This window comes from Zingiber officinale, chromosome 2B, assembly GCF_018446385.1.
Source record: "Zingiber officinale cultivar Zhangliang chromosome 2B, Zo_v1.1, whole genome shotgun sequence".
NCBI lineage: Eukaryota > Viridiplantae > Streptophyta > Magnoliopsida > Zingiberales > Zingiberaceae > Zingiber > Zingiber officinale.
The window spans coordinates 38,844,020-38,916,108 of record NC_055989.1 but is presented as its reverse complement, the minus strand read 5'-3'; positions in this window follow the sequence as shown (position 1 = coordinate 38,916,108).

Here is a 72,089-nt window from a genome sequence, read left to right as displayed (position 1 = left end):
AGCATCATGGTTTGTGCAATGACGTCACATTCCAGCGCCGGAAGGGATTCAGCGCGACAAGATATAAAAGAAGCCCTGTGCAGGAGCTTCAATCAATCATCAATCGAGAACTTTCATCCGGTCCCATTGCTCTACATTCTGCGACGCTAACAAAGCTCCGACAAAGTGCTTCTTCGTTTTTGGTTAATTTTCTTGTCGGTATTACTTTGTTTCATTAAGCATTTCCTGTATTCATTCTGTAATTATATTCGAATTGCTAGTGATTGCCCAACGAAAGTGGTCAAGGACCACGGGCCTTCGAGTAGGAGTCGTCACAGGCTCCGAACGAAGTAAAAAACAACTGTGTCTACTTTACTTTTCCGCTGCGCTTATACTCGATATTTTCGAATCGATATTCACCCCCCCTCTATCGAATCCAACGGTCTTACAAGTGGTATCAGAGCAGGTACCGCTCTGATTTGGTGCAACCACCAATCAGACAGGGGGTGAAATATTTTTTAATTCCAAACTGATATTATTATCTTTTTGGAAGATTTTTTTCGTTACACTTAGAGTTTCTATTTTTTCCCGCACTGCTAATCCAAGACGAAGTCTTGGAATTTTTTTTCTAGTTAATTTAGTGTGTGCAGGATAAAATGTCTCAACAAGAAGGCTTCAGCACAGTTCGTCCTCCCCTATTCAACGGGGATGCTTTTTCGTACTGAAAGAGAAGAATGGAGGTCTACATGAAGACAGACTACGACCAATGGATGAGCGTCACAAAGGCTTATAAAATTCCAGTAGACAACTCCGGGAAAATAATAGACCCTGAAGAATGGACAAATGATTTAAAGAAAAAGGCATCAATGGAGAACAAAGCCATCAACACTCTACACTGCGGACTAACACGAGAAGAACTGAACCGGGTCGGACCGCATGAAAACGCTAAGGAGCTCTGGGATAAACTGATCGAGCTGCACGAAGGAACAAGCGACGCGAAGGTAACAAAAAGAGATTTGCTGTTAAATAAAATTTTTAATATAAAAATGCAGGAAGGAGAAACGGCAAGTCAGCTCCACGCGAGGATCAAAGATATCCTCAACGGTCTCCACGCGATAGGACACCAAATGGAGAACCGAGACTTAATAAGGTACGCGTTAAATGCTTTTCCGCGAAATAATTTGTGGGCATCAATTGTAGATGCTTACAAAATTTCAAAAAATCTATCTAAATTAAAATTGGATGAACTCTTTTGTGAATTAGAACTTCATGAGCAAACTAACGCCGGGGTCGAGAAAGGTGTAGCTTTAATTGCAGGTTCCTCTAAAGAAAAGAAGAACAAGCCCGAATCTGAAGAAGATTCCGATCAAGACTCGGAGGACGAAGAACACCTGGTGATCCCGGTAAGGAAGATGTTCACCAGGAAAAAGAGAAGCTTCAACAAACAGGATCTTCAGAAGATCAGTTCGCCAGCCGACTCAAGAAATGTCACATGTTTCGGATGTAACAAAAAGGGGCACTACAAGAACGAATGCCCAAGATTGAAACTTGACAAACCAAAGTCAACAAAGAAGAAAGCCCTCAAAGCAACATGGGACGATTCCTCCTCAGACGAATCGGAGGGAGAAAGGCAAAAGCACCAAAGTCACGAAGCTGAAACGGAAGACGAATCAGAGGAATCGGAAGACGGGTCCGAACCCGAATCGAGCCACGAGTCCGCACTCGTTTCCGAAGGTTCCGAAGAGGTATACCGAAACTTAAATCATAAATTCTTTAGAATTATCTCGTGTTTAAATAAAAAATTAGTTAAATTGGAAAATGAAAATAAATCGCTTCTTGAGGAAAATCAAAACCTCAAGGAACAATTAAAAAATTCGAATTCAACTCAAGACCGAACACTTGAGGAGGAGAATTTATCATTAAAAAGTGAAATTAATAAGTTAAAAGAATTGTTGGAAAAATTCACAACAAGATCTAAAAATTTAGATTTAATTCTAAATAACCAAAAAGCATGCTATAATAAAACCGGACTTGGATATAAGTCAAAATCAAACAAAACCTTTAAATCATTATTAACCCAACACAAAGCAACTAAACAAGCTTGGGTCCCGAAAGCGTGCTTAACCACGCAAGTAGGACTTAATCAATTCTATATACCTAAAGATAAAATACATTATATAAACTTGAATAAATCAGATCAAAACCTAAAAAATAAATTTAACTTAAAATCAAAATTCAAAACTCAAAATTTAGACTATCACCAAGTTGACTATAACTATAAAAAGAATCGACACAAACCCAAAAATCTAAATTAATGGCCAATAATTCAGGAAGAGGCTCCAGAATAGCTGGCACCTCCAAAACTAACATAACCCGACAGGGTAATCAAGATTGGTTAAAAAGAGACCGAAGTTAACTTGACTCATGGTACTGGTGAAGTTTTTGGATGATAGTACGTTAGGGAAGCTTGGGCATCGCATGTCTAGAAAGATATGGCTTCGATCTGGTGCATTTGGCCAAGTGGAACTGACCGAAGCTACCCTTAAACGAATCCTAACCAGTTAGATCAAGATTTAGTACTAAGTTCCGTGGATAGGACTATTCGGAAAACTTCGAAAGGTTGGTTACTTCTAATGATGTCCCTGTGACTCACCAAGCTTAGAAGTTTATCCGAAGAATGCCTATTTGTGGAAACCAAAACTAAATCTGAATCTAACACAAGTTAAACCAAAAGTCTGTAATCAAACCAATTTCATCTCACAAAATCATAGGATTCCCTGATTGATAATATAGATCGGGTGAGATGAATAAGGCTTAACTTAATTTTAAATTTTCAATTTTAAACTTAAAAATTATTTTCAAAAATTTTAATTTTAAACTTAAAAATTATTTTCAAAAATTTTAATTTTAAACTTAAAAATTATTTTCAAAAATTTTAATTTTAAACTTAAAAACTATTTTCAAAATTTTAAACTTAAAAATTATTTTCAAAAATTTTAATTTTAAACTTAAAAATTATTTTCAAAAATTTAATTTTAAACTTAAAAATTATTTTCAAAAATTTTAATTTTAAACTTAAAAATTATTTTCAAAAATTTTAATTTTAAACTTAAAAATTATTTTCAAAAATTTTAATTTTAAACTTAAAAATTATTTTCAAAATTTTAAACTTAAAAAATTATTTTCAAAATTTTAAACTTAAAAATTATTTTCAAAAATTTTAATTTTAAACTTAAAAATTATTTTCAAAAATTTAATTTTAAACTTAAAAATTATTTTCAAAATTTTAAACTTAAAAAATTATTTTCAAAATTTTAATTTTAAAACTTAAATCAATTTCTTAAGTAATGATTGATTAAAAAATTGATAAACTAAGACTAACATAAATCCTACGTGTTGTAGGAAACCAAGTGAATTTTGGACAGTGGTTGCTCCAAACATATGACTGGAGATCACACCAAGTTCACTCAATTAACCTACAAAAGCCTAGGAACAGTTGCCTTTGGAAACAACGGTAAACTCAAGGTAATTGGTATAGGTAATATTGAATTAAACATAGATTTCATAATTTCAAATGTTCTACTTGTTGAAAATTTTAAATACAATCTTCTGAGTATAAGTCAATTGTGTGACACTAGGTATAAGGTAAAATTTCTATCCACAGAATGTTTGATCAAACATCTAGATAATCCAACTATAAGCCTAAAAGGCTTTAGAAAAGACAATATCTATGCCATCAACTTAACCACTTCTTCAGTCAAGTGTTATTTAACGCAAAAAGAAGAAACTTGGTTATGACACAGAAGAATGTCACACACCCATTTCAGAAACATAAGTAAATTAAACGGTCTAGTTAGAGGCTTACCAAAATTACCTAACTTAGATTCAACAATATGTAATGCTTGTCAACAAGGCAAACAAACAAAATCTACCCACAAACCAATTAATGAATCCCAAACCAACTCAGTCCTAGAACTTTTACACTTAGATTTATTTGACTCCCACGGGGTCAAATCAATAAATGGAAGTCTGTACTGTTTAGTTATAATAGACGACTATTCTAGGTTCACTTGGGTCAAATTCTTAAAACATAAAGATGAAACTTTTGAAATTTTTACGAATTTCTGCAAACAAATTGAAAATGAAAAAGGCATAAAAATTAAAAGAATCAGAAGTGATAATGGAGGAGAATTTAAAAATCATAATTTTGATAAATTTTGCCTTGAAAATGGCTACCATCATGAATTTTCGTGCCCTAAAACTCCCCAACAAAATGGAATTGTAGAAAGGAAAAATAGAACCTTACTTGAAGCATCTAGAACTATGCTAAATGAATACAACTTACCTAAATATTTTTGGGCAGAAGCTGTTAGTACAGCCTGCTATGTACAAAACCGAACAACACTAAACAAAAACCACAATAAAACATTTTTTGAAATATTTTACAACAAGCAACCTAATATAAAATACTTTAAGGTATTTGGTTGCCCAGCCTTTATCCTAAATACTAGAGAACACTTAGGCAAATTCACTTCCAAAATAGAGAATGGAATTTTTCTAGGTTACTCTCTGAATAGCAGAGGCTACAGAATTTATAATAAAGTCACTTTAAGAATTGAAGAAACCACCAATGTAAAATTCAAAGAATCCAATCAAAACCTAGAACAAGCCCAACCTCAACCAGTTGACTCTGTTCACGAACATATCAATTCTGAGGGAACAAACCAAACCCAAAATAATGAAGAAGAAGAACAACTACAAGAAAGTCAACCTCCTAGAACCATAAGAGTCAACCCAAACCATCCTACTAATCAAATAATTGGTGACCCAGACCTGAGGGTTCAAACTAGGTCATCTTTCAGAAACCTAAGTCAAATCTCGTTAATCTCAAATATTGAACCCAAAACTGTAGCTGAATCTCTACTTGACCCAGACTGGGTCATAGCTATGCAAGAAGAATTAGCTCAATTTGAGCGCAATGAAGTTTGGGACCTAGTACCTCAACCTACCGATAAGAAAATAATAGAAACCAAATGGGTATTTCGAAACAAATTAAGTGAAACTGGAGAAATTACTAGGAACAAGGCCAGGTTAGTTGCCAAAGGGTTCAGTCAAGTTGAAGGACTTGACTACGATGAAACTTATGCCCCGGTAGCTAGACTAGAGTCCATTAGAATGTTACTAAGCTATGCAGCCCATAAAGGATTCAAACTATACCAAATGGATGTCAAGTCTGCCTTTCTTAATGGATTGATAAAAGAAGAAGTGTATGTAGGTCAGCCGCCAGGTTTTGAAAGCCTAGAACACCCTGACTATGTCTACAAATTAAAAAAGGCATTATATGGACTTAAACAGGCACCTAGGGCATGGTATGAAAGACTAACCTCTTACTTAACCTCTAAAGGGTTCAATCAAGGTCAAATTGACCCAACACTATTTGTGAAATCAATAAAAGAAGATATTTTTATAGCTCAAATTTATGTAGATGATATCATCTTTGGTTCAACCAACTCAGAATTTTTAAACGAATTTACAAACCTAATGGAACACGAATTCGAAATGAGTCTGGTAGGAAAATTAACTTATTTTCTAGGGTTACAAGTCAAACAAACAAATGAAGGAAATTATATTTATCAACAAAAATATACTAAGGAGTTACTTAGAAAATTTGGAATGGAAAATACTAAAGAAATAAAAACACCTATGGCCGTAAACACAATCCTAGATGATGATCCTAATGGAAAATCAGTAGACTTAAAACATTATTGGAGCGCGATAGGTAGTCTACTTTACTTAACTGCAAGCCGACCTGACATTTTTTTTGCAGTTAGTATGTGTGCTCGATACCAAACCTGTGCTAAAGAATCTCATTTGACTCAAGTCAAAAGAATCTTTAGATACCTCAAGGGAACCACAAATGTAGGTATTTGGTATCCTAGGACCAACAACTTTGAATTAATAGGATATTCTGATTCAGATTATGCCGGATGCAAATTAGACCGCAAAAGCACAAGTGGTGGATGCCAACTACTTGGTCCATCCCTTGTCAGCTGGTTTAGTAGAAAGCAACACTGTGTTGCACTATCTACAACTGAGTCAGAATACATAGCTATAGGCGAGTGTGTTGCACAAATATTATGGATGATGCATACTCTAAAAGATTTCAACTTAAATATCACAAATGTAAAAGTATTAATTGATAATATAAGTTCGATTAACTTAACCAAGAATCCTGTGCATCATTCAAGAACCAAACATATTGAAGTTAGGCATCACTTCATCAGGGATCATGTTACTAAAGGTGATATTGAACTCAAGTACATTGAGTCTAAATCAAATTTAGCTGACATTTTTACAAAACCACTCCCTGAAAGTGAATTTAGCAACTTACGACGACAATTAGGGATGTGCTCAATAGACTAGGATCCTTCATAACTACTTTCAAAACTGATTTTATCAACTTATAGGCTAAACTTGTTTGTTTTCAAAATTTCCATTTTTAAACTTTCAAAAACAGTTTTGGCCTTAGACTAGTCTTACATCCTTAGAAAGCATGTACCCATAGGTTTAGCTCTTGAGCATCTCACCAACACCTTAGGCTTACCTTGCTTGTGGTTGATAAACATAGAAAGGGGTGAGATGCATAGGCCATCTGTCTGGACTTAAGATGCTTATTTCAGTGCATCAGTATAAGTCTGGACGTTAAATACAATTCAAATATTAATCAGATTAAAGTTCATCAGTCGAGTCAAACACTGACTGATTATAATTAACTTAATCTGACTAACTAAGTGAAAGCTACTATTTTCTAATAGATAGTTAGTACCTAATTGGTTAGACAGCTGGTTGAAGTTAAATATCAAATTCAGGGGGAGAAATAAAACTACTTTAGTTTTCCAAATTGAATTTTAAACTTAATTTTGAAATTCAAAGTTTAAAAATAATTTGTTTAAAATTGTGAAATTTTTAAACTCACAAACTTTTTATCCTTTTTACCTATTCTTTGAAAACTGAACTTTTCAAGTATTTTAAACCATAGTTTTGAATCTAATACTTTTAAACTTTGAAAAATTTGATTTTGAAAAGCAAACATTACAAAAACATTCCAAATTTTTTTTCTTACGTTTATCAAACTCCTTTGAAAACTAAAAGTAAAGATTTAAACTTAATTTTACTTTGAAAATTGTCCTGAGTCTACTTCTTAAAGATTTGACTTTACTTAATTTTGACAATTTAATTTGAAGGATAAATTTTACAAAATTTAGTTTACAAACTAAGCTTCTCAAAGTTATTTTCCTTGTTTTGAAAATTGAATCTTGTACACTTAGTGTTGAAAAATAAATTTCAATTAGTTTTGAAAAATAGACTTTTTAAACTTAGCTTTGGGATTTTGGTTTTGAAAACTTATGTTTAAGTAGCATTTCAAAGTTGAAACTTGTTTTGAAAAATTTTTTTTAGACCTTATACACTTATGTTTGAAAATTAACCTATCTAAACTTAGCATTTTTTCTAAAAGCTAAAAGCTAATGCTTTAAACAAATTTTCAAAACTTTATACCCCCCCAAGTCAATTTGATCTTCTCTTGGATTTAAAAACTCAGTTATTGTTCAAGGTATTATTGTTTTCAGTATTTCTCGCTATGATTGTTTACCCTTGTTGTTTGATGAATGCCAAAGGGGGAGAGTTAGGTTGGTTAAGTTAGAGCAACTAAATGCAAACTTAAAAAACTAACTTAAACCTTAAAAACCTCAAAAATCATGCTTGATTTTTGCATACTTTTTATCACTAACTTAACCAGGTTGTCATTCCATCAAAAAGGGGGAGATTGTTGGTGCGGTTAGCACTAACGGTCTAACTCAGGTTTTGATGAATGACAAATCAGGTTAAGTTAGGTTTGTTGTTGTCTGACACTTTTATCAAGTGTGCAGGAAAAGTCCAGCTAGGTCGACGGGCTGACCGGATAGCTGGCGAGAAGTCCAAGCGGGTCGACGGGCTGACCGGACGCTTGGCGAGAAGTCCAGCTAGGTCGACGGGCTGACCGGATAGCTGGCGAGAAGTCCAAGCGGGTCGACGGGCTGACCGGACGCTTGGCGAGAAGTCCAGACGGGTCGACTGGCAGGTAAGTGAGGTAAGTCACTGGAGGGGAGTGACTGCGAGGACGCGTTCCCGGGTAGGGAACATTAGGCGTCGATCCGACTTAGATCCATTTCGGATATCTAAGTCGAGATCGTGACTAGATTCCGGTCTCGGAAAGACGGAATCTAAGTCATACTTTGCTCATCTATAAAACTGTGCTAACATTCTTTTGCTGCAGGGTACATTTGCCTCGGACTAACCTTTTCTTGCAGGAGAAGGACTTTCTGGAGAAGAGGGGTCCGGGCGCCCGGAGGGGATCCGGGCGCCCGGAGGTCCGGGCGCCCGGAAGGGATCCGGGCGCCCGGAAGGCAAATTTCATCCAGCCGAGTCGTCGCCACGTGGAGCATCATGGTTTGTGCAGCTACGTCACATTCCAGGCGCCCGGAAGGGATTCAGGCGCCCGGGACAGCATATAAAAGAAGCCCCAGGCAGGAGCTTCAGAATCAATCATCAACTGAGAACTTTCGACTGCTGGTCCCATTGCTCTACGTTCCTGCGACGCTAACAAAGCTCCGACAAAGTGCTTCTTCGTTTTTGGTTAATTTTCTTGTCGGTATTACTTTGTTTCATTAAGCATTTCCTGTATTCATTCTGTAATTATATTCGAATTGCTAGTGATTGCCCAACGAAAGTGGTCAAGGACCACGGGCCTTCGAGTAGGAGTCGTCACAGGCTCCGAACGAAGTAAAAAATAACTGTGTCTACTTTACTTTTCCGCTGCGCTTATACTCGATATTTTCGAATCGATATTCACCCCCCCCTCTATCGAATCCAACGGTCTTACATACACAAGACTCATCCGGACACTGAATAAATCCATATGACTGGATTACTTCATTAAACCGGATGTTCCAAGATCTTGAAGTTTGCTTCAGTCCATAAATGGACCGATTAAGCTTGCACACTAGATGCTCTTTGCCCTTTTCAATGAACCCTTCTGGTTGCTTTATATGGATGTTTTCTTCAACACTTCCATTAAGGAAAGCTGTCTTGACATCCATTTGCCAAATCTCATAATCCATATGAGCGGCAATGGATAAGAGTATCCAGATAGACTTAAGCATAGCTACCGGGGAAAAGGTCTCCTCATAATCGATTCCCTCTTTCTGAGTGTACCCCATCACAACAAGCCTTGCTTTGAAGGTTTCTACCTTCCCATCTGTCCCTCTTTTTCTTTTATAGATCCACTTGCATCCAATGGATTTTACACCATCAGGTGGTTCTACAAGCTCCCAGACCTTATGAGAATACATAGATTCTATTTCGAAATTCATTGTCTTTTGCCAAGATACTGCATCTATATCTTGGAGTGCTTCATCATATGTCCGGGGATCTGGTTCATGTTTGCCTGGGATCAAGTCCGAAGACTCACCCAAAAACATGAATCTCTCAGGCTGCCTTCAACCCTCCCACTACGACGAGGCACCGTCTGTGGTTGTGTATCATGTGTGACACGTGTTGCAGTCTCTTGTGGTACTTCATCTTGTACTGTTGGTACTGAAGTAGACGTGTCCTCTCTAAGTTCTTCTAGAATAATTTTACTACTGGGCTTGTGATCCATTATATAGTCTTCTTCTAAAAACTGGGTATTGGTGCTAACAATGACCTTCTGGTCTTTAGGACTATAAAATAAACCACCTTTCGTTCCTCTGGGATACCCCACAAACATACGAACTTCTGTACGAGATTCTAACTTATCAGCATCTTGTTTCAGCACATGTGCTGGACTACCCAAATACGAATATGTCTTAGACTGGGCTTCCACCCATTCCATAATTCTGTGGGAGTAGAAGATACTGATTTAGAAGGTACTAAGTTCAGAATGTGCGCTGTTGTTTCCAGAGCGTATCCCCAAAACGAATTTGGTAATTCTGAATAACTCATCATCGACCTAACCATCTCCATAAGAGTCCTATTCCTACGTTCTACCACACCATTCTGTTGGGTGTACCAGGTGCGGATAATTGGGATTGAATCCCGGCCTTTGATAAGTAATTCCTAAACTCTCCTAAGAGGTATTCGCCACCACGATCAGACCGTAGTGTCTTGATACTTTTACCTAGACGTTTCTCCACATCAGCCTTGTACTTTTTGAACTTATCAAAGCACTCAGACTTGCGGCGCATTAGGTAAATGTATCCATATCTTGAATAATCGTCTATAAAAGAGACAAAATATTCAAAGCCACCTCTAGCCTGGATAGACATAGGACCACACAAATCAGAATGAACCAATTCTAACGCTTCTTTGGCTCTATACCCCTTGGCCTTAAAAGGTCTCTTGGTCATCTTACCTTCCAAGCAAGATTCACACGTTGGAAAGTTTTCCAACTCTAATGGACCCACGAGTCCATCGGCTACAAGCCTTTGAATCCTACTTAAGTTAATATGACCAAGCCTTAGATGCCAAAGATGTGTTTGGTTCATTTCCGAAGGTTCTTTTCTCTTATTAGAGTTAGAAGATGTGTTATTAATTTCCATATTTTGCTTTGTGGGAGAAATTAGATTTTAAAGTATATAAATTGTCAACCAATGCACCGGAACAGATAATCACTTTATTTCTCTTTATAACCACATTGTTATTAAAGGAAACTGAATATCCATCCAAATACAGTTTAGAAACTAAAATTAAATTCTTTCTAAAACTGGGTACATAAAGACAATTCCTTAAAACCAATTTCCTATTCCTATCAAATGATAAGTAGACGTCTCCCACTGCAACAGCCGCCACCTTAGTATCATTGCCCATGTAGACAGTTATCTCTCTATCAAATAGTCGTCGGGTTTCCTGGAACCCCTGCAAAGAATTGCAGACATGATCAGTGGCTCCCGTATCTACACACCAGGTGCTGGTAGATAACACCGCTAAACATGTTTCAACTACTAGAGTATGAGATATACCTTTATTGTTCTGTTTCCTACGAGGACAGTCTGCCTTCCAATGTCCAGTCTGCTTGCAAATAAACCACTTTCCCTTCGGCTTCTTTATTCTAGCTTTTTATCCTGCACCTTGAGGTTTATTCACCTTCTTTGCTTAAACAGTCTGTTTCTTCTTCTTCTTGCCTTTCGACTTAGAAGTAGAACCATTTTCAGCATAGTGAATCTGAGAATTGTGACGAAATAGCCCTTCTGCTGCCTAAATTTCTGTCAGCAGTTCCGCCAATGAATACATCCTTTTATTCATATTATAGTTCAGGCAAAAATGCTCAAAACTTCTGGGCAGCGTTTGGAGGATGATATCGACCTGGGTTTCCCCATCAATTTCCCCTCCAAGAATTTATATTTCGTTTAAGTAAGCCATCATCTTGAGAATATGATCCCTCACGGGAGTCCCCTCAGTCATGGTGGTTGTCATCAGTTTTCTCATTGCCTCTTGCCTAGCAGCCCGATTCTGATGTCCGAAGAGTTCCTTGAGATTGTTCATTATATCATAGGCTGTTGGTAAGTCCTGATGCTGATGTTGCAATACATTTGACATCGAAGCCAAGATATAACACTGCGCCATCTCATCAGCTTTTACCCATTTACTATGATGCTGAATCTCCTCTGGGGTAGAATTATTGCTAGGTGTTTCTGGGCATTCCTCTGACAGTACAAACTTATAGCCCTCAGCAGTTAAAACAATGTCCAGGTTTCTTTTCCAATCTATATAGTCTTAAGAATCACAAAATAAATTTTGGTCAGAACTCTAAATTTAGAATAATATTGATTCCTCAAACAATACTATTTTAAATTAACCAACACCTTAAAACACCGTGAATTTTGTATGCCACGATAGTGTGGACATATACAAATTCAACATTTGTAAAAGGAGGGTTTTACCTATTAATTTTATTATCTTGTCAACCTAACTTTTTGACAAATAAAATTAATAGTTGGTTTACTTTGGTCACACGAATAATAGCAGTGACAACGATGGGGAGGATACTATTAGACGTGCCTAAGTGTGTACCATTACTTGACACTAAGTCCATTAATAAGATTGTGCCCCTTCCGATGGGGAAGATCACACGCTCTTAATTAACTTCCTATAGTCATCCTAAGAATGGAAGTTTAATCTAGTGATCCGCAAACAAGCTCATCCGATATGGAGGAAGGCACTCAGAGCCAACGCGCAAGCTTGTTGCATCACTTATAAACCAGTAATGGAGACCGTGGAATTTATTTAAAAATAAATCTCTCTCCCACTTAGTTATTTAAAGTGAGGAATTTTGACTATGCTAGCCTACTAAACATGCATACTAACAAGCACACACAATCGCAGCATAAAAAGCAATAAATAGAAAAACTAATTTTCAACTATTATGGCTTTTATCTATTGCTGTCCTCCGTGTGTCGCCAACCCTAGCTGCTGCTATCTTTGGCCACTGCCACAGGGTCTAGTTGTCGCATCCATCTTGCTCCTTATTCCGCTGCATCTCTGGTCCTCAAAAGGTTCCACGCCTTGCAAGATTCGATCCACGACATAAATAGAATTTTACATTTTTCGATCCTATATTCCTCGAAGGAATGTACATGTGAACTAGATCGAACATAAAATAAAACTTTACATCCATCGATCCTATATTCCATAAACGGAATGTACATGTAACTAGATCAAAAAATAAAATCCTAATAAAACTAAATACAGCTCCTGCTGTATTTTATAATACAATCATGCACACACAATAAATGTCCTTGACATGTCCAAGGGTCCAATCACACACATAAAAACTATAAGCCATAATTGTTGGATCCTGCATCCACAAAGTTAGCACATCCTACTATTAACCTGCCTAAATTATGTATGACATGTGCATAATTAAACTAATACCAAATACACAGAGGCAAAACCCTAGCTCTGATACCAATTGTTGGTTGCTACTCGGAAAACCCAATGGCTCCACTGTACAAAAATTTTGTACGTGATCTGAACCTTTCTTGGCTACCATGTGTTCTTTTAAGTTAAACTTGTATCTCCTGCGGAACTTAACACGTTTGATTCCAAGTTTAACTTATATGTTCTTTTAGGTTTAGATTTGGATCTCCTGCGGAACTTAACACGTTTGATCCAAATCACCTAGGTTATAAATTCAATTAAATATTACTTTTCAAAATTGGCTTCCAATACTGCATGGCGAGGAACTTGGCCTTCTTGGATATGGGAGCAACCACCATCGACTAGACAAAGCCTTTTAAGGAAAGTTAATATTTAATTTCCTTATATAACTCTAGGTTAACCAAAAGAAACAATCAAATCACAAGGAAAAAAGAACAAGAACACAACATCGAAATTAAATTCGAAAAACAAGAATCGAATGCCTCTTGTATTTGGTATTTATACAAAGAGAAATTAACTAGCATGATGCGGAAATTAAATACTAGTTATACCTCTTCCTTGTATGCTAAAAACCTCGAGATCTTCTGCCGTATCCCTCGCCGCCTCTTGGACGTCGTGTGGGCGACGATCCTCCAAGACGAACACCACCCGGAAAGCTTCTCCTCCTCTAGAATTCGGCCACCACCACCACAAAGGAGCAAAAGAGAGCAAAGGGAAGAGAGGGAGAGGGGTCGTCCACTTGATGATCTCCAACAACACAATATCAATTGTTATGTTTTTCAAGGCCTCCCCTTCTCCCCTTTTTATATTAGTTTCCCAACGGAAAATTATGGAAAGAGTTTTATAAAAAATTAGACTCATTCCTATTTCCTTTTAATTTTTTATTTTTCTTTCCTTTTAATTAATCAATCCTAGATTGATTTATTAATTAAACACCTATTTGTTGATGTTTAATTATTTGACCGGCCCCTTGCTTGGGCACCAAGCAAGGTGGCCGGCCACTTATTAAAAGGGAAAGAAAGAAAAAAAAATTTATAAAATTTTAAAAGAAGAAAACTTCTAATAAAATTTTACAAACTCTTTTTTTTTTTCTAATGTGGATATTAAAAGGAAAGTTTTAAAATTTAAAACCAAGTTTTAAAATTTAAAACATCTCTAATATTATTTCTTTTTAAAAGAAAGTTTTATAAATTTTACAACTCTCTTTTAAAACATTGTGACCTAATTTAAATTAGGAAAATTTTATAAATTTTTAAAATCTCTCTTTTTACAAATTGTAAATATCTGAGGAAATTTAAAAATTTAAAAACAACCTTCCTAATTTAAATATTGCGGTCGGCCCCCTTGCCCAAGGCAAGGGCTGGCCACTTCTAGAGAATATGTGGACAACCATTGCTTGGTCACCAAGCAATGAACCGGCCCCTTCTTGGACACCAAGATAGGCTTTTCTTTGGATGGACTTGAGGCTTTATTGAGGCTACAACAGGGACATAGAGGAGAAATTGGTTTTGGCCTTCCGATGAGCTTGAGTATCCCGTGCTCGCCCCGAACACACAACTCAAGTTCATCGATAATAACTCATTTCACTAGAGAGTTATTACCGCACTACCGCACCAATCCCAAATTATATTATGGGCTCCTTCTTATCATGAGTGTGTTAGTCTCCCTGTGTTTAAGATTATGAATGTCCACTAATTAAGTGAGTTACTGACAACTCATTTAATTAATATCTAGCTCCAAGAGTAGTACCACTCAACTTTATTGTCATGTTGGACTAGGTCCACCTGCAGGGTTTAACATGGCAATCCTTATGAGCTCCTCTTGGGGACATTCTCAGCCTAGATAACTGGGACACAGATTCCTTCTATAATCAACAACACACATAAGTAATATCATTTCCCAACTTATCGGGCATATTGATTTATCGAGCTAAACCTCACCCTTTGATAAGTCAAAGAAATAAATATTAAATATACATGCTTGTTATTATATTAGGATTAAGAGCACACACTTCCATAATAACTAAGGTCTAGTTCTTTCACTAAGTCAGTACAAAAAGAACATACCTAAATGATCCTACTCAATACACTTAAAGTGTATCAGTGTAATTTATTAGTCAAGATAAATTAATACTTAATTACACTACATCTATTCTGATGGTTTATTCCTTTCCATCTTAGTCGTGAGCAACTGTGTATAATTTATAGAGAACCGACAACATGATCTTCTAAGTGTGACTCCATACTCCATGTTATCTACTATATAAATTAATTGAACAATTACATTTAACAAATAAATCTAAAGATTTGACCAATGTGATTCTTTATTTCAAAATAAATGTGTACAAAAGCTAAACTTTAAATATACACTCCAACAAAAAGAAATGTAACAAAAACTACGGAATATGATAAAAACTAAACTAAACCCAACACATCCTCTAGACTTAAACTTTTTATTATCCCAATGAAAACTAGAAATACAAATATGGAGGAGGTTTTGAAATTAGAGAAGTTACCAAGTGATGAACTCCAAATGATTATGGCATTCATGTTCTGAAGATACTTCCCTATATGTGAATTACAGTCCTCCACAACTTTGAATCCTACAAAAAGAAAGTAGACAAGGAAAACTAAGTAAAGGGAAAGAAAAGTAAACTAAAAAGAAACTAGAACTTAAATGAAAACAAGAAAGAAGAAGAACTTGGGTTGCCTCCCAAGAAGCGCTTGTTTTAGGTCATTAGCTCGATCACCTCATTTATCTCATCGAAATCTTGCTCTTGGAGGGGTAAGATATTTCAACACCCTCTTACCAAGGAATCTTATTATGGAGAGAGCTTTCATCATAGGAGCTACAAAGTGAAGTATTGCTCCCCCCCCCCCCCCCCCCATCTTCGTCTTCTTGAAACTTCTTTCAGGTGGTCGAAGATGGTTCAAATTGATCTTCCAATTATAGGCCCCATGAAAATTTGCACACTCCAAGAAAGGGCACACCTCCCATACAAGAGAAAGATAAGAAAAAACACTAAAAATACTAGGATTAATAGAGCATGTATCAAAAGATGAATCACATCTAATAAAATCAATGATAGGTACCTCTACGAAATTTTCTAAAAGTTCACTAGTGATACTTACTTTACATCTTAGAAAAGGTACATGAAAGTTTCAAACAGGTGGATGTGTCTTCTTTAGAATTAAGTACTAGTTCTTACTCTGGCTCAAGTGGAAGTGCAACTAAAGGTGGTGATAATTGAGACTCTGTCATCTTTGCATAAGTGCCTACACATTGATCCAAAATATGTTCAATTCTTGCAACTTTCATAGACTCAAATTGTTGTGTGGACAAAGGAGGTGATTCTTGAGATGTTACTTTCACAAAACAACTCTCTACTCTTCCTTCCATATCATTAACATCATCACATACACTGTTGAATAATGCACCGAGATCAATATCATCTATAGGAGAATCAACAACTTCACTTTGTTGGTTGCTACTCGGAAAACCTAGAGGTTCCACTGTACAAAAATTTTGTACAAATATCTGAACCTTTTCCTATCTACCATGTGTTCTTTTAAATTAAATTTTGGATCGCCTGCGGAACTTAACACGTTTGATCCAAAACTTAATCTATTTGTTCTTTTAGGTTTTGACTTGGATCTCCTACGGAACTTAACACGTTCGACCCAAGTCACCTTAAGTTATTAATTCTATTAAATATTAATTTCCATAATTGGTTCCCAGTACTGACATAGCGAGGCACATGACCATCTTGGATATGGGAGCAACCACCACCGACTAGACAAAACATTTTATGGAAAGCTAATATTTAATTTCCTAAAATAACTTTAGGTCAACCGAAAGGAACAATCAAATCACAAGGAAAAGAAAAAACAAAAGAATACAACATCGAAAAACATATTCAAAATCCTAGAATCGTAAGCCTCTTGTATTTGGTATTATTTCCAAAAATAACTAGTATGATGCGGAAAGAAAAATTACTAATTATACCTTTTAGAAAGACCTCTTGATCTTCTACCGTATTCCTCTTCTAACCTCGGACGTTGTGTGGGCAACGATCTTCCGAGATGAGAAACCACCAAACATCTTCTTCTCCTCCTAGCTAGGTTCGGCCAAAACAAGAAAGCTTCACCAAGGAAGAAGAAAAAAAAACACCAACCAAGCTCCAAGGGATGCAAGCTTTCTCTCCTCCTTCTTCTTCTCCAAGTAGTATCCGGCCACCACAAGAGCTCCAAGCCAAGAGAAAGGTTTGGCCACCACAAAGAAGAAGAGGGGAAGAGAGGTTGGCCGGCCACACCAAGGAATAAGAGAGGGAGAAAAATAATAGAGGTTGTACAAAATGAAAGCACCCCCACCCCTTCTTTTATATTCCTTAGCCTTGGTAAATTAGGAAATTTAATTAGAATAAAATTTCCTTAATTTCCTTGACATGATTTAATTGAGAAAAATAAAATAAAATTTCCCAATTAAACTCTTAATGGCCGGCCACATCATAGAGAGGCAAATTAGACAAGTTTCAATCAACAAATTAAAACTTCCTAATTTGTTTCCGAAAATTTTAAAAATAAAATTTTTCTTCAAAAATCCCTTCATGGTTGATAAAAAGAAATTTCTATAATTTTAATTTTTCAACATGTGAATAATTTTCAAAGAGAAAATAAAATATCTCTCCAATCTACAAATAAGAAAAGAGATCTAATCTCTTTCTTTAATCTTTTGTAGATCCTTTTTAAAAGAGATATTTTAATTTTAATTCTCTTTAATAAATTATATCTTCCACATAATAAAAATTAAAATTAAAATTCTTTTTAATTTAATTATAGCCGGCCCCCTCTAGCTTGGGTTCAAGCTAGGGCCGGCCACCCTAAACCATGCTTAGGCCGGCCCTAGCTTGATTCCAAGCTAGCTTGGCCGACCCCTTTTAGGTGGGTATAGAAGGTGGGTATAGGTGGGTATAGTACTCTATAAATAAGAGGCTACGATAGAGACCGAGAGGAGGAATTGGTTTTGGTCTCCCGATAAAATTAAGTATCCCGTGTTCGCCCTGAACACACAACTTAATTTTATCAATAATAATTCATTCCACTAGAGAACTATTATTGAACTACCGCACAAATCCCAAATTACATTTTTGGGCTCCTTCTTATTATGAGTGTGTTAGTCTCCCTCTGTTTAAGATATCGAATGTCCACTAATTAAGTGAGTTACTGACAACTCATTTAATTAATATCTTAGTCCAAGAGTAATACCACTCAACCTTATCGTCATGTCGGACTAAGTCCACCTACAGGGTTTAACATGACAATCCTTATGAGCTCCTCTTGGGGACATTATCAACCTAGTATCTTTAGGACACAGTTTCCTTCTATAATCAACAACACACACTATAAGTGATATCATTTCCCAATTTATCGGGCTTATTGATTCATCTAACTAAATCTCACCCATTGATAAATTAAAGAAATAAATATCAAATATATGTGCTTGTTATTATATTAGGATTAAGAGCACACACTTCCATAATAACTGAGGTATTTGTTCCTTTATAAAGTCAGTATAAAAGAAACGACCTCAAATGGTCCTACTCAATACACTCTAAGTGTACTAGTGTAATTATATAGTCAAGATAAACTAATTCCTAATTACACTATGACCTTCCAATGGTTTGTTCCTTTCCATTTTGGTCATGAGCTACTGTTTATAATTTATAAGGTACTGATAACATCATCTTCTGCATATGGCACCACATACTATGTTATCTACAATATAAATTAATTGAACAACTACAAACAAATGTAGATAATTTGACCAAATGTGATTCTTTATTCAAAACAAATGTTTACAAAAGCTTAGGCTTTCAGTATACACTCCAACAATCTCCCACTTATACTAATGACTAAGCTGCCATATCTTCTACCATACATCTGATTCTCATTCCATCCACATGCCAATCAAAAGCTTTCGCCGGAAGGGCCTTAGTGAAAGGATCTGCCAGGTTATCTGCTGATGCAATCTTGGCGATGACAACTTCTCCTCGCTTCACGATATCTCGTATCAGGTGGTACTTGCGCTCTATATGTTTACTTGCCTTATGAGCTCGTGGTTCCTTTGAGTTTGCAACTGCACCGCTATTATCACAATAAATTGTGATGATTTTGGGCAAACCAGGAATCACATCCAAGTCCATTAGAAAGTTCCTGAGCCATACTGCTTCTTTAGCTGCCTCAGAGGCTGCTACATACTCAGCTTCCATGGTTGAGGCCGAAACACATTTCTGCTTAACACTCCTCCATGCAATGGCTCCACCTCCTAAAGTAAACACATAGCCTGATATAGACTTACTGTTGTCCCTATCTGATTAGAAATCTGAATCCGTGTAACCCACAGGGAGCAAATCGTCTGCTTAGTAAACTAGCATATAATCTCTAGTCCTTCTCAGGTACTTTAATATATGCTTTACCGCAGTCCAATGTCCTTGTCCAGGGTTACTCTGATATCTGCTAACCATGCCTACGGCAAAACAGATATCAGGTCTCGTACATAGCATTGCATACATTAAGCTTCCTACAGCCGAAGCATAAGGAACTGCTTTCATGTCCTCTATCTCCTTTGATGTCTTCAGAGACATCTCTTTAGATAGAGCTACTCCATGCCTAAAAGGTAAGAAACCTTTCTTGGAATCCTGCATGCTAAAACGAGCAAGGATTGTATCTATATATGAAACTTGGGACAGACACAACATTCTTTTCTTACGATCCCTTATAACTTTGATCCCAAAAATGTGTGCACAATCTCCTAAGTCCTTCATATCAAATTGTTTGGACAACCATACCCTTACGTCTGATAATACCTTGACATTGTTGTCAATTAACAAAATATCATCTACGTATAGTACAAGAAATACCACCACGTTTCCGTTACACTTCTTGTATACACAAGACTCATCCGGATACTGAATAAATCCATATGACTGGATTACTTCATTAAACCAGATGTTCCAAGACCTTGAAGCTTGCTTTAGTCCATAAATGGACCGATTGAGCTTGCAAATTAGATGCTCTTTGCCTTTTTCAATGTATCCTTCTGGTTGCTTCATATGGATGTTCTCTTCAAAACTTCCATTAAGAAAAGCTGTCTTGACATCCATTTGCCAAATCTCATAATCAATATGAGCAGCAATGGATAAGAGTATCCGGATAGACTTAAGCATGACTACCGGTGAAAAGGTCTCCTCATAATCGATTCCCTCTTTCTGAGTGTACCCTTTCGCAACAAGCCTAGCTTTGAAGGTTTCTACCTTCCCGTCTGTCCCTCTTTTCCTTTTATAGATCTACTTGCATCCAATGGATTTTACACCATCAGGTGGTTCTACAAGCTCCCAGACCTTCTTAGAATACATAGATTCTATTTCGAAATTCATTGCCTTTTGCCAAGATACTGCATCTATATCTTGGAGTGCTTCATCATATGTCCGGGGATCTGGTTCATGTTTGCCTGGGATCAAGTCTGAAGACTCACCCAAAAACATGAATCTCTCGGGCTGCCTTACAACCCTCCCACTACGACGAGGCACCGTCTGTGGTTGTGTATCATGTGTGACACGTGTTGCAGTCTCTTGTGGTACTTCATCTTGTACTGTTGGTACTGAAGTAGACGTGTCCTCTCTAAGTTCTTCTAGTATAATTTTACTACTGGGCTTGTGATCCATTATATAGTGTTCTTCTAAAAACTGGGCATTGGTGCTAACAATGACCTTCTTGTCTTTAGGACTATAAAATAAACCACCTTTCGTTCCTCTGGGATACCCCACAAACATACGAACTTCTGTACGAGATTCTAACTTATCAGCATCTTGTTTCAGCACATGTGCTGGACTACCCAAATCCGAATATGTCTTAGACTGGGCTTCCGCCCATTCCATAATTCTGTGGGAGTAGAAGATACTGATTTAGAAGGTACTAAGTTCAGAATGTGCGCTGTTGTTTCCAGAGCATATCCCCAAAACGAATTTGGTAATTCTGAATAATTCATCATCGATCTAACCATCTCCATAAGAGTCCTATTCCTTCGTTCTGCCACACCATTCTGTTGGGGTGTACCAGGTGCGGACAGTTGGGATTGAATCCCGACCTCTGATAAGTAATTCCTAAACTCTCCTAAGAGGTATTCTCCACCATGATCAGACCGTAGTGTCTTAATACTTTTACCTAGTCGTTTCTCCACATCAGCCTTGTACTATTTGAACTTATCAAAGCACTCGGACTTACGGCGCATTAGGTAAATGTATCCGTATCTTGAATAATCGTCTATAAAAGAGATAAAATATTCAAAACCTCCTCTTGCCTGGACAGACATAGGACCACACAAATCAGAATGAACCAATTCTAATACTTCTTTGGCTCTATACCCCTTGGCTTTGAAAGGCCTCTTGGTCATTTTACCTTCCAAGTAAGATTCACAAGTTGGAAAATTTTCCAACTCTAATGAAATCAAAAGTCCATCGGCCATATGCCTCTGAATCCTACTTAAATTAATATGACCAAGCCTTAGATGCCAAAGATATGCTTGGTTCATTTCCGAAGGTTCTTTTCTCTAATTAGAGTTAGAAAATAAATTATAAATTTCCATGTTTTACTTTATGGGAGAAATTGGATTTAAAGTATACAAATTGCCAACTAATGCACCAGAACAGATAATCACTTTATTTCTCTTAATAACTACATCGTTACTAAATGAAACTGAATATCCATCCAAAAATAATTTAGAAACTGAAATTAAATTCTTTCTAAAACTGGGTACATAAAGATAATTTCTTAAAACCAAATTTCTATTTCTATTAAAAGATAAGTAGACATCTCCCACTGCAACAGCCGCCACCTTAGTAGCATTGCCCATGTAGACGGTAATTTCTCCTTCAGATAGTCGTCGGGTTTCCTGGAACCCCTGCAAGGAATTGCAGACATGATCAGTGGCTCCTGTATTTACACACCAGGTGCTGGTAGATAACACCGCTAAATATGTTTCAACTACTAGAGCATGAGATATACCTTTATTATTCTGATTCCTATGAGGACCACCTTCCAATGCCCTGACTGCTTACAGATGAAGCACTTGCCTTTCGGCTTCTTCATTCCAGCTTTTTGTCCCTGAGGTTTATTCACTCTCTTTGCTGAAAAGTCTTGTTTCTTCTTCTTCTTACCTTTCGGCTTAGAAGTAGAACCATTTTCAGCATAGTAAATCTGAGAACTTTGACGAAATATACCTTCTGCTACCTGTAGTTCTGTCAGAAGTTCCGCCAATGTATACTCTCTTTTGTTCATGTTATAGTTCAGGCGGAACTACTCAAAACTTCTGGGTAGCATTTAGAGAATTATATCGACCTGGGTTTCCCCATCAATTTCTCCTCCAAGGACTGTATTTCGTTCAGATAGGCCATCATTTTGAGGATATGATCCCTTACGGGTGTTCCCTCAGACATGGTGGCTGTCATTAACTTTCTCATTGCCTCTTGCCTAGCAGTCCGACTCTGGTGCCCAAAGAGTTCTTTGAGATTATTCATTATATCATAAGCTGTTGGTAAATCTTGATGCTGATGTTGCAATACATTTGACATTGAAGCCAAAATGTAACACCGCGCCATCTCATCTACTTTTACCCATTTCCTATGATATTCAATCTCCTCTTGGGTAGATTCACCAGTGAGTGCATCAGAACAAGGCTCAGTCAGTACAAACTTATAGCTTTCAGCAGTAAGAATAATGTCCAGGTTCCTTTTCCAATCTATATAATTAGGACCAGTAAGTCTATTCTGTTGTAGTATGATGGACAGTGGGTTGAAAGTCATCCTAAGAATCACAAATAACTTTTGGTCAGAACTCTAAATTTAGAATAATATTGATTCCTCAAACAATACTATTTTAAATTAACCAACACCTCAAAACACCGCGAATATTGTATGCCACGATAGTGTGGACGTATACAAATTCAGCATTTGTAAAAGGAGGGTTTTAACCCATTAATTTTATTATCCTGTCAACCTATCTTTTTGACAAATAAAATTAATAGTTGGTATCCTTTGGTCACACAAATAATAGCAGTGACTCCGATGGGGAGGATACTATTAGATGTGCCTAAGTGTATACCATTACTTGACACTAAGTCCATTAATAAGATTGTGCCCCTTCCGATGGGGAAGATCACACGCTCTTAATTAATTTCCTATAGTCATCCTAAATGGAAGTTTGTTCTAGTGATCCACAAACAAGCAAATCCGATATGGAGGAAGGCACTCAGAGCCAACGCGCAAGCTTGTTTGCATCACTTACAAACCAGTAATGGAGACCGTGGAATTTATTTAAAATCCCTCTCCCACTTAGTTATTTATAAATGAGGAATTTTAACTATGCTAGCCTACTAGACTTGTATACTAACATGCACACACAGAACAATATAAAAGTAATAAATGAAAAACTAATTTTCAACTATTATGGCTTTTATCTATTGTTGTCCTCCGTGTGTCGCCAACCCTAGCTGCTGCCATCTTTGGCCATCGCCACCGGGTCTAGTTGTCGCATCCATCTTGCTCCTTGTTCCGCTGCGCTTCTGGTCCTCAAAAGGTTCCACGCCTTGCAAGATTCAATCTGCGACATAAATAGAATTTTACATTTTTCGATCCTATATTCCTCGAAGGAATGTACATGTAAACTAGATCGAATATAAAAATTTACATCCATCGATCCTATATTCCATAAAAGGAATGTACATGTAACTAGATCAAAAATAAAATCCTAATAAAAACTAAATACAACTCCTGCTGTATTTTATAATACAATCATGCACACACATATAAATGCCCTTGACATGTCCAAGGGTCCAATCACACACATAATAACTAAAAGCCATAATAGTTGGATCCTGCATCCACAAAGTTAGCACATCCTACTATTAACCTGCCTAAATTATGTATGCCAAGTGCATAATTAAACTAATACCAAATACACAGAGGCTAGGATACCAATTGTTGGTTGCTACTTGGAAAACCTAGAGGTTCCACTGTACAAAAATTTTGTACAAAGGTCTGAACCTTTTCCTAGCAACTATGTGTTCTTTTAAATTAAATTTTGGATCGCCTGCGGAACTTAACACGTTTGATCCAAAACTTAATCTATTTGTTCTTTTAGGTTTTGACTTGGATCTCCTGCGGAACTTAACACGTTCGACCCAAGTCACCTTAAGTTATTAATTCCATTAAATATTCATTTCCATAATTGGTTCACAGTACTGACATGGCGAGGCACATGACCTTCTTGGATATGGGAGCAACCACCATCGACTAGACAAAACCTTTTATGGAAAGCTAATATTTAATTTCCTGAAATAACTTTAGGTTAACCGAAAGGAACAATCAAATCACAAGGAAAAGAAAAAACAAAAGAACACAACATCGAAAAACATATTCGAAATCCTAGAATCGTAAGCCTCTTGTATTTGGTATTATTTCCAAAAATAACTAGTATGATGTGGAAAGAAAAATTACTAATTATACCTTTTAGAAAGACCTCTTGATCTTCTACCGTATTCCTCTTCTAACCTCGGACGTTGTGTGGGCAACGATCTTCCGAGATGAGAAACCACCAAACACCTTCTTCTCCTCCTAGCTAGGTTCGGCCAAAACAAGAAAGCTTCACCAAGGAAGAAGAAAAAAAAACACCAACCAAGCTCCAAGGGATGCAAGCTTTCTCTCCTTCTTCTTCTTCTTCTCCAAGTAGTATCCGGCCACCACAAGAGCTCCAAGCCAAGAGAAAGGTTTGGCCACCACAAAGAAGAAGAGGGGAAGAGAGGTTGGCCGGCCACACCAAGGAATAAGAGAGGGAGAAAAATAATAGAGGTTGTACACAATGAAGGCACCCCCACCCCTTCTTTTATATTCCTTAGCCTTGGTAAATTAGGAAATTTAATTACAATAAAATTTCCTTAATTTCCTTGACATGATTTAATTGAGAAAAATAAAATAAAATTTCCCAATTAAACTCTTAATGGCCGGCCACATCATAGAGAGGCAAATTAGACAAGTTTCAATCAACAAATTAAAACTTCCTAATTTGTTTCCGGAAATTTTAAAAATAAAATTTCTCTTCAAAAATCCCTTCATGGTTGATAAAAAGAAATTTCTATAATTTTAATTTTTCAACATGTGAATAATTTTCAAAAAGAAAATAAAATATCTCTCCAATCTACAAATAAGGAAAGAGATCTAATCTCTTTCTTTAATCTTTTGTAGATCCTTTTTAAAAGAGATATTTTAATTTTAATTCTCTTTAATAAATTATATCTTCCACATAATAAAAATTAAAATTAAAATTCTTTTTAATTTAATTATAGCCGGCCCCCTCTAGCTTGGGTTCAAGCTAGGGCCGACCACCCTAAACCATGCTTAGGCCGGCCCTAGCTTGATTCCAAGCTAGCTTGGCCGACCCCTTTTAGGTGGGTATAGGTGGGTATAGTACTCTATAAATAAGAGGCTAAGATAGGGACCGAGAGGAGGAATTGGTTTTGGTCTCCCGATAAAATTAAGCATCCCGTGTTCGCCCCGAACACACAACTTAATTTTATCAATAATAATTCATTCCACTAGAGAACTATTATTGAACTACCGCACCAATCCCAAATTACATTTTTGGGCTCCTTCTTATTATGAGTGTGTTAGTCTCCCTGTGTTTAAGATATCGAATGTCCACTAATTAAGTGAGTTACTGACAACTCATTTAATTAATATCTTAGTCCAAGAGTAGTACCACTCAACCTTATCGTCATGTCGGACTAAGTCCACCTACAGGGTTTAACATGACAATCCTTATGAGCTCCTCTTGGGGACATTATCAACCTAGTATCTCTAGGACACAGTTTCCTTCTATAATCAACAACACACACTATAAGTGGTATCATTTTCCAATTTATCGGGCTTATTGATTCATCGAACTAAATCTCACCCATTGATAAATTAAAGAAATAAATATCAAATATATGTGTTTGTTATTATATTAGGATTAAGAGCACACACTTCCATAATAACTTAGGTATTTGTTCCTTTATAAAGTCAGTATAAAAGAAACGACCTCAAATGGTCCTACTCAATACACTCTAAGTGTACTACTGTAATTATATAGTCAAGATAAACTAATTCCTAATTACACTATGACCTTCCAATGGTTTGTTCCTTTCCATTTTCGTCATGAGCTACTGTTTATAATTTATAAGGTACTGATAACATCATCTTCTGCATGTGACACCACATACTATGTTATCTACAATATAAATTAATTGAACAACTACAAACAAATGTAGATAATTTGACCAAATGTGATTCTTTATTCAAAACAAATGTTTACAAAAGCTTAGGCTTTCAGTATACACTCCAACACACTTGTAGTCTTAAATTGATCTACATCATCACAATCATCATCTAAAAATTTTATATCATTATAATGCCTTATAACCCCAGGAGGTAGATCTAAAAACATGTTATCTACTACATTATCATTACAATTCTCATCTAAAGAGTCTTTATCTTTATAGATATCAAGAAATCTGCATTCAACTATATTATTACCATAAAATTTACCAAAGTCTTTATCTTTATTGGCCCCCACTAACCTTTGTGAAAAAGAAATCCTAATTAAAGGTCTTGGGAATGATTGAGCTTGTTGCCGAGGTTCAAATTTCTTGTCAAGTGGAATCAACCATTGAGGGAAAGGTATTTGTGGCCTATGGACACTTTTTCGAGTGTTAGAACTAAGGTTTTGTGATTTTATTTTGTTCATCTCCTCATTTCTAGACAGGTCTTTCTCTAGAAGTTCTTCAAAGTTCTGACCACTTCTCAACTTGATAATATTACATTCTGCACTGGACTTTGGTTGTATTGGAGGAGGGTCTTGTTTAAATCATTTTGAAGTCAATCTCTCTAACTTAGCCTCCAATTGTTCGAACCTATCATTTAGTGACTTGTTGATGTTTTTAGTATGCTTTTCAATATACTTGGGTGGTTGTACTAAATCTGGCTTGACTTTCTCAATTATATTAATGGCTTGCACTTTTTGAATTATCGAGGGAGATTCCATCCAAATTTTGTTTGATCATTCTTGAAGGTTCAATGTCACTTGATTAATTAATGTAAATGCTTTGTCCAAACGTTTATTCATAAAAGAACCTCCAGCTAATTCAATAAACACTTATCTGAAAAAGAAGTCCTCTATAGAATATGTGCAAGGTGTTACATCTCCGCAAGTGTACGGATACGTCGTCAGTAATACAAAAAGATATCGTATCCACAGGGACTAGTTATAATTACTAAAGATGTATCAAAGTGAATTAGCTAAACAACCGAACAAGAATTACACGAACTAAAACAAAACTAGAAATAGAAAGGTAATGCAGGAAACTAGGTCTTATGGAAGTTCTAGGAGATTTGGTTTATTTGTGATACTTATCAATATAACATGGTCTACCAATCCTATTCCTCAATTGTCATGCGTTTGCAAGAAGTTGTAGGTTATCTTCTACAGAAAACACCGGCTAGGGACATTAATCTACACCTCAAGAAACTAAATAGAAATGATCCCTATGAAGTCCGTTATCTGGGCAGCCCTATCACGATGCCCCTCAGTCATACAACATAAAAAACTCATCACTAATCAATTCACATCAAGATATTGGGTACATCACATTCATCTATCACTCTTCTTTGTAGATTCTAGCATCACCCTTCAAGGTGATCCCCTAAATGTTCGTTAATGGGGCAGCCCTGTCATGACGCCCCCTCGGTCATACAATCTAGAGAATTCCTCTACAAGATCCACAAGAATTACAGACATCCAATCAAGAATGGTAATTATATCCAAACACAACAATCCACACAAGATTGAATTGATACAAAACATAACAACATCATTGAAACAAGAAGTTGGCACATCCATGAATTCATACATCAATTCACATCACAAATACTCCCTCCATCCTAGAACAAGGAGATCTACTCCATGAAGCAAGAGAAAAGAACCGAAGACAAGATGATAGTAAACATTTCAATCTCAATCAAGAAGATAAAGAAGAAATGTTTATCTAAAGACGACGAGTGATCTTCGAAACCAATCCATGCCACCAGAGTCGAATCTTGGATGGAAAACTCCTTCAAATCGTCGGATCAATGGCAAAAAGGTTAAGGAAAGCCTTAAGATTCCATCTCCCCAAAGGGAGAGTCTCGTCTCTTTCAAAGGAGGAGAAACCCTTATATAGAGCAAGGGGTTTGGGTGCCACATGGCCCGTGGCACGGCCGTGTGAATCTCACACGGCCTTGCCTACTTCCCTCTTGGCCAAAGTCACACGGCCGTGTGGCTCTCACACGATCGTGCCATGCTTTGTCACAGGATGCCTTGCATGATCGTACAGATCCACACGACCTAGCAATGTTCTGCCTCTGGAAATGTCACACGGTCGTGTGGCATACACGGTCAGGCAATGCTTGGTCTCTGGAAGGCTTACACAGCTGTGTAGATCCACACGATCGTGTTCTGGATTAGCTTCAAAAGTGACACGACCGTGTGGCTCTCAAATGGCCATGCCATTCTCCTTCTTTGCTGAAGCTGCACGACCAGCCAACTTCACACGGCCAAGGTCATTTTCCCTTGGTAGGGCTATGTGGCTCACACAGCTGATGTTGTCTTCTTTCACTTGCTTGTAGAGTTGGCCACAAACATCAATTCTTCTCAAAATTCGACTCCTATAGATTGAAAATGCACACGAGCAGATCTCCGAACAAAAAGGAGTAAATATGCTAAAAGTAAAGCAAGGAGTATGAAAATGCATAGATAAAGCATGCATAAAATATGTGAATGTGCATCAAAATATGCTAAATAAGTGTATATAACCTACACACATCACACCCCCAGACTTAAACTTTTGATTGTCCTCAAGAAAAATGCTACAATGTAGATTCATATGTTCTATAATGCATCATAATCTCTAATGCACTTTCCAATCTCTATCCAAAAGTTTCATTGATAAGCATGATCATGGAAATAACTCAAGTATGGCTTAAGCATAAGTCCCTTTGTGCACAGTGCGAATAAGTGACCCATGTTAGTTAGAGCCTTAGAGCCAATCATTTGATGATTGTTGTATGGACTCATTTTATCATATTCTTGTATATATAAATAAAGGCTTTTGTTTTTTGTTATTATACTTACTTGTCTTGGTGCCAAATAACTAAGTATAATAGCATCCATGAGTAGAAGGTTCTTACATATATCAATCGATTGGTTGAATCGATAGTGAGATGATATAGGGATCACTACTCTTAATCATTCCTAGTCAAGTATTAACATTTAGGGACAATGTTAATGCGACGAGACTAGCATGTAGGTCAACTCGATGACTTGATCTCACAAGTCATGGATATGGAGATATCAAGTTGACACATGGGTATGCATTGGAGAATGTATACTGAATGACCCGCCATGAGAAAGTATCATGGATCGTTATATGAGTGTCATATACTTTCTCATGTGGCTATTAGTATGACAACTAGTCCTTGGACCTGAAGTCACCATGGATCCCTACATAAGGAATTACGTACTTTGGCTTCATCAAACGTCACCCGTAACTGGGTGGACTATAAAGGCGATTACTGGGTATGTAACAAATTATGCGGAGGGATGTGAGTGATGTAGATGGGATCTATCCCTCCTATATGACGGGAGTGACATCGATATTCTTGATAGAGTGAGACCACGAAGTGCATGGACATGCCCAAATGAGTCAATATGAGATATTGATCTCATTTGATTGAGTGAGTCTACTTGGAGTTCAAGATTTAGATTGATTAGAGGATGACATGGTCTATGCCTCACATTGATCAATCTAGATGTCTAGGATAGAAGGACAATGTCATATATTGTGAGGAGTCACAATTAGTAGTCACAAGGTGATGTTGGATCTCAACATTCTTATAACTTGGGTAGTAATGATGTGTTGCTAGATACCGCTCATTACTTATGCTTCTAAATTGGTTTAGGAGCATTGCCAACGTTATAAGAACCTAAAGAGTCACACACAAAGGGCAATTAGATGGAGATTAGGTTCATTTGATGAACCTAAAGGATTAGGTTCATTTGATGAACCTAAAGGATTAGGTTCATGTGATGAACCAAATTGGATTAAGAGTAATCCAAATTGAGCTAATTGAGTTGGACCTAATTTGGTTCATATGTTAAGTGAGTCTAATTTGGACTTAGACTCATTTAATTAATTTAATTCAATGAATAGAGATTCATTAAATTAAAATTGACTTGAACCAATGGTTAGATTAGATCAACCAAGGGAGAGAGAAGTGGTCAAGTATGACTTGACTTAAGTAGGAAGATGAAGAGTCAAGTTTTGACTTGACTTTGACTTGACCAATGCCACATCATCAAGACTTCTTCATTTGGTCAAGTTTGACTTGACCAAATGCCACCTCATGGAGGAGATCAAGAGACTTGACTCTTGATATTCCATGGGGGTTTAGAAGCCAAAATGTGGTCGGCCACTTTCATTCAAGAGAGAAGTTTCATTTTGTGTTTTGAAACCTCCATCTTCTTCCTCTCAAGCTCTCAAGCTTTCTTCTCTCCCTCTCCTCATCTTTTCCGAGACCATCAAGGATGATAGCACATCCTAGTGGTTTTTCTCCATCTCTTGCTTGTGTGGATACACATAGAGAAGTATTTACTTTGATACTTTCGAGATCCGGCGAACCTTGGACGAGCAGGATTACGCGAAGGGCTTCGCATCAAGGGTAAAGATCTTATCTTGTAGATCTAGGCTTAGAAAACTCGTACGTGAATGTTTTTCAAAAAAATTTTCTTCGCACGGATCCGGTGGCTGGGGTTTCGGGGTTTCTGTAACGCAAAAAGCGGTTTTTGCGGCCCGAAAAACCCAACAGTGGTATCAGAGCCACGTGCGAAGCTCGTACGAGTTTTAATTTGTATTTTTATAAAAATTACAGATCTGTAACTTTCTGTAAAATTATGATTTTTATAGTTTTTATGGGTATTTTTCTCGTAGAAGCGAAGCACAAGTGTTTAGACACTTGTAGGCTTCGACTACCGAGAAGATCTTTCCGAAACGGCAAGGTTTCGCCCCAAATCTTTTTGGGACTGTGGGCTAAGGCGCTGTAGGATCGCTAAAGAACACTCGTGATGGTTATATCGCGGGAAGGGGTACTGCCCATGACCCCGCAAGGGGATTCGTTCCGCGATTGCGCCCGAAAAACGCTAAACGGGACCGCCGGGAATTTTTATTCATAAAAATTGTAATAAAAATTACAGAAATTTATAGAAATTACATAATTTAGAATTATCTATTATTTTGTGATGGTCATGGCTCAAAAGACCCAATTAGATTGGAAATTGTGTTGTAATTCATAATACGGCCTACGTGTTGTCGTGTGATTGTGTGTGTTGTATATTTGATACGCGAACTGCGCATCGTGCCTTTCTATTTATTTATTCTTGTTGTAAATTATTTTAGACTCGAATATAACTTGATTTCACCATTGTAATGTATAAAATGGATCGGTGGATGGTCCACTCGAGACGGAGTTACAAGGAGGGCGCGAGAAACACAAGGTGGTCAAAAGGAAGGAGCTTGAGAAGCTGTTGACCTTGGGTTGACCATCCAATATTCTCATTGGCTTGAGAAGATCGTAGTAGGGTCATGAATAATCACAAAATATTTAATTAATTGCTTGTGTGTGTATATGTGATGCATGCTAGAATAAGTAATTAATTAGCACCTTAACGATTCGATTCGATCATTCGCGTACATGATGCGCACTAACGATTAGATTAGATCTAAATCGAGTATATGATACACCTCGTTGATTAGATTAGATCTTAATCGTGACAACTCGTAATGCCTACCATGTCGTGATACCTATCACTACCTCGATCACATGTAGTTGTTGAATCTGCCAAAGCAGAGCAACACATATTATCTTGGTAGGGTACGGAGGGACAATCTTGGTCTCGCCTATCAACGCAAGGGTGAGTACAACTCAATTATATTGAGTAACTAGTTAACTCAATTGGATCGAGTTTAACTATAGGCATTTTCCAATGGTTGGTATATAGGTTAAAATCACGTTTATATTAACTCTTGGGCGTATTAGCCAAAGCTAACTCGAGTTTTAATATAAATGCAGATCTTGATCCTATAAACAAGAGTTGCATAGAGATGTAATTGGTAATTAGTTACCTACCGATCATACTAAGTATTGGGTAATTTAGCCAAAGCTAACTCAAGGCGTAGTATGATATGGATCTTGTCCCACATGAATTATAGAATTCAATGGGAGCATTATTTAATTAAAAGGCCTAATTAAATGATTACTAGAATATGATGTTTATTTATTTTCTGCATTTTTCTGTTGTAGATTACCATGACGTCAAACACGAACACCTTCTCTCTGCGTTCTGTCCTTGACAAAGACAAGCTCAACGTAGCAAATTTCCTGGACTGGTACAGGAATCTGAGAATAGTTCTCACCCAAGAACATAAACTGTACGTTCTAGAGCAGCCCATTCCGGAGGCTCCTCCTGCTAATGCCACGCCAGCAGACAAAGATGCTTACAAGAAGCATCAAGATGATGCATTAGATGTATCATGTCTAATGCTCACGACCATGAACTCTGAGCTTTAGAAGCAACATGAGTTAATGGGTGCTTATGATATGGTTGAACATCTTCGTCAACTATATCAAGGACAAGCATGGCACGAGAGATTTGAGATCTCAAGGGCACTATTTCAGTGCAAGATGTCAGATGGGGCTCCCGTAGGTCCATATGTACTCAAGATGATTGGGTACATAGAGAATCTACAGAGGTTGGGATTCCCACTTGGCCAAGAGCTAGCCACTTACCTGATCTAGCAGTCTTTGCCAGAGAGCTACAGTCAGTTTGTCATGAACTACAACATGAACGAAATTGACAAGCCACTGCCCGAATTGCTTAGTATGTTACGAACTGCTGAGCTCAACCTTAAGAAGGTTAAGCCCAACTCTATTCTGATGGTTCAGAAACACAAGGGCAAGGGAAAACCTAAAGGCAAGGGAAAGTCCCAAGCCAAGGGCAAAGGCAAAGCACTGAAGCCTAAAGGAGGGGTCGCCAAGGATGCTACCTGCTTCCACTGCGGTCAGACCGGGCACTGGGAGAGGAACTGCACAGGATACCTGGAAGATCTTAAGAAGAAGAGAAGTGAGACTTCCACTTCAGGTATATATGTTATAGAAGTCAATTTATCTATTTCTTCATCATGGGTATTAGATATCGGATGTGCTTCTCACATTTGTACTAATGTGCAGGCGCTAAGAAATAGCAGGGCATTGACGAAGGGCGAGGTGGACCTACGCGTAGGCAATGGAGCACGGGTTGCTGTTGTTGTTGTAGGAACTTATCATCTATCTCTGCCTTCTGGGCTTATATTAGAATTAGATGAATGTTGTTATGTGCCTACTTTAACTAAGAACATAATTTCAGTTTCTTGTTTGGACAAGAAAGGTTTTTCATTTATAATAAAGAACAAATGTTGTTCAGTTTATTTAAATGATATGTTCTATTGTAGTGCACCTCTGATAAACGGACTCTATATTCTAGACCTTGAGAACCCTATCTATAACATAAGTACCAAGAGGTTTAAGTCAAATGACATGAACCAAACCTATCTCTGGCACTGTCGCTTAGGTCATATAAATGACAAGCGCTTATCCCAGCTCCATAAAGATGGTTTGCTGGACTCATTTGATTTTGAATCATATGAGACATGCGAGTCATGCCTTCTAGGCAAGATGACCAAGACTCCCTTTAGTGGACACAGTGAGAGAACGACTGACTTGTTAGGTCTTATACATAGTGATGTATGTGGCCCTTTCAATGTCACTGCTAGAGGTGGTTATAGGTACTTCATTACATTTACTGATGACTTCAGTAGATATGGTTATGTGTAGGCACATAAGTCAGAATCCTTTGAAAAATTCAAAGAATTCAAGAATGAAGTACAAAACCAGCTTGGCAAAAGTATTAAGATACTTCGATCAGATCGAGGTGGTGAATACCTTAGCCATGAGTTTCGTGACTATCTAGCTGAGTGTGGGATTCTATCCCAACTCACTCCTCCTGGAACACCACAGTGGAATGGTGTATCATACTCTATTAGATATGGTACGGTCTATGATGAGTCACACAGATCTTCCTACATTCCTTTGGGGCTATGCTCTAGACACAGCAGCTTTCATTCTCAACCGAGATCCATCTAAGGCTGTAATAAAGACACCATATAGGATATGGACTGGGAGAGATGCCCAGGAGCCTTTTATGAGGATTTGGGGTTGTAAGGCATACGTTAGATGTCAAGTCTCAGACAAATTAGGACCCAAATCTGACAAGTGCTATTTCATTGCATATCCCAAGGAAACGAAGGGATATTACTTCTATATTCCCGGTCAACACAAGATAATTGTGGCTAAGACTGGGGTATTTCTAGAAAGGGATTTTGTTTCTAGAAAGATTAGTGGGAGTACGTTCGATCTTGAAGAAGTTCAAGATATGGACCATAGCACAGAAGCCTCGATGGAAGTTGAACTGGAACCACAAAGTGTTGTGGATGATGTTGTTCCACAAGGAGTTGAGGAACAACAACCAGTTCAAGTAGATATACCTCTTCGTAGGTCTGATAGGGTACGTCGTCAGCCTGAGAGATACTCATTTCTCTTGTCTGACCATGATGACGTTGTGCTCATAGACGAATAGCCCACATCCTATCAGGAAGCTGTGATGAGCCCAGATTCTGAGAAATGGCTAGAAGCCATGAGATCCGAGATGGAATCCATGTACACCAACCAAGTATGGACTTTGGTTGATCCACCTGAGGGTGTAAAACTCATAGGGTGTAAGTGGGTCTTTAAGAGAAAGACTGGCATGGATGGACTTATCTATAAGGGTCTCTTGTTAGCTAAAGGTTTCAAGCAGATTCATGGTATTGATTATGATGAAACCTTTTCTCCAGTAGCGATGTTTAAGTCCATTCGGACCATGCTTGCTATTGCAGCATACCATGACTATGAGATATGGTAAATGGATGTCAAAATTACGTTTCTGAATGGAAACCTGCTCGAGGATGTGTACATGACACAACCTGAGGGTTTTGTAGATCCACAGCATATTAGCAGAGTATGCAAGCTGCATAGGTCCATTTATGGACTAAAACAAGCTTCTCGAAGCTGGAATCTTCGATTCGATGATACAATCAAATAGTTTGGTTTCATCAAGAATGAAGATGAACCTTGTGTCTACAAGAAGGTTGTAGGGGACATAGTTGTCTTCCTCATATTGTATGTGGATGACATACTACTCATTGGGAAAGACATCCCTTTGCTACAGTCTGTCAAGACTTGGCTAGGGACTTGTTTCTCAATGAAGGACTTAGGTGAAGCATCCCACATTCTAGGCATACAGATCTATAGAGATAGATCTAAAAGATTGCTTGGCCTAAGTCAGAGTACATACGTTCACAAGGTATTACTTCGGTTTGCCATGCAGAACTGCAAGAAGGAATTTCTGACGATGTCACATGGTGTGAGTCTTTCGAAGACTCAAGGTCCCTCTTCTAGAGAGGAGAGAGAGTGCATGGATCAGATCCCTTATGCCTCAGCCATAGGACCTATCATGTACGCCATGCTATGTACTCGTCCTGATGTCTCGTATGCTTTGAGCATGACGAGCAGATACCAGTCAGATCCAGGTGAAAGTCACTAGATAGTGGTCAAGAATATTCTTAAGTACTTGAGAAGGACTAAAGAATATTTCTTGATATATGGAGGCGATGACGAGCTAGCTGTAAAGGGTTACAGTGATGCCAGCTTCCAGACCGACCAGGATGGTTATAGATCACAGTCTAAGTTCGTGTTTTGCTTGAATGGTGGTGCTGTGAGCTGGAAGAGTTCACAGGAGTTCTACGACGCTTCCATCTCAATCAAGAGATTATCGATAGAGAAGATGTGAAGATTTGCAGAGTACCCACAGAGGCTAACATCGCAGATTCCTTGACCAAGGTTTTGGCACAGAGAAAGCATGATGGTCACACTAGGTCATTAGGCCTTAGAGCCTACACTGATTGGCACTAGTGCTAGTGGAAGATTGTTAGTTAGAGCCCTAGAGCCAATCATTTGATGATTGTTGTATAGACTCATTGTATCATATTCTTGTATATATAAATAAAGGCATTTGTTTTTGGTTATTATACTTACTTGTATTGGTGCTAAATAACTAAGTATAATAGCGTCCTTGAGTAGAAGGTTCTTACCTATATCAATCGATTGGTTGAATCGATAGTGAGATGATATAGGGAACACTACTCTTAATCATTCCTAGTCGAGTATCAACATTCAGGGACAATGTTAATGCGACGAGACTAGCATGTAGGTCAACTCGATGACTTGATCTCACAAGTCATGGATATGGAGATATCAAGTTGACACATGGGTATGCATTGGAGAATGTATACTGAATGACCCGCCATGAGAAAGTATCATGGATCGTTATATGAGTGTCATATACTTTCTCATGTGGCTATTAGTATGACTACTAGTCCTTAGACCTGAAGTCACCATGGTTCCCTACATAAGGAGTTACGTACTTTGGTTTCGTCAAACGTCACCCGTAACTAGGTGGACTATAAAGGCGATTACTGGGTATGTAAAAAATTATGCGGAGGGATGTGAGTGATGTAGATGGGATCTATCCCTCCTATATGACGGGAGTGACATCGATATTCTTGATAGAGTGAGACCACGAAGTGCATGGCCATGCCCAAATGAGTCAATATGAGATATTGAGCCTATTTGATTGAGTGAGTCTACTTGGAGTTCAAGATTTCGATTGATTAGAGGATGACACGGTCTATGCCTCACATTGATCAATCTAGATGTCTAGGATAGAAAGACAATGTCATATATTGTGAGGAGTCACAATTAGTAGTCACAAGGTGATGTTGGATCTCAACATTCTTATAACTTGGGTAGTAATGATGTGTTGCTAGATACTGCTCATTACTTATGCTTCTAAATTGGTTTAGGAGTATTGCCTACGTTATAAGAACCTATAGGGTCACAACCAAAGGGCAATTAGATGAAGATTAGGTTCATTTGATGAACCTAAAGGATTAGGTTCATGTGATGAACCAAATTAGATTAAGAGTAATCCAAATTGAGCAAATTGAGTTGGACTCAATTTGGTTCATGTGTTAAGTGAGTCTAATTTGGACTTAGACTCATTTAATTAATTTAATTCAATGAATAGAGATTCATTAAATTAAAATAAACTTGAACCAATGGTTAGATTAGATCAACCAAGGGAGAGAGAAGGGGTCAAGTTTGACTTGACTTAAGTAGGAAGATGAAGAGTCAAGTTTTGACTTGAATTTGACTTGACCCATGCCACATCATCAAGGATTCTTCATTTGGTCAAGTTTTGTTGGGTTTTTTGGGCCGCAAAAACCGCTTTTTTGCGTTGCGGAAACCCCGAAACCCCCAGCCACCGGATCCTTGCGAACATTAAAATTTCAAAACGTTATGTGTATGAGTTTCTAACTTAGATTTACACTAAATCTACAAAGGAGAAGATCTTTACCCTTGATGCGAATCCCTTCGCGTATCCCGCTCATCCTCGTTCGTCGGATCTCGAATGTGTCAAAGTAGACACTTTTCTATGTGTATCCACACGAACAAATTAGGTGGAGAAGACCAAACAAAAGGTGTGCAAGCACCTTAGGTGGTTCGGCCAAGAAGGAGGAGAGGGAGAGCAAGAAGATGAGATGAGGAAGAAGATGGCATGAATTGGCTTGAATGAAAAATTAACCCATTCATTCCACCATAAGTGGTCGGCCACATTAAGGTTTGTAACCTCCTTTCTCATTTAATGTGGCCATTAAAGAGGAGATTTGTAACCTCCATGAGGTGGCACACACATGTGCTAGAATCAATGATGTGTAACACCATTATTGGCCACTTAATGCCAACTCACAAATGAGGTGGCAAATAGTCAAGTCAAACTTGACTCTTCCTCTTCCTCTCAAGTCAAGTCAAACTTGACATTATAACTCTCATAGTTGATCAAATCCAACCATTTGATTTAAGCTAATTTAATATAATGGATCTAATTCATTTAATTAAATTGATTCAATGAGTCATAATCTAAATTAGACTCATTGAACACATGAATCAAATTGAGTCCAACCCAATTAGTTCAATTAGGATTACTCTTAATCCAATTTGATTCATCACATGAATCTAATCCTCTTGGTTCATCATATGAACCTAATCTCCATCTAATTGTCCTTTGTGTGTGACCCTTTAGGTTCTTATAACATTGGCAATGCTCCTAAACCAATTTAGAAGCATAAGTAATGAGCGGTATCTAGCAACACATCATTACTACCCAAGTTATAAGAATGTTGAGATCCAACATCACCTTGTGACTACTAATTGTGACTCCACACAATATATGACATTGTCCTTCTATCCTAGACATCTAGATTGATCAATGTGAGGCATAAACCGTGTCATCCTCTAATCAATCTAAATCTAGAACTCCAACTAGACTCACTCAATCAAATGAGATCAATATCTCATATTGACTCATTTGGGCATGGCCATGCACTTCTTGGTCTCACTCTATCAAGAATATCGATGTCACTCCCGTCAAATAGGAGGGATAGATCCCATCTACATCACTCACATCCCTCCGCATAATTTGTTACATACCTAGTAATCGCCTTTATAGTCCACCTAGTTACGGGTGACGTTTGACGAAACCAAAGTACGTAACTCCTTATGTAGGGAACCATGGTGACTTCAGGTCCAAGGACTAGTAGTCATACTAATAGCCACATGAGAAAGTATATGACACTCATATAACGATCCATGATACTTTCTCATGGCGGGTCATTCAGTATACATTCTCCAATGCATACCCATGTGTCAACTTAATATCTCCATATCCATGACTTGTGAGATCAAGTCATCGAGTTGACCTACATGCTAGTCTCGTCACATTAACATTGTCCTTGAATGTTGATACTCGACTAGGAATGATTAAGAGTAGTGTTCCCTATATCATCTCACTATCGATTCAACCAATCGATTGATATAGGTAAGAACCTTCTATTCAAGGACGCTATTATACTTAGTTATTTGGCACTAATACAAGTAAGTATAATAACCAAAACAAATACCTTTATTTATATACAAGAATATGATACAACGAGTCCATACAACAATCATCAAATGATTGGCTCTAGGGCTCTAACTAACAATCTCCCACTAGCACTAGTGCCAATCAGTGTAAGCTCTAAGCCCCAATGACCTAGTGTGACCATCATGCTTTCTCTGTGCCAAAGCCTTGGTCAAGTGATCTGCGATGTTAGCCTTTGTAGGTACTCTGCAAATCTTCACATCTCCTCTCTCGATAATCTCTCAAATGAGATGGAAGCGTAGTAGTATGTATTTGGTCCGCTGGTGTGAGCGAGGTTCCTTAGCCTGCACAATTGCTCCATTGTTGTCACAATAGAGCTCAATAGGGTCAGCGATGCTAGGAACCACCCCAAGTTCAGTGATGAACTTACGGATCCAAACTGCCTCCTTTGTTACTTCTGATACAGCAATATACTCGGCCTCTGTCATAGAATCAGCTACTGTGTCATGCTTCGAACTCTTCCAGCTCACAGCACCACCATTTATGCAAAACACGAACCCTGACTGCGTTCGATAATCATCCTGGTCAGTCTAGAAGCTGGCATCACTGTAACCCTTTACAGCTAGCTCATCATCGCCTCCACATATCAAGAAATATTCTTTAGTCCTTCTCAAGTACTTAAGAATATTCTTGACCGCTATCCAGTGACTTTCACCTGGATCTGACTGGTATCTGCTCGTCATGCTCAAAGCATACGAGACATCAGGACGAGTACATGATAGATCCTATAGCTGAGGCATAAGGGATCTGATCCATGCGGTCTCTCTCCTCTCTAGAAGAGGGACCTTGAGTCTTCCAAAGACTCACGCCATGTGACATCGGTAGAAATCCCTTCTTGGAGTTCTGTATGACAAACCGTAGGAGTACCTTGTCAATATATGTACTCTGACTTAGGCCAAGCAACCTCTTAGATCTATCTCTATAGATCTGTATGCCAAGAATACGGGATGCTTCACCTAAGTCCTTCATTGAGAAACAAGTCCCTAGCCAAGTCTTGACAGACTGTAGCAAAGGGATGTCTTTCCCAATGAGTAGTATGTCATCCACATACAATATGAGGAAGACAACTATATCCCCTACAACCTTCTTGTAGACACAAGGTTCATCTTCATTCTTGACGAAACCAAACTGTTTGATTGCATCATCGAATCGAAGATTCCAGCTCCGAGAAGCTTGCTTTAGTCCATAAATGGACCTATGCAGCTTGCATACTCTGCCAGTATGCTGTGGGTCTTCAAAACCCTCAGGTTGTGTCATGTACACATCCTCGAGCAGGTTTCCATTCAGAAATGCATTTTTGACATCCATCTGCCATATCTCATAGTCATGGTATGCTGCAATAGCAAGCATGATCCGAATGGACTTAAACATCACTACTGGAGAAAAGGTTTCATCATAGTTAATACCATGAATTTGCTTGAAACCTTTAGCTACCAAGCGACCCTTATAAATAAGTCCATCCATGTCAGTCTTGTTAGCTAGAGCCCTAGAGCCAATCATTTGATGATTGTATTTTAGACTTGTTATATCATATTCTATATAAATAAAGGCATTTGGTTTTTGGTTATTATACTTACTTGAATTGGTGCCAAATAAACTAAGTATAATAACGTCCTTGAGTAGAAGGTTCTTACCTATATCAATCGATTAGTTGAATCGATAGTGAGATGATATAGGGAACACTACTCTTAATCATTCCTAGTCAAGTATTAACATTCAGGGACAATGTTAATGCAATAAGACTAGCATGTAGGTCAACTCGATGACTTGATCTCACAAGTCATGGATATAGAGATATCAAGTTGACACATGGGTATGCATTAGAGAATGTATACTGAATGACCCGCCATGAGAAAGTATCATGGATCATTATATGAGTGTCATATACTTTCTCATGTGGCTATTAGTATGACTACTAGTCCTTAGACCTGAAGTCACCATGGTTCCCTACATAAGGAGTTATGTACTTTAATTTCGTCAAACGTCACCCGTAACTGGGTGGACTATAAAGGCGATTACTGGGTATGTAACAAATTATGCGGTGGGATGTGAGTGATGTAGATGGGATCTATCCCTCCTATATGACGGGAGAGACATCGATATTCATGATAGAGTGAGACCACGAAGTGCATGGCCATGCCCAAATGAGTCAATATGAGATATTGAGCTCATTTGATTTAGTGAGTCTACTTGGAGTTCAAGATTTAGATTGATCAGAGGATGACACGGTCTATGCCTCACATTGATCAATCTAGATGTCTAGGATAGAAGGACACTTGTCATATTTTGTGAGGAGTCACAATTAGTAGTCACAAGGTGATGTTGGATCTCAACATTCTTGTAAGTTGGGTAGTAATGATGTGTTGCTAGATACCGCTCATTACTTATGCTCCTAAATGGGTTTAGGGGCATTGCCAACATTACAAGAACCTATAGGGTCACACACTAAGGACAATTAGATGGAGATTAGGTTCATATGATGAACCAAGAGAATTAGATTCATTTGATGAATCAAATTGGATTAAGAGTAATCCTAATTGGGCTAATTGAGTTGGACTCAAGTTGATTCATGTGTTCAATGAGTCTAAATTAGATTATGACTCATTAAATCAATTTAATTAAATGAATTAGATTCATTATATTAAATTGGCTTGAATTAAATGGTTGTATTAGATCAACCATGAGAGAGATTAAGTCAAGTTTGACTTGACTTGAGAAGAAGATGAAGAGTCAAGTTTGACTTGACTTTATGTCACCTCATTGGTGAGTTGGCATTAAGTGGCCAATGATGAGGTGCCACATCATCATGTTTAGCACATGTGTGTGCCACCTCATGGAGGTTACAAATCTCTTAATGGCCACACTTAATGCAAAAAATGGGGGTTACACTTGGGAAAGTGGCCGGCCACTTTTTGTTGTGAATGTGAATTCATTTTCTCATTCATGTGCATTCACTTCATCTCCTTCCTCTAGCCATTTTTGCTCTCCCTCTCCTTTCCTTGGCCGAATCCCATAAGGTGCTAGCACACCTTGTTTTGGTCATCTCCACCTAGTGTGTTCGTGTGGATACGTATAGAGAAGTATCTATTTTGATACTTTTGAGATCCGGCGAATCTTGGACGAGCGGGATACGGAAAAGGGCACGCATCGAAGGTATAGATCTCTTCCATGTAGATCTAGGAGTAGATCTAAGTTTTAGTAAACTCGTACTCGTATTTAAATTTTTCTTCGCACGGATCCGTTGGCTAGGGAGTTTCGGGGTTTTCGCGGCCCGAAAAACCCAACAGTGGTATCTAAGCCACGTGCGAAGATGAATACGAGTTTATTTTGTGTTTTATGAAAACTTTCAATTCTGTAATATTCTGTAAATTTATGATTTTTATAGTTTTTAAGGGTATTTTTCTCGTAGAAGTGAAGCACAAGTGTTTCGGCACTTGTAGGCTTCGACTACCGAGAAGTTTTTCCCAAAACGGCTAAGTTTCGCCCCAAAATTTTTTGGGACAGCGGGCTAAGCCGCTGTTAGATCGCAAAGGAACCCTCGCGATGGTTAGATCGCGGGTAGGGGTGCTGCCCCTGGCCCCGCAAGGGGATTCGTTCCGCGATTGCGCCCGAAAATCGCTAAACGGAACCGTCGAGAAATTGTACTCGTAAAAATTGTAAAAATTATTGAAAAATTACAGAAAATTATAGAAATATATAATTTCGAATTATATATTATTTTTGTGAAAGTCATGGCCCAAAGACCCAATTCGATTGGATAATTTGTGTTGTAATTCATAATACGGCCTGCGTGCCGTGATGTGATGTGCGTGTTGTATTTTTTTTATTTTTCGTGACCTGCGCGTCGTGTCTTTCTCTTTTATTCTTGTTGTAAATTAGTCTATACTCGAATGTAACTCGAGTTTCAAAATGTAATGTACAAAATTTGAAGCGGTGGAAGGTCCACTCAAGACGGAGTTACGAGGACGGCGCGAGCAACACAAGGCGGTCAAAAGGAAGGCGCTTGAGAAGCTGTTGACTCTTAGGTTGACCATCCGATCTTCTTATTAACTTGAGAAGATCGTAGTAGGGCCATGACATAATCACAAAATTTAGTTAATTACTTGTCTATGTGATGCATGTTTAATTAAGTAATTAATTAGTGCCTAACGATTAAGATTAGATCTAAATCGTGCACAAGATGCACCCATACGATTAGATTAGATCTACATTGTGTACAAGCTGAACTCTATCAATTAGATTAGATCTATATCGTGTATATGATACAACATCTACGTTTAGATTAGATCTAAATCACGTCAACTCTAATGTCTACCGTGCCGTGATACCTACCACTACCTCGATCGCATGCTGTTGTTGTATCTACCAAAGCAGAGCAACACATACTATCTTGGTAGGGTATGGAGGGACAATCTTGGTCCCGCCTATCAATGGATGGGTGAGTACAACTCAATTAGATTGAGTAACTAGTTAACTCAGTTGGATCGAGTACAACTATAGGCATTCTTTCAACGGTTGGAAAGGTAGGACAAAATCACGTTTATATTAATTCTTGGGCGTATTAGCCAAAGCTAACTCGAGTTTTAATATCAATACGGATCTTGATCCTATAAACAAGAGTTGCATAGAGATGTAATTGGTAATCGTTACCTACCGATCATACTAAGTCTTGGGCATATTAGCCAAACCTAACTCAAGGGTTAGTATAATATGAATCTTGTTCCACATGAATTATAGAATTCAGTGGGAGCATCATTTAGTTAAAGGCCTAATTAAATGATTAAGAATATGATATTTATTTCTGCATTTATTTCTGTTGTAGATTACCATGACGTCGAATACGAACACCTTCTCCCTGCGATCTGTCCTCGAGAAGGACAAGCTCAACGGAGCAAACTTCCTGGACTAGTACAGGAACTTGAGAATAGTTCTCACCCAAGAACGTAAACTGTACGTTCTGGAGCAGCCCATTCCGGAGGCTCCTCCTGCCAATGCCCCGCGAGCTGACAAAGATGCTTACAAGAAGCATCAAGATGACGCATTAGATGTGTCATGTCTAATGCTCGCGACCATGAACCTTGAGCTTCAGAAGCAACACGAGTTAATGGGCGCTTACGATATGGTTGAACATCTTCGTCAACTGTATCAAGGACAAGCGAGGCATGAGAGATTTGAGATCTCAAGGGCACTGTTTCAGTGCAAGATGTCAGACGGGGCTCCTGTAGGCCCATATGTACTCAAAATGATTGGGTACATAGAGAACCTACAAAGACTGGGGTTCCCACTTGGCCAAGAGCTGGCCACTGACCTGATCTTACAATCCTTGCCGGATAGTTACAGTCAATTCGTTCTAAACTACAATATGAACGAGATTGACAAGCCACTGCCCGAGCTGCTTAGTATGTTGCGAACTGCTGAGCTGAACCTTAAGACTGTTGTGATGGTTCAGAAACATAAGGGCAAGGGCAAGCCCAAAGGCAAGGGAAAGTCCCAAGCCAAGGGCAAAGTCAAGGCACTGAAGCCTAAAGGAGGGGTCGCCAAAGATGCTACCTGCTTCCACTGCGGTCAGACCGGGCACTGGAAGAGGAACTGCAAGGTATACTTGGAGGATCTTAAGAAGAAGCGAAGTGAGACTTCCACTTCAGGTATATATGTTATAGAAGTCAATCTATCTATTTCTACATCATGGGTATTAGATACTGGATGTGCTTCTCACATTTGTACTGATGTGCAGGCGCTGAGAAATAGCAGGGCATTGACAAAGGGCGAGGTGGACCTATGAGTAGGCAATGGAGTACGGGTTGCTGCTGTTGTTGTAGGGACTTACTTTCTATCTCAGCCCTCTGGGTTTGTACTAGAGTTATTCGATTGTTGTTATGTGCTTGCATTAACTAAGAACATTATATCAGTTTCTTGTTTAGACAAGAAAGGTTTCTCATTTACAATAAAGAACAAATGTTGTTCCGTCTATTTAAATGATATGTTCTATTGTAGTGCACCTTTGATAAACGGACTCTATATTCTAGATCTTGAAAGCTCTATTTATAACATAAATACCAAGAGGTTCAAGTCAAATGACCTGAACCAAACCTATCTCTAGCACTGTCGCATAGGTCATATAAATGACAGGCGCTTATCCCAGCTCCATAAGGATGGTTTGCTGGACTCATTTGATTTTGAATCATATGAGATATGCGAGTCATGCCTACGAGGCAAGATGACCAAGACTCCCTTTAGTGGGCACAGCGAGAGAGCGACTAATTTGTTAGAACTTATACATAGTGATGTATGTGGCCCTTTCAATGTCACTGCTAGAGGCGGTTATAGATACTTCATCACATTTACTGATGACTTCAGTAGATATGGTTATGTGTACTTGATGACACATAAGTCTGAATCCTTTGAAAAGTTCAAAGATTTCAAGAATGAAGTACAGAACTAGCTTGGCAAGAGAATTAAGATACTTCGATCAGATCGAGGTGGAGAATACCTTAGCCATGAGTTTCGTGACTATCTGGCTGAGTATGGGATCCTATCCCAACTCACTCCTCCTGGAACACCTCAGTGGAATGGTGTATCCGAAAGGAGGAATCGTACCTTATTAGATATGGTACGATCTGTGATGAGTCACTCAGATCTTCCGACATACCTTTGGGGTTATGCTCTAGACACGGCAGCTTTTATACTCAACTAAGTTACATCTAAGGCCGTGATAAAGACACCATATAGGATATGGACTGGGAGAGATGCCTAGGTATCTTTCATGAGGATTTGGGGTTGTGAGGCTTATGTTAGACGTCAAGTCTCAGACAAATTAGGACCCAAATCTGACAAGTGCTACTTTATTGGATATCCCAAGGAAACTAAGGGATATTACTTCTACATTCCCAGTCAGCACAAGGTAGTTGTGGCAAAGACTGGGGTCTTTCTAGAAAGGGACTTTGTTTCTAGAAAGACTAGTGGGAGCATGTTCGATCTTGAAGAAGTTCAAGATGCGAACAATAGCACTGATGCCTCGATAGATGTTGAAAAGGAACCACAAAGTGTTGTGGATGATGTTGTTCCACAAGGAGTTGAGGAACAACAATCAGTTCAAGTAGACATACCTCTTCGCAGGTCTGATAGGGTACATCGTCAGCCTGAGAGATACTCATTTCTCTTGTCTGACCATGATGATGTTGTGCTCATAGAGGATGAGCCTACCACCTATCAGGAAGCTGTGATGAGACCAGATTCTAAGAAATGGCTAGAAGCCATGAGATCCGAAATGGAATCCATGTACACCAACCAAGTATAGACTTTGGTTGATCCACCTGAAGGGGTAAAACCCATAGGGTGTAAGTGGCTCTTTAAGAGAAAGACTGACATGGATGGACTTATCTATGAGGGTCGCTTGGTAGCTAAAGGTTTCAAGCAGATTCATGGTATTGACTATGATGAAACCTTTTCACCAGTAGCGATGTTTAAGTCCATTCGGATCATGCTTGCTATTGCAGCTTACCACGATTACGAGATGTGGCAGATGGATGTCAAAATCGCGTTTCTGAATGGAAACCTACTCGAGGATGTGTACATGACACAACCTGAGGGTTTTGTAGATCCAAAGCATACTAGCAGAGTATGCAAGCTGCATAGGCCCATTTATGGACTAAAGCAAGCTTCTCGGAGCTGGAATCTTCGATTCGATGATGCAATCAAACAGTTTGGTTTCATCAAGAATGAAGATGAACCTTGTGTCTACAAGAAGGTTGTAGGGGGCATAGTTGTCTTCCTCATATTGTATGTGGATGACATACTGCTCATTGGGAAAGACATCCCTTTGCTACAGTCTGTCAAGACTTGGCTAGGGACATGTTTCTCAATGAAGGACTTAGGTGAAGCATCCCGCATTCTAGGGATACAGATCTATAGAGATAGATCTAAGAGATTTCTTGGCCTAAGTCAGAGTACATATATTGACAAGGTACTCCTTCAGTTTGCCATGCAGAACTCCAAGAAGAGTTTTCTGCCGATGTCACATGGCGTGAGTCTTTCAAAGACTCAAAGTCCCTCTTCTAGAGAGGAGAGAGAACGCATGGATCAGATCCCTTATGCCTCAGCCATAGGATCTATCATGTACGCCATGCTATGTACTCGACCAGATGTCTCGTATGCTTTGAGCATGACGAGCAGATACCAGTCAGATCCAGGTGAAAGTCACTGGATAGCGGTCAAGAATATTCTTAAGTACTTAAGAAGGACTAAAAAATATTTCTTAATATATGGAGGCAATGATGAGCTAGCTGTAAAGGGTTACAGTGATGCTAGCTTCCAGACCGACCAGGATGATTATCGATCGCAGTCGGGGTTCGTATTTTGCATTAATGGTGGTGCTGTGAGCTTGAAGAGTTAGAAGCAGGACACAGTAGCTGATTCTACGACAGAGGCCGAGTATATTGCTGCATCAGAGGCAGCAAAGGAGGCAGTTTGGATTCGCAAGTTCATCACTAAACTTGGGGTGGTTCCTAGCATTGTTGACCCTATTGAGCTCTATTGTGACAACAATGGAGCTATAGCATAGGCAAAGGAACCTCGCTTACACCAGCGGACCAAACATATATTACGGCGCTTCTATCTCATTCGAGAGATAATCGAGAGAGGAGATGTGAAGATTTACAGAGTACCTACAGAGGCTAACATCGCAGATCCCTTGACCAAGGCTTTGGCACAGAGGAAGCATGATGGTCACACTAGGTCATTGGGGCTTAGAGCCTACACTGATTGGCACTTGTGCTAGTGGGAGATTGTTAGCTAGAGCCCTAGAGCCAATCATTTGATGATTATATTTTGGACTTGTTGTATCATATTCTAAATAAATAAAGGTATTTGGTTTTTGGTTATTATACTTACTTGTATTGGTGTCAAATAAACTAAGTATAATAACGTCCTTAAGTAGAAGGTTCTTACCTATATCAATCGATTGGTTGAATCGATAGTGAGATGATATATGGAACACTACTCTTAATCATTCCTAGTCGAGTATTAACATTCAGGGATAATGTTAATGCAATAAGACTAGCATGTAGGTCAACTCGATGACTTGATCTCACAAGTCATGGATATAGAGATATCAAGTTGACACATGGGTATGCATTAGAGAATGTATACTGAATGACCCGCCATGAGAAAGTATCATGGATCGTTATATTAGTGTCATATACTTTCTCATGTGGCTATTAGTATGACTACTAGTCCTTAGACCTGAAGTCACCATGGTTCCCTACATAAGGAGTTATGTACTTTGGTTTCGTCAAACGTCACCCGTAACTGGGTGGACTATAAAGGCGATTACTGGGTATGTAATAAATTTTGCGGGGGGATGTGAGTGATGTAGATGGGATCTATCCCTCCTATATGACGGGAGAGGCATCGGTATTCTTGATAGAGTGAGACCACGAAGTGCATGGTCATGCCCAAATGAGTCAATATGAGATATTGAGCTCATTTGATTTAGTGAGTCTACTTGGAGTTCAAGATTTAGATTGATCAGAGAATGACACGGTCTATGCCTCACATTGATCAATCTAGATGTCTAGGAGAGAAGGACACTTGTCATATTTTGTGAGGAGTCACAATTAGTAGTCACAAGGTGATGTTGGATCTCAACATTCTTGTAAGCTGGGTAGTAATGATGTGTTGCTAGATACCGCTCATTACATATGCTCCTAAATGGGTTTAGGGGCATTGCCAACATTACAAGAACCTATAGGGTCACACACTAAGGACAATTAGATGGAGATTAGGTTCATATGATGAACCAAGAGGATTAGATTCATTTGATGAATCAAATTGGATTAAGAGTAATCCTAATTAGGCTAATTGAGTTGGACTCAAGTTGATTCATGTGTTCAATGAGTCTAATTTAGATTATGACTCATTGAATCAATTTAATTAAATGAATTAGATTATTATATTAAATTGGCTTGAATTAAATGGTTGTATTAGATCAACCATGAGAGAGATTAAGTCAAGTTTGACTTGACTTGAGAAGAAGATGAAGAGTCAAGTTGGACTTGACTTTATGTCACCTCATTGGTGAGTTGGCATTAAGTGGCCAATGATGAGGTGTCACATCATCATGTTTAGCACATGTGTGTGCCACCTCATGGAGGTTACAAATCTCTTAATGGCCACACTTAATGCAAAAAATGGGGGTTACACTTGGGAAAGTGGCCGGCCACTTTTTGTTGTGAATGTGAATTCATTTTCTCATTCATGTGCATTCACTTAATCTCCTTCCTCTAGCCATTTTTGCTCTCCCTCTCCTTTCCTTGGCCGAATCCCATAAGGTGCTAGCACACCTTGTTTTGGTCATCTCCACCTAGTGTGTTCGTGTGGATACGTATAGAGAAGTATCTATTTTGATACTTTCGAGATCCGGCGAATCTTGGACGAGCGGGATACGGAAAAGGGCACGCATCGAAGGTATAGATCTCTTCCATGTAGATCTAGGAGTAGATCTAAGTTTTAGTAAACTCGTACTCATATTTAAATTTTTCTTCGCACGGATCCGTTGGCTAGGGAGTTTCAGGGTTTCTGCGACGCGAAAAGTGGTTTTCGCGGCCCGAAAAACCCAGCAAGTCTTTCTCTTAAAGACCCACTTACACCCAATGGGTTTGACCCCTTCAGGTGGATCAACCAAAGTCCATACTTGGTTAGTGTACATGGATTCCATCTCGGATCTCATGGCTTCTAGCCATTTCTCGGAATCTGGTCTCATCACATCTTCCTGATAGGAGGTGGGCTCATCCTCTATGAGTACAACGTCATCATGGTCAGACAAGAGAAATGAGTATCTCTCAGGCTGACGACGTACCCTATCAGACCTACGAAGAGGTATGTCTACTTGAACTGGTTGTTGTTCCTCAACTCCTTGTGGAACAATATCATCCACAACACTTTGTGGTTCCAGTTCAACTTCCATCGAGGCTTCTGTGCTATGGTCCATATCTTGAACTTCTTCAAGATCGAACATACTCCCACTAGTCTTTCTAGAAATAAAATCTCTTTCTAGAAATACCCCAGTCTTAGCCACAACTATCTTGTGTTGACCGGGAATGTAGAAGTAATATCCCTTCGTTTCCTTGGGATATCCAATGAAATAGCACTTGTCGGATTTGGGTCCTAATTTGTCTTAGACTTGACGTCTAACGTAAGTCTCACAACCCCAAATCCTCATAAAAGACACCTGGGCATCTCTCTCAGTCCATATCCTATATGGTGTCTTTATTACAGCCTTAGATGGAACTCGGTTGAGAATGAAAGCTGCTGTGTCTAGAGCATAGACCCAAAGGAATGTAGGAAGATCTGTGTGACTCATCATAGACCGTACCATATCTAATAGGGTACGATTCCTCTTTTCGGATACACCATTCCACTGTGGTGTTCCAGGAGGAGTGAGTTGGGATAGAATCCCACACTCAGCTAGATAGTCACGAAACACATGGCTAAGGTATTCCCCACCTCGATCTGATCAAAGTATTTTAATACTCTTGCTAAGCTGGTTTTGTACTTCATTCTTGAATTCTTTGAACTTTTCAAAGGATTCTGATTTATGTGTCATCAGGTACACATAACTATATCTACTGAAGTCATCAGTAAATGTAATGAAGTACCTATAACCACCTCTAGCAGTGATATTGAAAGGGCCACATACATCACTATGTATAAGACCTAACAAGTCAGTCGCTCTCTCACTGTGTCCACTAAAGGGAGTCTTGGTCATCTTGCCTAGTAGGCATGACTCGCATGTCTCATATGATTCAAAATCAAATGAGTCCAGCAAACTATCTTTATGGAGCTGGGATAAGCGTTTGTCATTTATATGACCTAAGCGACAGTGCCAGAAATAGGTTGGGTTCATGTCATTTGACTTGAACCTCTTAGTACTTACGTTATAGATAGGGCTCTCAAGGTCTAGAATATAGAGTCCGTTCATCAGAGGTGCACTACAATAGAACATTTCATTTAAATAAACTGAACAACATTTGTTCTTTATAATAAATAAAAAACCTTTCTTGTCCAAACAAGAAACTGAAATTATGTTCTTAGTTAAAGCAGACACATAACAACAATCATCTAACTCTAGTACAAGCCCAGAGGGCAGAGATAGAAAATAAGTCCCTACAGCAACAACAGTAACCCATGCTCCATTACCTACTCATAGGTCCACCTCGCCCTTCGTCAATGCCCTGCTATTTCTCAGCGCCTGTACATTAGTACAAATGTGAGAAGCACATCCGGTATCTAATACCCATAATGAAAAAATAGATAGATTGACTTCTATAACATATATACCTGAAGTGGAAGTCTCACTTCTCTTCTTCTTAAGATCTTCCAGGTAGACTTTGCAGTTCCTCTTCCAGTGCCCAGTCTGACCGAACTGGAAGCAGGTAGCATCCTTGGCAACCCCTCCTTTAGGCTTCAGTGCTTTGCCTTTGCCCTTGGCTTGGGACTTTCCCTTGCCTTTAGGCTTGCCCTTGCCCTTGTGTTTGTGAACCATCAGAATAGAGTTATGCTTAACCTTCTTAAGGTTGAGCTCAGCAGTTCGTAACGTACTAAGCAATTCGGGCAGTGGCTTGTCAATTTCGTTCATGTTGTAGTTCATGACAAACTGACTGTAGCTCTCTGGCAAAGACGGCAAGATCAGGTTAGTGGCCAGCTCTTGGTCAAGTGGGAATCCCAACCTCTGTAGATTCTCTATGTACCCAATCATCTTGAGTACATATGGACCTACGGGAGCCCCATCTGACATCTTGAGTACATATGGACCTATGGGAGCCCCATCTGACATCTTACACTGAAATAGTGCCCTTGAGATCTCAAATCTCTCGTGTCATGCTTGTCCTTGATATAGTTGACGAAGATGTTCAACCATATCATAAGCACCCATTAACTCATGTTGCTTCTGAAGCTCAGAGTTCATGGTCGCGGGCATTAGACATGATACATCTAATGCATCATCTTGATACTTCTTGTAAGCATCTTTGTCTGCTCGCGTGGTATTGGCAGGAGGAGCCTCAGGAATGGGCTGCTCTAGAACGTACAGTTTACGTTCTTGGGTGAGAACTATTCTCAGATTCCTGTACCAGTTCAGGAAATTTGCTCCGTTGAGCTTATCCTTGTCAAGGACAGAACACAGAGAGAAGGTGTTCGTATTCGACGTCATGGCAATCTACAATAGAAATAAAAGCAGAAAGTAAATATCATATTTTTTTTATCATTTAATTAGGTCTTTAATTAAATGATGCTTCTACTGAATTCTATAACTCATGTGGGACAAGATCCACATCATACTAACCCTTGAGTTAGCTTTGGCTAAATTACCCAAGACTTAGTATGATCGGTAGGTAACGATTTACCAATTACATCTCTATGCAACTCTTGTTTATAGGACAAGACCCGCATTTATATTAAAACTCGAGTTAGCTTTGGCTAATATGCCCAAGATTTAATATAAACGTGATTTTGTCCTATCTTCCAACCATTGGATAATGCCTACAGTTAAACTCGATTTAACTAGTTGTACTCAATCAAATTGAGTCTCTACTCACCCAAGCATTGATAGGCGGGACCAAGATTGTCCCTCCGTACCCTACCAAGATAATATGTGTTGCTCTGCTTTGGCAGATTCAACAACACATGTGATCGAGGTAGTGATAGGTATCACGGCATGGTAGACATTTTAGAGTTGATGCGATTGAGATCTAATCTAATCGTAGGGTGCATCTTGTACACGATTTAGATCTAATCTAATCGTTAAGGCGCTAATTAACTATTTTACTAGCATTCATCAAATACACACACACAAGCATTTAATTATATTATTTGTGATTAGTCATGGCCCTACTACGATCTTCTCAAGCCAATGAGAAGATCGGATGGTCAACCTAGGGTCAACAGCTTCTCCAAGCTCCTCCCTTTGACCACCTTGTGTTGCTCGCGCCCTCCTCGTAGCTCCGTCTCGAGTGGACCGTCCATCGGCTCATTTCGTACATTACAAAAGGGTGAAACTCGAGTTACAGTCGAGTCTAAACTATTTACAACAAGAATATAAATGAAGGAAGGCACGACACGCAGGTCGTGAATCACATATACAACACGCACAATCACATGACGGCACGCAGGCCGTATTATGAATTACAACACAAATATTCAAATCAAATTGGGTCTTTTTGGGCCATGACCATCACAAATTATACATAATTCTAAATTATGTAATTTCCATAATTTTCTGTAATTTTAATACTATTTTTTATAATTTTTATGAGTAAAAATTCCCGGCGATCCCGATTAACGGCTTTCGGGTGCAATCGCGGAACGAATCCCCTTGCGGGGTCAGGGGCAGCACCCCTACCCGCGATATAACCATCACGAGTGTTCCTAAGCGATCCTACAGTGCCTTAGTCCACTCTCCCAAAATGATTTGGGCTGAAACCTTGCCGTTTTGGAAAAATCTTCTCGGTAGTCGAAGCCTACAAGTGTCTAAATACTTGTGCTTCGCTTCTACGAGAAAAATACTCATAAAAACAATAAAAAACCTAAATTTACAGAAAGTTACAGAACCTACATTTTTCATAAAAATTCAAACTAAACTCGTACACACTTCGCACGTGGCTCTGATACCACTGTTGAGTTTTTCGGGCCGCAAAAACCGCTTTTTTGCGTTGCGGAAACCCTGAAACCCCCAGCCACCGGATCCGTGCGAAGATTAAAATTTCAAAACGTTACGTGTACGAGTTTCTAACTTAGATTTACACTAAATCTACAAAGGATAATATCTTTACCCTTGATGCGAAGCCCTTCGCATATCTCGCTCGTCCTCGGTTCGCCGGATCTCGAAAGTGTCAAAGTAGACACTTCTCTATGTGTATCCACACGAAAAAACTAGGTGGAGAAGACCAAACAAAAGGTGTGCTAGCACCTTAGGTGGTTCAGCCAAGAAGGAGGAGAGGGAGAGCAAGAAGATGAGATGAGGAAGAAGATGGAATGAATTGGCTTGAAAGAAAAATTAACCCATTCATTCCACCATAAGTGGTCGGCCACATTAAGGTTTGTAACCTCCTTTCTCATTTAATGTGGCCATTAAAGAGGAGATTTGTAACCTCCATGAGGTGGCACACACATGTGCTAGACTCAATGATGTGTAACACCATTATTGGCAACTTAATGCCAACTCACAAATGATGTGGCAAATAGTCAAGTCAAACTTGACTCTTCCTCTTCCTCTCAAGTCAAGTCAAACTTGACATTATAACTCTCATGGTTGATCAAATCCAACCATTTGATTCAAGTCAATTTAATATAATGGATCTAATTCATTTAATTAAATTGATTCAATGAGTCATAATCTAAATTAGACTCATTGAACACATGAATCAAATTGAGTCCAACTCAATTAGTTCAATTAGGATTACTCTTAATCCAATTTGATTCATCACATGAATCTAATCCTCTTGGTTCATCATATGAACCTAATCTCCATCTAATTGTCCTTTGTGTGTGACCCTATAGGTTCTTATAATGTTGGCAATGCTCCTAAACCAATTTAGAAGCATAAGTAATGAGCGATATCTAGCAACACATCATTACTACCCAAGTTATAAGAATGTTGAGATCCAACATCACCTTGTGACTCCTCACAATATATGACATTGTCCTTCTATCCTAGACATCTAGATTAACCAATGTGAGGAATAGACCGTGTCATCCTCTAATCAATCTAAATCTTGAACTCCAAGTAGACTCACTCAATCAAATGAGCTCAATATCTCATATTGACTCATTTAAGCATGGTCATGCACTTAGTGGTCTCACGCTATCAAGAATATCGATGTCACTCTCGTCATATAGGAGGGATAGATCCCATCTACATCACTCACATCCCTCCGCATAATTTGTTACATACCCAGTAATCGCCTTTATAGTCCACCCAATTACGGGTGATGTTTGACGAAGCCAAAGTACGTAACTCCTTATTTAGGGAACCATGGTGACTTCAGGTCCAAGGACTAGTAGTCAGACTAATAGCCACATGAGAAAGTATATGACACTCATATAACGATCCATGATACTTTCTCATGGTGGGTCATTCAGTATACATTCTCCAATGCATACCCATGTGTCCTTGATATCTCCATATCCATGACTTGTGAGATCAAGTCATCGAGTTGACCTACATGCTAGTCTCATCGCATTAACATTGTCCCAGAATGTTAATACTCGACTAGGAATGATTAAGAGTAGTGTTCCCTATACCATCTCACTATCGATTCAACCAATCGATTGATATAGGTAAGAACCTTCTACTCAAGGACGCTATTATACTTAGTTATTTGGCACTAATACAAGTATAATAACCAAAACAAATACCTTTATTTATATACAAGAATATGATACAACGAGTCCATACAACAATCATCAAATGATTGACTCTAGGGCTCTAACTAACAAGTTTGACTTGACCAAATGCCACCTCATAGAGGAGATCAAGAGACTTGACTCTTGATATTCCATGGGGGTTTAGAAGCCAAAATGTGGTCGGCCACTTTCATTCAAGAGAGAAGTTTCATTTTGTGTTTTGAAACCTCCATCTTCTTCCTCTCAAGCTCTCAAGCTTTCTTCTCTCCCTCTCCTCATCTTTGCCGAGACCATCAAGGGTGCTAGCACATCCTAGTGGTTTTTCTCCATCTCTTGCTTGTGTGGATACACATAGAGAAGTATCTACTTTGATACTTTCAAGATCCGGCGAACCTTGGACGAGCGGGATTACGCGAAGGGCTTCGCATCAAGGGTAAAGATCTTATCTTGTAGATCTAGGCTTAGAAAACTCGTACGTGAATGTTTTTCGAAATTTTATTCTTCGCACGGATCCGGTGGCTGGGGTTTCGGGTTTTTCGCAACGTAAAAAGGGGTTTTTGCGGCCCGAAAAACCCAACAACCCAAACCCTTCAAGTTTCAATCTTTGTCCTAGTTAAGTCATCATCCAATTGAGTTCCTAATGTTTCTGATGATAGGCACTTACTTGCCACACACTTGGTTCATATTTCTCAATCAACCCAAGGTCTCAAAGGCATGCTCGATATCAAGAGAATCATAGCAGTTATTTCCCCAATAACCTTACTCAGTCTCAAAGGGGTAACTTGCTAGTTTCCACTCACGAGAACTATTTTCTATATCCCTTATTCAACATTTTTTTTCCTTTTCACTTTTTTTCATTTTTTTTTCTAAGTGATTGCAAGGTGCAACACTTAACACATATGTACATAAGCACAAATGTTGGGATATTTTGATTTTTCCAAATGAGCTTACATGATTCGAGCCTCATCCAATAACCAAAATGAAGTTTGAGAAATCACGATGGAAACCAAGTACTAAATAAATAGGATGAATCATGATTATTTCAATGATATCAACTATTCATGCTCAAGTAAAGTGAAAGTAAGATCCTTAAGGTTAAGTCAAATCTCAAACTTATCTCTATACGATACTTGGCTCATATCATGCTACTTAAGATAGAGAAAAGAGGTACACTAAACATACTAGAATCATTTATAACATCATAAATCCAGATAAAAACGTGCTAACCATTTTACTTAAAGACAAGAAAGTATAAAAGTAAAGATTGATGTTCTCAATATGTATGCCACAATGTTTCAAAAGACACTCAAATGAATGTCAAAAAAAAACTCAAGAAACCAAACAAACAAAACAAAATGCATAATGAAATAGAAAAACTGAAAAATGCAAAGAAAAATTAGGTTGTTGCAAACACCCCGACTTAAAATTTTCATCGTCCCAATGAATACAATATGGTGGTAGAGGTGGAAGTTCAGGGAACTCTGGAAGAGGAAAAGGAAAAGCATTAATGAACAATCTTACTTCATCTCTAAAAAATTTATGATATTCATGTTGGGATGTATACTATAAGTCTAGCTTTTGTATGGATATCTATTTTTGAGATATTTTGAAATGAGAATCACTTTGATCAAATGTCTGTATTTTATATTTATATATAAGTCGATGTAGTTGTCCATTTAATTTATATTACAGATAACATGGTGTGTAGTGCCACACAGAAGATCATGTTATCGGTTCCTTATAAATTATAAATAGTAGCTCACAACCTAGATGGATAGGGACAAACCATTGGAACGGTTGTAGTATAATTTGGTATTAGTTTGTTTTGACTATATAATTACACTAGTACACTATGTGTGTATTGAGCAGGACCATTTGAGATTTTCAATTTATATTAACTATATAAAAGAACAGAACCTCTATTATTATGGATGTGCATACTCTTAATCCCAATATAATAACAAACACATATACTTAGGGTGCGTTTGGTTCAGGATTATTCTTAATAACCTTGGTTATCCATCCAAGGTTATCAACAAAAACCTTGTTTGGTTTAGGTATTTGATGATTCCCAAGTAATGTTACATGCCCGACACGTCAGCAAAATGGTCATGCAGCCCGGAATCAGAAAACCTCATAAAACTAAGTTTTTCTTAATTCCGGGGTTAACGAATTTTTTTTACCAAAAATACCCTCCGATAAGAAAAAACATGAAAAAAAAGAGAAAAAATGTAAAAAAAATATAAAAAAAAAAATAAAAAAAAATGTTTTAAAAATTTTAAATTTTTAATTTTTTAAAAAATAAATAATTTAAAAAAAATAAAAAAATTTAAATTTTAAAAATAAAAAATAAAAATTTTAAAAATAAAAAATAAAAATTTTAAAAATGTTAAAAAATTTTAAAAATTTTAAAAAAATTAAAAAAATTTATAAAAATTTAAAATTTTTAAAAAATTTAAAAAATATATATAAAAATTTTAAAATAAAAATAAAAAATAAAATAAATAAATAAAAATTAAAATTTAAAAAATGTAAAAAAATAAAAAATATAAATATAAATATAAATAATATAAAAACATTAAAAAATAAAAAAACACATAAAAAAGTAAAAAAATATACAGGAAAATGAAAAATAAATAAACATTAATAAATAAATAAATAAATAATAATAATAATAATAATAATAATAATATGTATAGTTGGTTTTGTAACTGAGGGTAATACGGTAAAATATTAAACTAGGGTATTCATTAAAACCTTCAAACAAACAAGTTTTTGTTGCATTACCTAAGTTGAACCAAACAACATTTGGTTATGTTTTATTCCCTATAACCTTGGTTATATGATTATCTGGTAATCACATAACCAAGGTTATACATGATGACTTGAACCAAACACACCCTTAGTATTTATTTCTTTAACTTATCAATGGGCGAGATTTATTCGTTAAATCAATAAGTCCGATAAGTTGGGAGATAGTACCATTTATAAGGTGTGTTGTTGATTATAATGGGAAATCGTGTCCATTTTATTTAGGTTGATGATGTCCCCTTGAGGAACTTATAAGAATTATCGTGTAAACCCTGTAGGTGGACTTAGTCTGACATGATAATAAAGTTGAGTGGTACTACTCTTGGAGTCAGATGTTAATTAAATGAGTTGTCAGTAACTTATTTAATTAATGGACATACGATATCTTAAACACAGGGAGATTAACGCACTCATGATAAGTAGAAGCTCATATTGTAATATGGGATTGGTGTGGTAGTTCAATAATGACCCTTTAGTGGTCTGGGTTATTATTTATGAACTTGAGTTGAGTGTTCGGGTCGAACATAGGAAGCTCAAGTCTATCAGGAGGCCAAAACCAATTCCTCATCTCGGTCCTTGTTGTAGCCTCTATAAAGTCTCGCATTCATCCGTTTTGGTTTTGCTTGCTACCCAAGAAAGGGGTCGTCCATATCCTTGCTTGGTGGCCAAGCAAGGGGCCTGTCAAACCTTACTAGTGCTTAAGCAAGGGGCCAACCACAATAAAAGAAAAACAAAAGAGAAAAAGAAAAAAAAGGGAGTTATTAAAAAGGGAGATTTTTTCTAAACAGGTTTCTAAAAAAATTTATTAATTTTTCTCCTTTTTTATCTGGCGCCAAGGGTTATAAAAGGAGAGGAGGTTGTGCCACAAAAACTTAAGTGATAAGTTTTGTTTTTCTACACAACTCAACAACCCTCTCTTTTTCTCTAGGGTCGGCGCCCCATATCCCTTTCTTCCCTCTAGAGCTGGCGCTCCATCTCCCCTTGGTGTCCGAGGCTTGGAGGAGAAGAAAAAGAAGAGAAGAAGCACCTAGGTGGCCGGCGATTTGGAGGAAAAGAAGAAAAAGGAGGCACCCTTTTTTTCTTTGCATTCTTTGGTGGTAGGCGGCTTGTAAAGGAAGAAGAGGTTCAGGTGTTTTGTTTTGGTAGATCATTGCCCACACGACGTCCAAGAAGAGGAGAGGAATACGGCAGAAGATCAAGAGGTCTTTAGCTACAAAGAAAGGTGCAAAATACTAGCACGTTTCATCTAGAAATTTATGTTGTGTGATTTCGTATGCTAGTATGCCTATTGATCTTTATTTTCCTATCCATAGTAGCATGATGTGAGCATTGTTATTACTAGAAGAATTTGAATGTTGGCCTAGTTTTAGGATCTCTTCACATTATGCTTTACTTTGATGGTAGATATTTTTGAAAATAGTCATGATTCATAGGACCGGACTAGTACTCTTGCTTCTATGGTGATCTCTCAACTACATTTTGGTTACTAGATAAACTCATATCATGTGAGCTCATTTGAAAAAATCAATCCCAAAAAAAATGAAAGTTTCTTTAAGTTTGATACTTTGCAAACATTAAAAAAAGAAGGAAAAAATAACGGATAAAAAATAATTATCGTGAGTGGAAACTAGCAATTCACCCCTTTGAGACCAAGTTAGGTTACTGGGGAAATGAATGCTATGTTCCTCTTGATACTGAGTATTCCTTTGAGACCTTGTATAGACGTTGCATAGCATTTTTGAGGGGAACGAACCTTGTGTAGGACCGTTGCGGCCGACTATAAGGGGGGAGGGTTGGATAGCCTGAAAATTCAAAAACAAAACCAACTCTTCTCGAACTCTTATACTAACACTTGCATAAAATAAAAGCAATAAATAAAATCAGAAAAGTAAAAGGCACACGAGATTTACTTGGTTACAACCGGGGAGGTTGTTAATCCAAGAAAGCGTAGCACGAGTGTCTCCTTCAGGCGGAGAAGCCTTTTACAGCAATGAAGCGCACAACAGAAGCTAAACTACAGAAAAGCGTACAAGTGTAGAAAGAATGCTTGAGTTCTGAATTCATTTGAAGCTTCTGGACCAAGGCTATATTTATAGCCTTGATCGGGGCGCCTGGTAGGGTTCCAGGCGCCCTAGGGGGGGTAAAACCTTATCCCCAACATTCAGATCTAGTCAAACCTCGATCTGGTCAAAAACCAGACTCCGGGCGCCCGGATGGTCCGAGCGCCCGGATGGTCCGGGTGCCCGGAATGCATTCGGGCGCCCGGACCATTAAAGTCAACATTGTTGACTTTTTGACCCGGGCTCTTGCCTCCGGTTCAGCTCGTCTTTAGTTTGGGTTTTCTACTCCGGATCCACTCGTTTGGGTGATCTCTGCCATCCGGAATAGGGCTCACCCGAACCCAACTTCCGGTCTTCTCGAGCAGGCTTCCCTCCTACTTCTCGTCCATGGGACTCGCCGTGTGTTTCCTTCTCGTCCGCCGGCGTACTCATCAGTTGTCTTCATCCCTCGGATGCATCGCGTGTCATCCTTCTCGCTAGCTACGTCTCTTGCTCCCCGAGCAATCTTCCGCTCCGGCTTTCATCCCTCGGAACCACCGCACGCTACCTTCTCGTCCGCTGATGTACTCTTCCGCAGCACCTTGTCCCTCGGACACACCACGTGCCATCCTTCTCGCTAGCTGCGTCTTCTGCTCGAGTACCTGTGTTCCTAAGCTCCTGCACACTTAGACACAAGGTTAGAAACACACAGGACCTAATTTAACTTGCTGATCACACCAAAACAACCTTGGGGTTCCAACACCTTGTGTGTGGCAGGTAAGTGTATATCGTTAGAAGTATGAGGAACACGGTTAAATGGAGAATTGACTAGGCTTAGAGATTGACACTTGAAAAAGTTAAGCCACTTATTACACTGAGCACGGCGAACTTCTACTTAGGTCATACTCAAATAATTTTTGTATCATGCTCATCAATGAAACCATATGATACGTTTATATTGATTCATTAGGGATTATTACATGCCATCTACACACACAAATCTAGATTACGGGTTTTACTTGAGGACAAGCAAAGGTTTAAGTTTGGGGGTGTGATGTGCATAAATTATATATACTTTTATATATGTTTGGATGCACATCTACTTGTATTTCATTAGCATAATTTATGTTTATTGCACCCTATTTCTCTATAATATCATACTTTCATTATATTTTGTTCGGAAATCTTCTCTTTGCTTGTTTTGATTGATAGGAAACTATTTGGAGCTAAAACATACATAAGAGCTTGGGTCGTATATGCCACACGGTCGTGTGGCCATATCTTGCTTTGTTCATGCCAATTACCATGATCGTGCCAATGTTCCAAAGGCAAGGAGGACCACGGTCGTGTGAGCCACATGATTGTGTCAACAATCCATAGGCAGAGCAAGGCAAGGTCATGCCAAATGGCACAACCGTGCCATTTCTCCAGAGGTCGTGCAGGCGAAGAAGGCCACGGCCATGTGAATATACACGATCATGTGATTTTGGCATAAAGGAAGAAGGTCACGGTCATGTGAGGCACATGGTCGTTTGACTCAAAGTTGGGTAAGGTCGTGTGAGCAACACGACCATGTAGGCCATCCAGTGTTGAAGCGGCACACGGTCGTGTGAATCTAAACGGCCGTGTCACCTTTGCCGAGAGGAAGATGCACACGGTCGTGTGAAGGCCACACAGCCGTGTCATGGGCCATGTGGAGGCCATGCCCTTCTCTATAAAGGGGGTTTTCTCCCCCTTTTTCATGGGGATCTGGGGTTTGGGACTTCATCCCTCTCCTTGGGGAAGGGTTCTCCCCTTAGGGGGAAACCCTAGAGTTTCATTCTCCTCCATTCCTTCACGATCCGTCCATCTCTGGAGTGAGGCGTCCCCAAGACATCGGAATCATCGACAAGCATCTCTTCTTCCCCTTCTTCTTGAATCTAGGGTTGTAAGTATGCTTTATTTTATGTTTTGGGTTTGTTATTCCTTTGCAATGGAGTAGATCTCCATATCTAGGATGTAGGAAGTATTTGTGATGTGATGGAGATGTAAAACTATATAGATTTGTCATGTTTCTATTCAACGACTTGTTAATGCCTTATTCATGTTTGATGATTTGTGTGCGTGTGAATGCTTATATATATCTTTTTCATATGTTGTCAAATGGTTGTGTAGAATTGTTAATCTCATAGGGGGGTACCCTAGATCGTATGACCCAGAGGCATCGTGACAGGGCTGCCACGCTAACAAACATCTAGGGTATCACCTTGAAAGGAGAAGCAAATCTTCACAAGGAAGAAGGGGTTTGGACATAATGTCTATTTCTATTTCTATGTTATTGTGTGTTAGTGTGTTTCTGTGTTGTATGACCGAGGGGTGTCGTGACAGGGCTGCCCCGCTAACGGACTTCATAGGAATCACTTCCATTTAGTAGCATAGGACATGGAGTAGGAGATCATGTCGGCTTATCCACTGCAGGGGAGAGTAGTAATGAATCTAACTTCATACAAGAGCATGAATATAGAGGATAGGAACTAAGCAATCTATGTGAGATCGCCTAACATTACAAGGAAACCAAAATCCTAGAATCTATCATCCTCCATTCACTACGCTCATTCTCTCTCTCCACTCTCTCTCGTTTCTCTTCTCTTTCTCTTTAGAGTTTGTTAACAACTTTAGATTGTCTAGATAATTCACTGTGCGAAGTTAACTAGTGCTTAATCAACAGTTCCTGTGGATTTGATATCTTTTTATTACTGACGACGTAACTGTACACTTGTGGTGCGTAACAATTATCACTAACTAAGGTATTCTTTATTTTATGTAGTGAACGTCATTTTTTCTACTCTAGTCGATAACTTGATCAACATGGGAGAGCAAGAAATCCTTGCTAATGAACTAGAACTGCAGGTCGAGCGAGGCTTACGACCAACCGACCCTACCAATGAGGCATCTGAGAGTCTCGCGGCTGAGTCCAGAATAGTTGTTACTTCAGAGAAACTTCCTACCCTCACATATCCAACATCTGCAGGTTCTCCCCTTGAGGGGGAGGATGTTCCCTTAAAAAAAAAGTAAAAAGTGCAAACTTCTCCACACCGAAATCCCTAAAGAAACAACATCCTCGATTGAAACACCCACTGGTGAGGTGCCTTCCGCTCACTTATCTCCTACCCAGGTTGAGCCTATCTAGGTGAAAATATGAGAAAAATCTTCTGAGCAGACCCTATCCACTCTTCCTTCTACAAGCCCAACGTCAAAGGCTACCCGGGCAGAGTTAGAAGCCTATTGAGCAAGAGAAGATGAGTGCTTTGTGTTGGTGTGGAAAGCATCCGACAATCAAACGTAAGTTTTGATAATAGTAAAGGATTCAAAGTTAAGGTTATTTGTGATCTAATGTGTTTGAATGAGCTTGCAGGAAAGTCCTAAGTGTACTTAGGCAAAAGTCCTAGCTGCGATTAGGCAGGTGGAAAACCCTAGGGGGAGGTAACCCTAGGTCCTAGGGGGTGGTAACCCTAGGTGAGAAGTCTTGGCGGGTCGAGGACTTCAGGAAAAAGTCCAAGAGTCGAGGACTCTAGGTGGAAAGTCCTGGTGTCGTGAACCAGGTGAAAGACTGGGTGGGTCATGGAGCGGACGTCCAACGGAAAGTCCTGGAGCCATGGGCGCTGAGGAAAAGTCCAGTTGGTCTAGAGGATCAATTAGAAATAGGTAAACTCTCCTTAGTGGAGTAGGTGAGGATGCGTTCCCAGTAAGGGAACAGTAGGCGTTGGTTCAACCTAAGGTTCCGGTCGAAAATCCAAAGTCAGAACCGAATAGTCTGATGACTGTCAAATACTTTATTTTACATGTTTATATTGTGCTAACTTTGTTTTGCAGGATATAGTTGGTTTGTTGGACTAACGTATCTTGCAGGAAGCAAATTGGACAACTTTACCTCGGATAAACAGTACCTGAGGCACCCTCCATGGAGCTTGGAGGCGTCTCGAGCAAGATGAATTGTAAAGAACTTCAAACTTATTATTTTTTGTTGTTAGTATAAATTTTACTATTGCTCTAATATTATACGTAAATTGTAAAGAACTTTCGTGCTTATAGTGATTACCCAAAGTAAATGCTCGACGAGCGTGGGCCGGGCCTTGGTGTAGGAGTCGCCCCAGGCTCAGAACCAAATAAATATTGGTGTTCGTGTGTTTGTTTTTATTATTTCCGCTGCGTGTTTTATTTATGATTCTTTCGAAATGAAAGTGAAAGTCACGAGGACTATTCACCCCCCCCCCCCTCTAGCACTTTCGATCCAACACTTTGAAGCGAGGAAGATAGCGCTTCTCTAAATGCCTGAGTTCAATGTACCCATCGCTTGCTCCATCAACAAAGCACCTCTTCTTGTAGTGGAAGGCGCGGTGGAACAATTAAAGGAAGGTAGTTACTTAGCTTCCAATCCTCCTGCCCACTTTCTCGACCACAAGAGGATAAACTATAAAGCTCAGCCTAACCTATTTCAAAAACTGTTTTGATTTGCTATGATTTACTCTGTAATCCTTTCTTCTTTTGGTGATGAACTGGGACTCTATATTTGTGTTTGTGACATAACCAACTCATATGATCAAGTTTTTATTAAATTTGTCATGTACCTTGATGATACGGTTGGATTTTCTAATAATTTGTGCTTTTCTCGAGCATGTCTGCTGACCTAAAACAGTGTAGATTTATCCAAATCGAAGTCTGGATGGATATAGTTTCAGAAACAACTCATTCGATCTTGAAGGTTGAGTGCCCTATCGCGATTGATGTCTCTAATTTGGTACAACCATATTAAAAAGCATTTGGAAACAAGTTTATATAATTTTATTTCTACTTAGGGTTGAAGTCATTCAAGATTCAATATCATATGAACAATAACAAATAATACCTATTAAGGTCCGTCAAAATTAAACTCGTTCAGTAAGACTCCACTCAGGGTCAGAACTAGTCTAGCCTACTTCTGGCCAAATTTTTCTCTTATTATTATTCTACTCATTTCTTCTCAAGTGAGCCCTAAAGCTCATTCTATCTTAGACTAGTCGGGCCTTTGAGAGAGTGGCACAAAAAATAATGCTCACCAGGATAAAGGCACTGATGCTACAAGAGAACTACCTGTCGAATTAGTTATCACTGCAAGCTTTCTACGAGTGACACGTGTGTGCACATTATTATAAGTGCACATATTTTCCTGTACACGCAGTTTCATCTTCCTATCCCATGACCCAAAATTTGGCTCGCCTATTTATTGCTATGACCTAACAACCTTGCTTGAAAGGTGACTTTTAGGGTTTCCCATAAGAAAGGCTTCAAGAATTTTAACTTCTTTTTCATATTCTTCGCTACTTTTTCTTCATTTTTCTCTTACTTTCCATACTCATCTCCTTCTCTTCGTAAATATGGATGAGGATGATGCATTGTATATGCACTTGTAAAGCCCGAAAAATTCCCGAATTTATTTTAGAATTATTCTATGATTTTTCTGGAGTTTTTAGATATTTTTCCAGAATTTTCCGAGTATCGGAAGTAGCAAAAATAATTAGAACCGTAAAATGGATTAGGCGGGAATTGAACCCGAGACCTATGGTTTAAGGGATAATGGTAGTAACCAGTGAACCCAGCAGGGCCGTGCTGAAAGGAAAGGGAGATGATTTAATTTATATTAAAGTTGGGCCGGAATTACCACTTAATATAAATAGGAGGATTAAGTGGGTTTTGGTTTAATTTTGGGTTCGGCAATCTCTCAACCCTCACCACCGAAACCTCACCGCCGCCTCTTCCCTCTTCTTCCTCTCTCGGCACACCAAGCCAAGGGTCAAGGGAACATCTTCCAGCGACGACTCCAACACGAAAAAGGTTCTTCTCCGCGAGAGGAACGCGAGGACGTAAGCGGTTCGTCGAACGGAGCAGTTTTCCGGAAAACCTAGCGGATAGAATCGTAAGAAAACCTTGCGATTGAGGTAAGAAACCCCTCACCTACAGTATAATTGCTCTCGCTTGTTAGTTTTGGCGTTAGTTCAGTAGTTTTACAGTTTTCAGATTTAGGGTATGCTTTTAGTGCACACCAAGCATTCGGTAGAATGCCCAGTTCAGAAGGTTGCACCAGTAGGCGTCCTAACAGCATGTAAAATGTATTAGAACATTTTACTCAGTTTATTATCAATTATTACAGCTATATGGATCAGATATCCATTGGGTGGGCTCCCACAGTAGCCTCTAGGTTCAGATAACCTAGAACAGCAAGGTAAAATAAAACAGTATTCAGTATTTTACTTTTATTCAGTTGGCACTGTACTTGGATCAGATATCCATGGGTTGGACTCCCACAGTCGTCCCTAGGTTCAGATAACCTAGTAACCCTGCTGGATTCGGAACTTGCAATCCCGGGTCTCGTAGGGATACAGTAAGTACAGTTGCAGGGCCCAACAACATGTTTAGTATTTTCATCTATTATATGTATAGTTTTCAAATTTGAAACTAGTGATGAGAACACTAATTTAGCTTTCAGTTCAGTTCAGGTTCAGTTTACGTGATTTGAGTTCATGTACAGGTTTAGATATATGCATGACTAGTTCAGTTTCATGCTCAGTTTATAAGTATGCCATGTTCAGTTTAAAGCATGTTCAGTTTATATGCTATGCCATGTTTCAGTTCCAGTTTATGCTTTGTATGATACCATGCCATGCCATGCTTGCCTATTCAGTATGTTTCAAACAGCATGATTTAAAATCATATTTGCATCGTATGCATGATTTAGTGAGGTAGATGGTTTCTTACTAAGTTTTAAGCTTACAGATGCTACTTTTCTTATACTGCAGATACCGGTAAAAGAAAAGTGGACTAGCGGAGGCTGGAGGGCGATGCTACGATGATGTGTGTGTGCAAGGGGTCTGGAATAAAGATCCTTGGGATCTATACGCTTTTATTTCAGTTTAGTACTTAACATGTCTAGTTTTATGACTTAGCCTTGTTACTAGGTGTTATAGCTTAGTAAACTATGTCTTGTTTAGTTTATCATGTTTAGAATGTTAGTATTTACCTGCTAGAATGTTTTCATGTATCTAGAACTTGTGTATGCGATTTTTGGCACGAATCAGTGCTGGAAATCAGAAATTCTGATTTCGTATCAGACTATCAGAACCTGGATCGGTCAGCAGACCGATCCAGTGCCATTCCTTTTCCTGGATCGGTCAGCCGACCGATCCAGATGGATACAGTAGCCTACTGTATCTCCCTGGATCGGTCAGCCGACCGACCCAGCATCGAACAGAAGGCATCCAGCGTCTCCAGGTGCCTGGATCGGTCTGCAGACCGATCCAGACACACCTGGATCGGTCTTACCGACCGATCCAGCCTCTGCTGGATCGGTCCGTAGACCGATCCAGCAGGGCACAGAATAGCCGATCGATCCGTGGATCGAACAGCAGCTAACTGGGAAGTTAGCTTTGAGTTCTAGCTCAGATGGGAGGTCAAGTATCCTCCTTAGCATATACATCCCAACCGGAAAGGTCTTGAGCCCTTCCGTATAACAGCATGGGTGTACCAGTTGTCAGTGTAATAGAGTCAGTTAGTGAAATTTTTATTTTACCCAGTTTCCGCACAGTACAGCACAGTAGCTTTAGTAGTTAATGTAGCGATCCGGCTCACAGCTTAGTACCCAGGAGTTGGGTCGTTACAGAGTGGTATCAGAGCAAGTTCCTTACTTCCTACACACACATCAGCATTGTGCCTACAGCTTCCAAGTAAGAACATCTCTCATTCAGTTTTGTTTTTAGCTTTCATATCAGTTATATGTGCTTTCATGTTTGCTCTCATGTTGGTAGTTAATTAATTCATGTTTACAGGGATAGTATTTAACATGTTACCAGTAGTTAACTATAACATGACAACCTAGTTATATATATGTGTTCTCTGCTATTCAGAAAATGGTACGAGGACGTCCAGCAAAGAAAGCATCAGCGGCTGAGCCCCAGAATGAGTCAGGCAGTTCAGTGCCTCCCCCAGACCTAACAACACTAGTGGCTCAGCTACAGCAGCAATTAGCTGAACAGCAGCAGGAGATAGCCTCCTTAAAGGCTAACCAGCAGACTACTCCCCCAGTCACTCCAGTACCGAACCTCACGACTCCAGTAGTCACAGAGGTTATACCAGCTCAGCCTGCAGTACCAGCCCCAGTAGCCCCAGTAGCAGGGGCTAAGAGAGAAGCTTACCTTATCCAGTGGCAGAGAATTAAGCCAGAGAACTTCTCAGGCACCAGCGAACCATGGGATGCTCAGGCATGGTTTAAAACACTGGAAAGCACGATGGAGCTTCTAGACTGGTCAGAGCACGAAAAGGTGAAGTGTGCCTCCTTCTGTTTAACAGGAGATGCACGCATGTGGTGGGAGCGGATTAAATCGAAGTGGCCAGTAAACCAGATGACATGGGCCAACTTCGAGAAAGAATTTTTCGAGGAATTCTTTCACATGCAAGTCACGAACCGACACTATGACGAGTTTACAGAATTTCGTCATGGCAACCTATCAGTTCAGGAAGCCGTGAAGAAATTCAACAGGTTGGCCCGTCTGTGTCCAGAACTAGTCAGCACAGAGAAGGAACGAGTACGCTTGATGCTGAAGATGCTCAGACCAGAGATCGCAATGAATGTGGCTGGTGGCGTTCATAGGCCACAAACCACAGAGGAGCTAGTGAGTAGTGCTCTAATCACCGAGCACTATTAGCACAGCATCACCCAGCAGAAGCAGGTTTCCACAGAGCCCAAGGGACAAGCTGGCTCAGGTACTCAGCAGAAACAACAGGGACATAGCTCCAACTGGAAGGGGAAACGCAAGGCAAGCAGTGACCCAAAAGGAGGACCAGCTGGAAAACATTCCAGACATCCCAAGTGTGCTACTTGTGGGAAACATCATCCAGGAGTTTGCCGCAAGGGTACGCGAGGTTGTTTTGAATGTGGACAGGAAGGGCACATGGCTAAGCAGTGCCCGAACAAGAACAGTCTTCCTCAGCCTCAGCCGATACAGTATGGAGCTCAGCCAGCGCAGCTACACCAGATGTATGCTGCCTTAGATGGTCCACAGATCAGTCAGGGCAGATTAGAAGCCCCCACAGCTATCCCGAATGCCAGGATTTTCTCACTGACCAGAGAGGACGTAGCAAATGCCTCGACAGTTGTCACAGGTCAGATCAGTATTTTACAGCATAATGCAACTGTCTTATTCGATACTGGGGCAACCCACTCTTATGTATCCAGGGCATTTGCCGAGAAATTAGCAACACCTCCAGAGTTACTCAACAGTCAGTTTCTGACAACACTACCCTCAGGAGACATTATGGCATCTACGCACTGGCTCAGAGCAGTGCCAGTCATTATAGCAGACAGGGAACTTTTTGGTGATCTGATAGTGCTAGAAATGACTGACTACGATGTCATCTTTGGAATGGATTTTCTGATCAGATACGGCGCTTCTATAGAGTGTCGTAAACAGAAGGTCATATTCCAACCTGAAGCAGGAGTACAGTTTGAGTTCATAGGAAAACCAAAGAGAAAAGCCAGGAAGTTTCTCTCAGCATTGAAAGCACAGCAGCTATTGGATTCAGGATGCATGGGATTTTTAGCAAATGTAGTCAACACCAGCCAGGACAAGAACCAACAGCTATCAGAGGTTCGAGTCGTTTGTGACTACCCAGCAGTCTTCCCTGAAGAGCTACCAGGCTTAGCACCAGACAGGGAGATTGAATTTGAGATAGAGCTCATTCCCGGCACAAATCCAATTTCCAAGGCACCGTACCGCATGGCTCCAGCTGAACTGAAGGAACTTCAGGAGCAATTACAGGAGCTTCTAGACAAGGGTTTCATACGCCCTAGTCACTCACCATGGGGAGCACCTGTGTTGTTCGTGAAGAAGAAGGATGGAAGCATGCGCCTATGCATAGACTACCGTGCCTTGAACCAGGTCACAATTAAAAACAGGTACCCTCTCCCCAGGATAGATGACCTGTTTGACCAGCTAAAGGGAGTCACGGTGTTCTCTAAAATTGACCTCAGATAAGGATATCACCAGGTTAGAGTCAAGAAAGGTGATATACCTAAAACAGCTTTCAGGACCAGATACGGACATTATGAGTTCGTAGTCATGCCTTTCGGCGTGACAAATGCTCCAGCTACTTTCATGGACCTCATGAACAGAGTATTCAGAGAATACTTAGACAAGTTTGTCATCGTGTTCATCGATGACATTCTTATCTATTCAAGCACTCAGGAGGACCATGCAGAGCATCTGAAGACAGTTTTGCAGATCCTTCAGCAGAACCAGCTGTACGCCAAATTCACGAAATGTGAATTTTGGCTAGACCAGGTAGCCTTTCTCGGTCACATCATCTCCAAGGATGGTGTTATGGTAGATCCCAGCAAGATAGAAGCAGTAAGTAACTGGAAGAGACCCAGGAACGCCAGTGAAATCAGAAGCTTTCTGGGATTAGCGGGCTACTACAGGAAATTTGTAGAGGACTTCTCCAGGATAGCCTCCCCACTGACAGCTCTCACCAGGAAGAACAAGAAATTTCAATGGAGAGAGGACTGTGAGAACAGCTTCAGCGAACTAAAACGGAGATTGACCAGTGCTCCTATTTTAGCTATACCAGAAAATACAGACAGCTTCGACATCTACAGTGACGCCTATAAATTGGGATTAGGAGCAGTACTGATGCAGCAGGGCAAGGTGATCGCCTATGCCTCCAGACAACTCAAGGATTATGAGAGGAACTATCCTACTCACGACCTTGAGCTTGCAGCAGTGGTGTTCGCTCTCAAGATTTGGAGACATTATTTGTACGGAGCTCAGTGCAGAGTGTATACAGATCATCAAAGTCTGAAGTATTTCTTTACTCAGAAGGATCTGAATATGCGACAGCGCAGATGGTTAGAGCTGGTCAAGGATTATGACATAGATATCCTCTACCATCCAGGGAAAGCTAATAAGGTAGCAGACGCACTCAGCAGGAAGTCCAGTGCTACCTTATTATCTTTAGCAGCTATGTCACCACCCCTAAGGAAGGAGATTATAGCTTTTAGTCTCGAGCTTATAGTCGGGCAGCTTTCCACTATGTCCTTAGCATCTACCTTGCTTGATGATATTCAGACAGCTCAGGAGCAGGATCCTGAAATCCAGAAAATCAAGCAAGGGTTAGCAGAATCAGAAAGTGGAGAGTTCAGAGTGTCCGCCAGTGGGGTAGTGTACTGTGGTGACAGACTTTGTGTTCCAGATCAGGAGGAACTACGAAAACAGATTCTAGACGAGGCTCACAGGACTCCCTATGCGATGCATCCTGGTTCCACCAAAATGTATCAGGATCTAAAGAAAAGATTTTGGTGGCCTGGGATGAAGCGAGATATCGCCAGATACGTCAGCATCTGTCTAACCTGTCAAAGGGTTAAGGCAGAACATCAGCGACCAGGAGGAGTTCTGCAGTAGATCCAGATTCCAGAATGGAAGTGGGAGGATATCTCTATGGACTTCATAGTGGGATTACCCAGAACCACGAATGGTTTTGATGCCATCTGGGT